The sequence below is a fragment of the Drosophila subpulchrella genome, chromosome 2R, assembly GCF_014743375.2.
Source record: "Drosophila subpulchrella strain 33 F10 #4 breed RU33 chromosome 2R, RU_Dsub_v1.1 Primary Assembly, whole genome shotgun sequence".
NCBI lineage: Eukaryota > Metazoa > Arthropoda > Insecta > Diptera > Drosophilidae > Drosophila > Drosophila subpulchrella.
This window is the reverse complement of record NC_050611.1, coordinates 21973683-22045771: the sequence shown is the minus strand read 5'-3', so window position 1 is coordinate 22045771 and position 72089 is coordinate 21973683. Positions and strand designations below refer to the sequence as shown.

At 36.5% G+C, this 72089-nt stretch overlaps 2 protein-coding genes across 2 annotated transcripts in view; one reads left to right on the top strand and one right to left on the bottom strand.

The window, feature by feature from the left end:
* Positions 1 to 977, bottom strand: part of LOC119550185 (protein krueppel) — a 2905-nt gene extending 1928 nt beyond the window's left edge. Inside the window, exons 1-2 of the mRNA XM_037858724.1 lie at positions 648 to 977; positions 1 to 106 (exon numbers count right to left, since the gene is read on the bottom strand). The exon at positions 1 to 106 is cut by the window's left edge and continues 1928 nt beyond it. Coding sequence (XP_037714652.1) covers positions 1 to 106; positions 648 to 684 — 143 coding nt within the window. The 5' untranslated portion in view covers positions 685 to 977. The remainder of the gene's footprint in view (positions 107 to 647) is intronic.
* A 45264-nt stretch (positions 978 to 46241) lies between these two features.
* On the top strand, positions 46242 to 50229 carry LOC119551616. The gene is made up of 7 exons (XM_037861029.1): positions 46242 to 46278; positions 47066 to 47853; positions 47992 to 48600; positions 48757 to 48889; positions 48945 to 49087; positions 49140 to 49484; positions 49545 to 50229. Exons 2-7 carry the CDS (start codon positions 47094 to 47096, stop codon positions 50078 to 50080), a joined length of 2526 nt encoding a protein of 841 aa, XP_037716957.1. The 5' UTR covers positions 46242 to 46278; positions 47066 to 47093; the 3' UTR covers positions 50081 to 50229.
* The last annotated feature ends 21860 nt before the right edge of the window (positions 50230 to 72089 follow it).

Genomic DNA, 72089 nt, shown 5'->3' with positions numbered 1-72089 from the left:
GCGGCGCTGGTAGCTGATGTGTTGGCCGACATGGGGGGCGATAGCGACATGGAACGGTCAACAGCGACGTCCTCCCGCTTAATGCCAGCTAATGCAGCAGCTATGTCTGAGAAAAAATTAAATTACAAATTAGTTGACTGCTAACAATAGTTAAAATAAAGGTTGATCTAACTGAGTATGGGTACTTTAAAGGATGAGCTACAGAAGTGGTTCTTCCTAAGAGAAAAAGTTTATAAGAGCAAAAATTGCACATATGTTACATGTGTGAGAGAAGGTTTCATGCTCTCGGTACTCTTTTTTGGCTCCTCTCTGTTTGGGGCTCGCTACCATTTGTTTTGGTGGGTTAAGAGTTAGGTGCCGGTTTCTGGGCAAACTTGTAAACAAAGCCTAATTGATCAATATGTGTGGACGTGCGTTTATGTATAAGCACAAAAAAAATATACATGTGTATGAGTTGGTAAAAATGGCGTTTTACCCATTAACTTAAAGACGGGGCGACGTTTACTACAAAGTCGTGGAGTAAGCTCTTTAATCCAAAAACTTCGCGAGCAACGAGTGAAATTATCAAACAATTTAAGACTGTGAAACACCGACTTTCAGGGAGTTGAATTAAAGGAAGATTTATATCAATCTTGCCTTATACTTACTTCGTGTTTGCGCGTCCTGAAGCATTGATATGGCCATCAATGTGTTTTTTCTGTGTTTGTTCCTTTAATTTCGTCTTCACCAAAGCAAATACACTTTGAATATTCGCTGAATAAGTTGTTGTTTTAAATTCTTAGACAACAAATTTTCATTTGAGCAACTTGTGCACTTTTAAGGATATGAAATATTTCTTTCACGCACTTTTGTACTTTGAGGTAGAGAGTTTCACTGATTTTTCCTTTTTATAAAAGTTCACCGATTTTGCAAAATGAGGTAGTTGTAATTTGATTAGGATTATTTTATTCGCGTTTGTGTGTGGCACAACAAATGGTTGTTCCTCTCACTGACAGAGCCAAATCACGACTGATACAAATTCGCTGCGTGAGCTAACTATAAGTACGCTCTGCCTCGGCGAATGAATCTCACTCACCCTCATCCGTACGCACACTGGCACTCAATTCGCTCTCCCGCTCACACGCACGCAAACACGGCGAAAGCGAAAAACGATCCCCAGACCCGAAGCAGGTAAAGTAAAAACTGGGCACTCCGTTCGTTGAGTTGAGTTATTCTCATCGGTTTCTTTTTTTACCTAAAGTGCTGAATTTTCATATGCAAATTGGTGGGACAGAGACAGCCAGTGATACATTTCTATGCCGAAGCCATAGTTGACTTAAGTCCAATATTCGGTGCGGTTTTTTAACATGAGATGCTGGTGAGAAATATCTTTAGCTAGCTCAATACAGACTTTTATGACCTGTGCGTTTTTTGTCAGCCATAAAACGTAAAAAATCAAAACTATGTGTTGTCCATGCCATGAAAGGGCATTAAAAACTTATTACCACTTCCGCTCTTGTTTTTTAGAGCCTTCATAAAAACAACACTAGAAGGACATTTAAAGTGGAAAAAGGATCAGATGCGAGCTATTTTAAGACGAGAATCGAGAGAACTCAAAAAACTCTCACTCAGATGCTCTTTAGCCATTTCCCCTTTCAACATTCGAGTGGTATATAAAACTAAACTGGCGAAGGGGGATGAACGCCAACTGAGCCAAAAGTAAGAAAAAGAGATGTCATGGACGGGGTTGAAATTCAAGCGTGCGCTGTAAGAGTGAACAGGAAGTAAACAAAACATCAGCTCACCGAGTCTCCAAAGCAGGAAAAGGGAACTGAGATGTTTTTACAAATGGCCCGAGTGAGTTTTTTACCTTTCCTTACAGCCTGTTGAGCAAAGCCACAAAAAAGTGGAAGTTCTGTTTAATGTGTAATTAATTATTGGCACACGACTAAAAAACAAATCGTAAATAAGGAACTAGTAAAAAACATATTCAGGTAGAAGCATATATGTACAAGTCATAAAAAGAGTCGAGAAGCTGAAGCGTCGGAATTCATCTTCGTGCGTGGATGTTCTCAGTGAGTTTTGCGGATTGACTTTCAAATGGTTTTATGTAGATTTTTATGGCAAGGACATGCTGTGCTGAACTTATGTTGAAAATGGGTCTAGATCGGTATTTTGGGTTTTGTAGGTAGGCCAAGGACGCGCAGAACTCGCCGGGCGGTTAATGCGAACTACCGTGGATTTTTCGAAAGTGAAATCAAACAATAGCCGAACGGGACACATATATCCTTGCTCTGCATAATGTTACGTAAAATTCGAATGGTTTTTGTCATCGAATGAGCACAGTCGGCTTCAGCGAAAGATTTTCACAAATATAAAATTCGCAGAAGGCATTAAACAATACTCGAGCACCCATAACTGACCCTATTGATAAGCGTTTCTGGGGTTTCGGGCTGGACCGACCGGTTCCAGAACATCTTCAGATTATACCCAGGTTCGAGGATTAGTCAGAAAATTTTTTGGCATGTTTGCTTGATAAGCGGTGTACGGCTTGATATTGAGAAAGCAACTTAAGCTCAACTGATTTTAATAAGATCCGGGCCTTATCTCTTATGACTTTGTCGGCAATCAGTAAACTAGAATATTATCATGAGTGGAAGAAAAGTAGTATAGATTTAGAATGGCAAAGCTGACCAAAATTATTCGACAACGACTTTCACACGTGCTAGGTAGTTTATGTGTAAGTGGGGCAGTAGTGCGTAGAAAAGTGCGTATGGTCCAGTCTGTTGATAAGGTTCAAGCTGGGGTAACTAACCTCGGGTAACAAATTATTTTCTTTATTTCTTAAAATAAAGTACCTACAATTTATTTTCATAATGGTTACGTCATTTTCGTGTTGTTCCTTTCGTAGTTGTAAATTAATACATCGTATTCGACTATGTCCACAGTTATCCTAAAAGCGTCTGGTTTCATTTTAAGAAAACATATTAACCCCTGTAGCCCCTAAAAAAGAAGGCGCAAAGAGAGAAAAGGCAAACAAAAATGAAAACTTCACTTTTTTCCGAAAAAAAGAGACAAAATTGGAACAAATATTCGAATTGAAAACGAGGGCTGTCAACAAAAACGCAATTGTTAAAGAAAAAGGGGGAAACGCGAAAAAAATAGAAATGAAGATCTAAAGCATCGAATGCAACGCATGCACTTTGAAGCATCCCTAGGGTGCATCATAGGGGTTTTTAATTGTTTGGCAACCCATAAGTGTGCCCACAATTTTTTAGCAATTTGTAACACTCGATCGGTTTTTGTTAAATTTTTTTTTGAGGGTTTGGTTTGTTGATTTATAGTAAATCGGGTAGTACCGATAAAATCGTTGAAGGTGGTTGCCACATGCGCACACTTAGCGAAAATTGAACACCGCTTGTAAAATTCATTATGGGCCCATGATTTGTTAGTAATCCTTAGAGTGTTGCGACCAGGATTGAAGTTGTTCGAATACTTACCTTTAACCACCCGCTAATCGGCTATCCTAATCCGCGGATGAAAACTGCGCAATCTTAGCTTGGCATCGTTAAGTTGAAAATCTTTTTAAATCTAATAATCAATGCGATGGAAAACCCCTTTCAGATGATCTTGAGGGGAATTCTCGAACTCTTAGAACAGCGATTAAGAGTCCAGCAACCTGGATTAAGAAAAGCTTAAGCCTGTAGCAAGTAATATTGCATTTCCTGAATAATGATGTTTGGCTACTTATACATAAGTATCCACCCTTATCTTCGTTTTTATAACGTCTTTAGCAGCATCCCTAAAAGAAAGTTATCTGTTTTTTACGGACTCGGCGTACCCGCGGCACGCGTTCTGAAAAGGGACCGGACAACATTTTTTATCGACTTAACGAGTACAAGCCGAAGTCATGCCAAGCGCATGCAAGATCATCTCAAGGGCAAGGGTTAATGGAGAATATGACTTGAACGAATTAGTCGCTTACAAGCGTATTTGCCTAATCCTGGTAATATAATCATGAACTTAAGATTACCTATCTTTTCTATGAAAACGTGAAATCACATTCAGAGGACGGATTACTAAGTAAATTTTACGAACAGCAAAAAAGATAAAGGAAAATCGGACTTTATAAGGTTAAAAAAATTATTGATTAAAGGAATGATATTCGTTAAATATTTGTGAATTTAAAGCATATTTAGGGCAAGTAACTAGCCCCCACTCTCGGAAGACTTAACTTAATTTACTACTACTGTTTTTGCTGCACATGACCAGGAAATGGAAGCAAGTCACTGTACGCGTTCTTATAAGTAATTTTTTAAATAACTATTTTTACAATAGTTTACTTCATTCAGAGTCAGGTTCAATAAACGATCGATACCCATGATTTGGCCAGTTAAAAAACTCTAAACATCCATAAACTCGCAGGTAGAACGACTAGCAATGAAAAATCATTAAAAAACGGAAGTACTTCCTTGTAAAAAAACGCAACCGCTTGCATTCGTAAAAAAGTCAAGTCGATGTTATAAAAATGTTTGGGAAAGAGTGAGATAGAATATTGAAGTAGGAATTATCCTATGCGGCGAATTCGTTTAGGATACAGGATGGCATGCAAATGATCAAAATAGATGGCCTGGCCGTGTTTATGATGCAAGGACCCTTCGTCATACGACATTCCTAAGCCGGATTTAGTTCAGTTTCGCATATTTTTTGCATTGTTTTGCGTTTGCCTATTTTTTGTTGTTTTTAAGTGAAATTTGACTTCTTAATTGCCGACAAACCCAAGGCTGGTATACTTACTACCTGGGACAACAACTAGTCGCGGGTTCAAGGGGCAAGGAAGGAACCCACGCTTACAGGTAGATCGATTTCTTGCATTGCAGTCTGCCCTGCTTAGTGTATTTAGGAATTCCATAATTATGATCCTCATTCGGCCCATAGGCCTGCCTTCTTGCGAATTGAAGGAAATGAAAAAACAAAGCAGGCTGAGTCGCGAAAAAAATCGCGCCGCGCTCTAAGCCGGAGATTAACCGAGGGAATTAAGGAAAATCCGTCAATATTACGCCCCTTTGCAGGGGATCAAGCTTAATCACCTTGCTTAAGACAGGATTATTTGTCTGAAAAAATTTAATCCGTTTTTGAAGGTAGACGTAATATTTTTTCTATCCTAATCCAGTGTCCAGCTGCTTAAAAGAGGTAAAAGTCTGAAAAAGAAAAAATAAATTGTAGCAAATTGCTTTTTACGATCACGCATGGCGAAAAAGTTGAATCCCTGGATTAAGTTAAACCAGTTGGCAAGATCAGTTGACCTGAGCAGGTAACTCGCTCATTTCCATCCCGGAAAATGTTGCTTAGCTACTGATCCAGTGATTAAGCTGGGATTATAGTTAACTTAAGGAGCCCGATTAGACTTGATCCACGATAAGCGCCAGGACACTTCGGGTCCGTGGCGCAATAAGAAAACCGCATTTCCGCAGATCATGATTAATCTGAGGATTAAAACTCAGGGCCCATTTGGAAATTGTGTTAAGCGTTTCCGTTTTTTAAAAAAGGATTATGTGAGGGGAAAGGGAATATAATCAATGGGATTCTATTGATAAGGGGTATTTTTAAAAGTCATCTGGGTAAAAGTAAAAATCCTTGTCACCAGCAAAAACCAGAAAAGCTTAGTGACGAATGATTGTAACGTACTGAATAAAATAAACATGAAACACGTAGCCGGCTAAAAGTAAACATTTGAAACTGAAAAAAACCTTTAAATTAAAATTCGGTCGTGAAGATATAACTTGACACCTTTTGTAGATCTTCCTTTCTAAATAAGTGTACAGTGGTCGGCATAAGTATTTTGACAAAATAAAAGTTAAGTATACTCATAACTTGAATTTACTTCTTGTAAACTATAGGCATCAATGGAAAGGTAATTTCAATGCCGTTTGAATGATACAATACATTTCTTTACCCATTCAGTACTTATTGAAAAGGACGAATTTGTGTAAATCAACTTTGAAATTAAAAAAAAAAACTTTTTTCCTCGTCTTGAAAACTTAAATTTTTTGATGCAAAAAGTTTCTTCAAACAAAAATAATAGTAACTGCAAAAAGAATTTTTCAAATATCATTTTGCTTATATTTTTTATGAATTTTTGAAAATGCTTAAAAACAGGCATTTGAGCCATATTTTTGTCTTTTTCATACAAATTTTTTCCGACATTGTCACTTTCAAAAAATCATAAAAAATATAAGCAAAATGATATTTGAAAAATTCTTTTTGCAGTTACTATTATTTTTGTTTGAAGAAACTTTTTGCATCAAAAAATTTAAGTTTTCAAGACGAGGAAAAAAGTTTTTTTTTTTAATTTCAAAGTTGATTTACACAAATTCGTCCTTTTCAATAAGTACTGAATGGGTAAAGAAATGTATTGTATCATTCAAACGGCATTGAAATTACCTTTCCATTGATGCCTATAGTTTACAAGAAGTAAATTCAAGTTATGAGTATACTTAACTTTTATTTTGTCAAAATACTTATGCCGACCACTGTATATCTGTTATTTACAGATATTACAGATTTACAAATAAGCCATAATACCAGATAAAACTGAAACATTTTAAAATGTAGTTGTAAAACCAAATTTGTATTAAGCATTTTGGTTTTTAAAATGTATTTACCTTTATTTTGCATTTTATACTATTGCCTGTCCATGACTTATTGAACAAATTATTTTTCTTTACAAATATTTTTATAAAGGCGGTACGATTCGTTAACTGACTGGTATTGATTTTATCAACGGCATGTTGTTACAAAGTTATATATTCGCGGGTTAAATTCTCAAAATATATTTTGGCGTGCAACCTCCATCAGTGTCCTTTTACTTTTAATCTGCAAAAATGTAGCTCCCAGATGTATAATTGGCAAACGAATTTCGCGTTTTTTGTCCCTGGAGCCGTTTTCTTATCATTTAAGTAGCGTTGGCCGCTGGGCCTGACACGCAACTTTTGCCTTATGAGCACTTGGATTCTTATCAAGCTCTGTGCCCGCTTTCTTTCTTGCACTACAATGCTAAGCTTAATTATATTAGACAAAAATACCGACAACAACATTAAATCTGCTGTGAGCAACATAAATTTGGCGAGTTGAAACGCAGCGTCAAGATCAAGGATTTTGCTATGCTTATCAGTAGGTCGTACAATGCACCCGGAGCGCATTTTAGTCAACCAGGCTGTTATCAGCGCCAAAGCTATTTGTTTTTTAAAGAACTCTGCCAGAACCTCCTTTCGTTCGTGAAAGAGTGGGGGAACGGCATAAATTCATATTCACATGGCAACAGAAATCGCCTGAGAATGTCACGTAGGCAGTAATCGATTAATCCGTGAAATATAAAGAACATAAGTAGAATGGAAACAATAAAAGCCCTTCAATTTGTCAAGTAATTGGTCTGTTTGTTAATTTCAGCAAATAATAAAAATGGGTTTTCTTATAAAACCTATTTTGTACATTTATATCTGAGAAACAAAATAGGAGGTGTTAAGTACAAACTTTTTTTTTAAAGACATGAACAATGTACATTGTACATACAATACTGATGTTCATGTCACTGTATAAATAATACCCACAAAACCGAAACAACCTGAAATAACATATAAAGAAACCACAAATTCGGAATAAAATACTTATTACATATACTTTTTAACCAGGGTGCGGGGATCTATTCCCCTATATCGCATCACACCGACCTTCACCCCACACACCCGTGGATCCGCGCATGATTCAGACCTATGCCTTATTCTTTTTAACCAAAGTGCGGGGATCTATCCCCTATATTACACAACACCCACCAGACCTATGCTGGCAAAAACGCATCGGAACCCCAAAGATTATTTGCTGTTCATCCGATCAAAGCAAATTCAATCTGGGGAAGATAACGCCTAATTTCAGTCACGGCCGTTCATGGCAACGGAACGCGGCTTTAAAATCAGCGCCTGAAATGAAAAGGTGCTATGAGGATGTTGACATGATGTCAGTCATATGTTCGCAAGTCAATCCAATTAAACAAAACCACGTAGTGGAAACCACAAAAAAGTTGAGGCGTGTCAGGATAATCAGGCGGCGATTGTTTGGCAATTAGACAGTAGGGAAGTCGTAGAAAAGTTACCTAAACAAACTCAAGACAAGCATTAAAATTACAAAAAACAGAAAAGTATCGCATTGCACATTTGAGCAGCTTTTCGAGTCAAAACTTGAGGGTTGGATAAGTCCTTTGTTTGTTAGCATTGCCTGTCAGCAGGGCTGATCTAACTCTTGTCATTTCTTTAAAGTAAATTTGCAAAAATGAAGCTGTAAATTGCATTGATTTCTTGTTGACAGCTGGACGACAATTGACATGACGAGGGGTGGGAATTACGGCCACACGCATATAGCCAGACCCCGAGTTGAAGCCGGTATTTGTAAGCGTAGGTTGTCAACAAGCGCGCCAAATAGCAATTTTTAACGGCCAATCCTTTTTAGGCTCTGGTCAAAATCAATTAATCAAATAGATTGCCACCTACAACAAATAAAGTAAGTCCCTGAGGGTCATTAAATCAAACTACATGATTTATGGATATCGAAGGAAGTAGCTCCTTTTCTTTTCTTGTGCTTGAAGAATTGTATATTTCACAAGGTTCCGATGTGCATTTTTTCTCTTGTCACTGGCCTTTAGTTTTGTTTAGATCGGGAATCGGGCCAGACCATTAAAAATTTACAAGGACTCCCAGCCAGTTGGCTAACTTTCTTGCTGGCAGATTCATTAATCATAATTTTGGCCTGGCCCACTTCAATAGACTGTTTATTTCAGGTTATTTGACGTTACCCAACAAAAGACTAAATCGTACACTACAGTTGAAAAATTTTCAATGCCTAAGAAAATTGTTGGTTTTTGATATTGCGGCACTCTGTTAAAAATTCTTGTCATGCTGCTTCGGTTTAGTTAGTCAACTTTTCCCAATGAGAAAATGCAGTAGAGATCTGCCTTTCTTATTATCTTAGCAATTTTCCAAGCACGAAGCAGATGTGCACTTTTGTTTCATTATTTATGAAACCCAAAAATCTAATGTTAATGATATATAACAAACAACAGTTACAGCCCGATACGGAATAGTATCAAGAAATGATCCATTGCCTGGGGACTGGATCAGAAAACCTGCCAAACTGGCGCATATACAGATATTTCTAGGCATGATTGAGAAAACTGTATTCATTTTTTGTGTTATTCTGTTAAGTACCTTACCATTTTGTGTGAACACGTTTTTTCTATGGTCCATGCAACTAATTGACATGTCACCTGTATCATTTACATAAATTATCGATTTGCCGGTTGATTCTTACGTGATATTACAGAAACTTATCATCCCTATATTTCAACAAGATTATCCTTTCATATATTTTTTTTTGATCCACCGCGCAGGACTTATTTATGTTGCCCTCTAGACCTCTTTTTGTGACAAGTAGCTTAAACATGGTACAAATTTTTCTTAGATCTGTACCGCAATCCTTTCAGTTGTTGAATAAGCACGTATTCGTATTGGAGTTTGTTCTGAATTGTGGAGGAAATGTAAACCATTCCTTATGTGTAATCGATGACACTTGCAAAATGTTAAATTATAGTAGAATTCCGATTTTACCACGCAAGTCAACCTACGGAAAAATGAGGTACAAGCAACGATAATCAGAAAAGTATTTTTACAAAAATGGATGGTAAATGGGCTGACGGGGTTTCGATGCGAGTCGAGGGAAGCATCACGATAACCCAAAGTCAGTCTGGTCAGTGATTGTCGGTGAAAGCAAATGCATTTCCGGCTATGTTTACTCAATTGCAATTTCAATCGACTGTCACCGACTAAGCGACAGATAAGCAATGAGAAATTTCCATGGCGGTAGGGGAGACCGGGGTGGAGATGTATTTTTAAAATATTGTTATTGAATAGGCAAATTAAAATGTTGCTGAACTTGGCCTCTTTGTGTAGGTAATGTCAATGCGTGTCTTATCACTTTAAAACCACTCTAAAAGTGACTGGACATGTGGTTAGCTTATATGTTTATTTGCTGTGTGGCGCCAGTCAAAAGGGGACTAATGAACTTAACCTAGCACGGTAATGGCTGATTTTGATTGAGGCCTGAGGTAAGCTTCGTACCTCAAAATAAATTTTGTATATCTCTTCTTCGGCTCATCAGATTGTAACCAACGCAAATCCTTTGCAATTTCGCCAATAGAAAATTCCGGTTACCTGCAAATGAAAATAAAAAACAAAATTGACCCTAATCTGAGATGCCCCAGGAACCCACGCAAACTATGTTCAATCTTGCGCAAAGGGATAACAAATTTTAAGCACATGGGACGGCAGGATATCTTTTGCCGGCCTTCTGACCAGGGTGCTGTTGGTGAGAAGCGAAGACGAAGAATGTGCGCACTGAGGCAAGCATGCAAAATGTGAGGACTGCCTTCCTTAATAAGGAAAACAAGTTCATGCGGTAGAAAACACATATGCCTCGTTGAATTTTATTTTTTCTAGTTCTTGTTTGTTAAGCGAAGGTTCTCGTCCTTATCCCTCGAACAGAAACCCGACACTTGGGTAACTAGGACATAAAACACAAATAAATCAGAGAGGCGCTCGATAAAAGTAAAAACCATTTCCGGTATCAGCGTGTAGTCCAGGCAACTTTCGATTTCGATTGTGTATCAGGCGCAGGGAGATTTTCTATAATTTCCACGTCAAATCGAGCACAATAGAGGGGCGAGGCACGCCCCTAAAACATTCAAATTTCATTTCCGCGTAGGCAGGTCCCTGGGTAACGATTAAACGATCAAATTTGTGGTTTGAAAAATGAAATCGAAATTTCCGGCTGTGTATTGTGTTTTTATAATGATCACTTATCATATTGCAAAAAAGGTGAAAGTAGATTTTATTAGAAAGTAATGTGCGGTTTTACTGATCTTCATTCTGAAATTTCGTTGTAACCATTTTGTAAGATGGCCCGCATAAAGCAAATGCTTGTTTAAATTAAACTAGCATATCCGTAGTGACAATTCTCATTGTTGTTCATCCCCGAATGGCTAGACATTTAAATTGAATCTAACTAAATATTTCCGTCCATGGCCATTTTCGATCAATTAATTTTTACCAGGGCTCACATAGATGCTAATTTACTGTGAATAGGCAATCTGGCGAAGCCATTATTATCAATCAAGCGGCAAGGGTACATAAACATCGACTTGCCAAAGCTAGCTTCTCTTTTGTTGAAAATCAAAAAACTAAGCTGTTCTTGAAGTACGTTGATTTTGGAGATATTGCACTTTAAAAATGTATTGTTTGTCATTAGTTATTTGGCACTCTTCAAGGCACTCATTTTGGATTAAAACTGATTTTGACATACGCTTAAAATGTATCCGCCATACAAAATTGAATAGAACGCTTCAGCTACCCTTTCAGTTCATTGAAACTATGTCGTCAAATACTATAGTATCATTCGATCAAGATCAAAGTAATTCGATCAATACACCAACCGTTTCACATTCAGACGTATTTTCTGTATTTCTTAATCCTGTTCTGCGGAGTAAAACATAAAAATATCGAATAACTCCTAGCCGTTCCCATAAAAAAAGAGCAAATTCAATGAACCTGCTACCGATCTTATCTAGTGGTTGTGAGTCATTTCATCGGGCATTTCGAAATTGTGAAAAGCATTTGTAGCCTTATATTTATTTTGTACACGATGTTCCTATGTTTACCATGGATTATATTAAATATTATTTGTTAGGAATTTTTTTGAGTACGAAATTTATTTTTTATGGAGTTCTTTTAAACGACCCATAAAATGCACTACTTAAATAACATAGGAGTCATCCGAAAATTCTTTACTTTATGTCCTGAAAGCCTTGCCTACTGTATAGAAATACAAAGAGTAACTCCTTTGTCTGGACTTCAGCTATTCTTCATGTCCGCCTTGTCAGATTTCAAACGCTTTTGTTTGCTAACTACGTTGTCCAGTAAAAAGGTTTGAGTGTGCACTCTGAAATTTTTGCAACATGTTTCACATTATTGATGATGAGCCGGAAAGGGATCCTATTATATTCGTTCCATTGCAGCATCATACTCATAATGACCGTCGCATGAGGGATTTGTAAAAGATCTCTGCTTCGCCACAGGATATCGTTTAGCTCCCACATGGCCTGCTATAATCAACGCTTGACCTACGGTGTTCTTGTGTCGAAATTCATCAAAATTAGTTCACTTGGTCAAGCGTGAACCAATGATTAATTAAGGTGCAACGTGCTTGCTTATGTGATTTACTTTGCCTAAAATGTTATTATTTAATATGCATCGTAATGCACTGAATATCTATAGTAGACACCTATAAATTCCCTTAGAAATGTGTTGCATTCACTTTCCCATGACTTGTAAGAGCTGCAGCCCGCATCCTTGCAACATTGTATCCTTTTTACATGTGTGGGAAACAAACACTTTCTCTCGCCGCTGGAAACTCCTAGCTCGTCTCACGTTACACAGTGTACATCCTGTCGCAATCTGCAAAGGATTGACAATGACTTTCAGCTGACAAGTGTCATTGTAGAAAATAGAGGATGCTCGCATCAGAAATGGGATAAACAAAAAGACACCACAATATTATGCACAGACTGGAAATAGTTGCGGAAATAAAATCCAAAGAATAAAACCTAGTTGAGTGCTAAAAAGGATATTAGATCCTAAGTGTCGTCAAATCGTAAAAGTGGTCGCTTAAGCCAAAACAGAATACCATTTACGCCTCTTCAACGCCATTTATATACTCTTTAAAATAAAAAAAAATGTCATAATAATCAATTATTTTTCTTTTATAGATGCATTAACCTATGTTGCCTCATATAAAACTTTCTGAAATTACATGTTTTCAAATATATTTTTACGTAGTGTAATACAAAATAGGTATGGCCCAGAATAAAATAATAGAAGCTGGAATACAATCATTTGCAGACCTCAAAGCTATATGACTGTCTCTTAGATTTTTTTTGCTTACACGCGCAATAAGTTGCGTTTGTTTCACGCAGCTATTTCTCCTGTATCTTGGTTTCTAGTGTTTTTATGGCGGCGCATTGACACATTGGTCTATTTTGGCACAAATTAGCTGCCACCCTGCTGTAAGTGCCGGTCAAGTCCAGCTTTTCGGCTTCATCTACTATTTTTTGTGGCGTTGAATGTTTTACGCACCGCGTCTGACATTAAACGCACCACTATGTGAGCATATAAGATTTCTTTGAAATAAAAGTTTACTTCGCCTATGGATTAAATGTGTAAGTCAGGGTTTTTCGTATCTGGCTCTCTGTTTTGCGGCGTGTTTAGAAGGGATAATATAATTTAAGTGGGTTTTTTTGTGACCAAAATTTATTGGTTACTTGATGTCAATTTCATCTCCTTTTAAAGTTGTATCCCCCCCTATGGTATTATTCTACATTCCGTGTTTCAATTCAGAAGTGCTATTTTTGTCGGCAATTCATTTTTTCTCTTGGGGTCGCCCCTCTCTGTTAAATCGAAATTCGTATCCGACAAGCGTGCTCAGCGCCTGCTGCATTTCAAATGTTAAAAAGTTCAAATATTTCTTAAAGGAACCCCAAGCAAATGTCTCATTTCCTGCAAGAATTGTCTCCATGTGCTCGTCACTTGGGGAAACGAATAATATTTTTCTTGGTTGAGCAAAGGGGAGGAGCTAAGAGACGTGAAGAACTCTTCTTGGATGCGGCATATCCATATGTTTAGCTCTGCATATTTTCACCTTTGTACGACCTTGAGTGCGTGCCTAAAATAAGGGGCAGGATGAACTATTATTCATAGGGGAAATAAAAAGTGGTGGTAAAAATCGTATATCTTTGCACTTAATTAGTTGTAACTCAAAGCCATAAGACATATTTACTTCTCTTGTACACGATTCAAATCAGTGAAACGTACTCTTGTGGCTATTACTTGTAAAAACGCAGCCTAGACTGCAACCACAAATGGACTTTGCATTATGAAAGATAATCTTTTGGAAGCCGGACAACAAACAAAAACCAAACACCTGAACCAGAGAACACCTGTGAGAATGTTCAACAAAGCGCATAAGATGAGCAAAAATTGCATGAGTCCTGCAAATAACGCAAATACCAAGATAGAGAATTTGAGACCACTTAACTCAAATAGAAAACCACAAGGATGCTGCCGATTTTACGAAACTGAGCTGAACAACTCTATGAAGTGCATCTGTTTGCGTTTTCACTTTCCCAATGAAAACGAAAACCACAAAAAAACACAGATACATGTATGCACAGGATATGCGATCATTATGTCCTCGCCATAGTGTCCTACATTTTAACGAAAACAATAACCCGGACACTGCTATCAAATTTCCGAGGCTGATTTCTTTCACAGATTTGAAAAATAAAAAAATCGACAGTGCTCCAAATACACTTATTTATAAGAAAAAAAAAACTAACGATAAAATTATATATATACAATATTTTTTCATTCGATGGATTTTAATATCCGTGCCAAGGGTATTATGATTTCACTCAGAAGAATGCAACGCAATGCAGGAGACTTTTCCGACCTATTGAAGTACATATTTTCTGGATCACTAGAAGAGGCGATCCTGCCATGTCCTCCAGTTCGTCCGTTGTTACGAAAACTATTCTCGCAGGCTTGAAGCTATCGGAATGAAAGAACCTGAAATTCGTACTTCAATTGTGGGTAGTATATGAGTCGGAACAGCTCGGACAAATATATCCCAAAGCTGCCAAAGAAATAATGGGAAAAATAATATGTAACAAACTTAAGCTTCGTTCTTTTTAACCATATTCTCTTCTACTCTACTATTTTTAATCGGATGAGTCTATTATATAGCTGTCATAGGACTTCAGAAAACCGATTTTTTTTATGCAAAAGTCTGACTGTTATATCACTTAGAGGTCGTAGGAATTATCGGTTCAAATTTTTCGAACTCACGGTTCTTGTTATATACCTAGGATTTTATGTGCCAATGCCTTGGAGAATGTATATCCTTTTCTTTATTGCTGCTGCAAGTGTTTAGACTCTTTTTTGTTCTTTCCCCTTTTCAATTCTCATTTGTGTCAACCAGTTAACCTTAAAGGTAACACTTTCAAAAACTGAGAGCATAAAGGACCATTTCGTATTGTATTTTTTATCCTTTTAAATTCCTTGATTTTGAGGTACATTAATACTACGATCCGTAAAGTCGAGCAATTTTGTGACCTTTGCGCAAGTTTGTGAAATATTATTAAGGAAGACATTGCAGGTGTGAATCCAAATCGTCTGTTGCTACTGTGCGAACCATTTCTTCATATCCCTTTTTTATTGTAGTCAAATTTTTAAAAAATTATGTTATTTGGGATTTGGTATGCAGATTCTTGAGGTTCTTGCGTAGAGTAAGTTTAATTCAACAGGAACCCAAAACTTCCATTTCATAAACCATAACTTCTATTGTGGGATACCGTTTTATATTTGCCTTACCTCTATGAGTTTGTATTCAACTTTGCAACAATCTTGAGTCATGATCTTATTTTTAAAGAGGTTTATATTTTTATATCACAAATAATCAACATTTCCATTAGGCGAAGTTTAAATTTGTAAACCATTTTCATCATCACGTTTTTGTATTTGCAAACAAGAACCAATTTGTAGCCTATGTATATCCCTAACTTGTAGAGTAACACTCTTACGCACACAAATCGCAAAAGTTTGTGGCGCCCAGATCTTTCAGTGTGTATTGTATTTATTTTATTTCTCTAAATCTGTTGACGTGCCAAAAGTTGATTAGTTGGGACCATTAGTTAATAACTTAAATTGGTTAGTTGAGTAACGGATATATGATAGTCGAAGCAGTAAGGTAAAGCGTTCTCTCTCTCTGTTTAAAAATGGAACTTGTTATTACTATTTCATTGAACGGCCTTGTTAAAACTAATTTGTTAAATAAATAAATAATGATGAAAGTCCGGACTTGGACACTTAAGATCGAAAAGGACGCTACTCTATGCTACAGGGACGCCGCAATGAAGTTTTTTTTAGAAGACAAAACAATTTTTCTGTCAGAAAAATGTGGTCAAAATATTAGAATCGACCCCTGTGGAAATTTTTGGACTTCCGCGCTCTGCCCCCAATGTTCCCCAATGTTTATCTTCGATATGATCTGAACCAAAACGCATTCAAGTTTCTGCTAAATCTGTGCGCCCTCGAGCACGGAGGACCAGTGTAAAAGTCCTCGACCCTTGTTACCGTACTCATTTTTGGGCCGAAAGAAGACTTCACGTGCTTCATTGCTGTGCGCCAACCCATAACAAACAAAAATGGCCGCCAAAACAGAGACGGAAAACAACACGCATGTGCTCCAATTTAACACTTTCGCTCTCTTTCGTTCGCACGTGTCGCCCAATTTAACCCTTTTAATGCCGTCTCCGTCTGCTTAGCGTCTGTCGGCCATTGACTTGCGCTCTTTTGAGCGGTGGGGCTGCTCCATCCAGCTCTTTTCGTCTTTTCCCAGTGCTATCCAACGTAATATATTGATTCTCTTTACTCGTCATCGCAAGGGCACGCTCTTCGCCGCAACACCTCTTCGCTCAGTAAAAAGGGGAAGCACCAATATCAATGCTTTTCCTACCCCTTGCTCGTGTGCTCTTATGTGTATGTAATCGACTTGAGTGAGTTTTTTCACTTCCTCCTCTTCGCGCCTTATGTATTTTCAAGTGAAAGCGAAAGGATTTTGTACATTAAAAGGGTGAAAGAGAACGTTTTTGGGTAGCTGCTTATATTATCGATTTTTGAATTCATGCGCCAGTATATTAGGGCGGTGAACGAGTTTATCATTATATGGTATTTTTTCCCTCTCCCTGATATTGCTTGTGTTTGTGTGTATTGTGATGAAGGCGGAGTTTGATGAATACTACTTACGAAATGGCGTACTGTTTTCAATTTAGACTTCTTAATATTTACTTATTGGTGAACTGGAGCGTACATTATATTAAAATGTTTATATAGATGCTTCACAATCCGTTTGTAGTACTTATTTTGTAATTTTAGGTAATGCAAATGTTATACAGTTGCTGCCACTACAAAGCGAACATTTAAACTTGTAATTTAGTCTTGCCCTTATTATATTTAAGAACTGTAATGTTTGAATAAATATTTCCTTACTTTTGTTTTCAAGTCTTAGGCAGCATATTTACGTACATAAATGTAATTTAATACTTTCCAAACACCTTTTGCCTGAAACAGATTAATCATATTTAGTTGGAGTTATATAAAAAGAAAGCAATTGTATTGTAGTAGTACAGTAGTACAGTATTAACTGCAAGTGGTAGTTTCAATGCTAACCTTTATTTTGCGATGCGTGCTTTCATGTGAGCTACCGACCGCTTTTTCATCCACCTTATGCATTCTTACCCTTGGTTTACTTATAACGTGTTCATTAATAACTAATATCCTGAAGCCACAAATAACATTAGCCTTGTGAGCTCACAACGCATTGTTGTTTTGCTTTTGGTTTTCAGTTACATGAAGGAGGCTGCTGAAGCTTAAATGACAAGTGTGTATGGTCGTCTCAGTGTGTGTAAATATCTATCGATGAAAGTTTGAAATTAACACCAAAAATGGTTAGTCCTGCCCTGCGTAATTAATGAGTACCAAATACCCTCGAGAAGTAAACAAGAAACTTTATCAAGAAATACACTGCAAGGGAACGGACAGACAGAGATCTTGGAAATTGTATCCTACGAAAAGAACTATATTTTTTGTGCTGAAATAGTGATTTCCTCCAGTGCACTAAAGTTTTTCGATGCTCAATCGGTCAAACTGCTCGAAATAGCCTTGTGGCAGCTTACAAGAAAATGATTTTAGCTATCCTCTTTATCACCTTTCTCATATTTCTCATTCACACAATTTTTTTTGGTAGTTTCCCAACTCTCATTTTACTTGTGTTTTACTTAACAACTTTCCCACGGAGTTTTTCAATTCACATTCGATTTATTTTAATTAGTTAATTAGAAAAGTAATCGCTAAGTTATGTAATTATGTTAAATTTGTGTGGCAACCCTCTCTAATCGGCTGCTTCAATTGAAAGTGATGAGTACATTTGCGTGCCAAGAAAGCGGTTTTTCTTTAAAATGGCCTTTGCATGATAAGTGATTAATGACAAACACAATTTCCATCTCTATATGACCGTAAGTGCCTGCAATATAATCCAACTCGACTACAGGAAGCGACAACGAATCATCCGAAATCAACAATCCGTTGCGTTCTCAGCTCTTCTTTAATCGGTCCCATTCATACATTTTATAGTGGTATATTCAAAGCAAATCGTGTTTAATTCGAATACAAAAGAGTCATTTATAAAAAAAAATGTACATATTTTTGGCATCCATCTATACAACGGATTGAGATGGTGAAACTTTTGTACTAAGAGTAAGTAGATAGTTCATATGAAGTGTCGAGTGTGTGATGATTAAGTCCCCTATATGGGTGGCTCTTTAAATTAACCTAAAAAATATGTAGGTTTATCTATTTCACAAATAAGCTTGAACAAATTCTGAGGGATCTTAAACGAGACTCGTATCATTAAATCTTATGTTTCTCACAATGAGAATGTAGCTGTAGCTGTAATAGCTATTAGACATCGTTTTAAATGTAAGGCAGTTATACAGCGTTGAGCATTCATATAATCGGGGGTGAACAGCAAACCACTATCCGCCATGATATGGTCCACTGAAACTAACGATCGTCACATGCAACTTGTTAGAAATAAATGAATAAATGTCTGGACACTACAAAATATATTGATATTAATGTGCGATCAAACATAACGCATGCTCAGTTGATTGGCTTTTCCAGAAACAGGAAGTTCGATCAATGTCTTAATTTATGCTAAGAGGTAGCCCATGGGTTACCAATTAGTTTTAGTGTTTCGATTGAAATGCTTACCCATTTAGTGTGGAGAACGCCTACAAGAAAACCAGACGAAGCCAATTAATAGAGTCGCAAAACAAATTAACCCCAAGAAATCAACACGAAAGTTCTTATGTTCGCCGCAAGACTGACACACGTCAGAGCGTCAAGACGATAAACGCCATATGGCACAGTTTTAGCCCCGGTTTCTTAAATATATAAAAGTATAACAAGCAAAAAAAAACTCGGATACGATACAGCGCACATGCCGAGATTTTTGGTTGAGAGACGCGTGCGCCAGTGACCCTTTTATTATTGCACGGGAAACATAGGCAAACTATATTGAAGTGTGGAATACAAACTGACGATGATCACTAAATTAGGGGTTAAAAGATCAAGGCGAAGAATAAAAAAGGAGGCGAGAGAGTCAAAAAAGGGGTCCTATGGATAGGGAACAAAAAAGAAGCCAAGGGACCTCGATCTCTAAATACTTGATAATGAGTTCACATTTTCTGTTCCCCCTTTTTTATCCCAACCAATTCTTGTGCCCCTCCTTTGGAATTCAAAATTGAATTATCTTTTGAGGATGCCTTGTGGCATTTTAATGTGCCTTATATGTCACCCTTTACTGCTGTCGAAAGAGTTCACATGAAGGACCGCCCAATGTTAAGTTACGAGGTGATCCTCAAGTGGCCTCCTCGTTTATTCAAGTCGTTCTAATATCAAATTAATCATTTCGTGGACGTTTGCTGGAAGTGCTGAAGGTCTACTGTGACAGGAATTTGACTGAGTGTTTTTGATTACAATCTTATCCCCTTACTTGTTCAAGATCCCGGAATTGATAATGGTAAGGAAATCTAACTGGCTGGCATACATGTGAAATATAAAAATCCTCTGGCAAAGGGGTAAAGAAATTTGTTCATAATTGCTTGTTAACGATTTTTTTCCATAAGTTTATTTTTGTTTCTCAAATAATTTTTAGAAATTGTAGGCGTGGCACTCCGATCAAACAAATTTGCGCAATATAGGGTATACTATATACTCTACATTACCATTCCCAAAACTCTTCGTCAAAATAGGTTTTAAGTTAGAAGAAAAGCTATACCGTTTTATTTCTCCCTCGAATAGTTAAATTGTGCCTTATTTTTGGCTTCAGTTTTTCCCAGAAACAATAGCGGGCAAATATTAACTTGACACCATTTCCCGGAAAACGCCTAAAACTCAATTTACGTAAGCCCCCAAGGCTTATCAAATGGCTTCACCTGTATAAGATACACACTAGCATCCTGTGACTGCCAGCAAGACAATAGATCGTACGGTCCGTGACCAAAACTTATCTTTAATTGAACCGCAGGTCTTATCAAAAATCACACAAAATTAATACTAATGCAAATAGAAGTCGAGCGAAGATCGTCCTAAACAAATCGCACTTGGATTTTAATTTTTATCAACCGCAGCGTTGCGTTTTCTTGCAACTAGGACAAACATCCTTTTTGGTGGGCGACGTTATCCTTTTGTAAATATTGGTGTCTACGCGTGCTCAAGTGCTCATTGGGAATCCTTTCGTTGCGGCGCAATCGTCATTTGTAAGTCCGCCGGCTGTCGCTTTGCTTTCATCTAGTTTCTGGGCTGCGATTTGTCTGTTAGCCATCGCCAAACATTTTCCGTTTGTAGATCATGATACGCGGCAAATATTGACCAAATCCAATTATTCTTTGTTTTTTTTGGTCCTCTACCCTATGTTTCTAAACGAACAAAACCGTATCAGAATTTGTAACCGGTTTACCTAAATCTTACTTACTTATGTTCATGTGCATTCCAAAAAACAGAAGACTAAATTTAAAATTTATGAAATGTTTTAATACACAAAACAAAATTTCTAAATTATTAATTTTTTCACGCAAATTTTGTATATTCTATACAGTTAAATATGTAGTTCGGATTACTATTTTTACGCATGTTTTATCGATAGCCCAAAATAATAGAGTATTTATCGTCTTACAATCTATTAAATGATAATAATAAATAATGATCTTTGAGAATTTGTTTAGAAATTGTTTGAGTTTCAAACTTAGTTTTCGTCGTTGTTTTAAATAGCTATGTAAAATATTAAAAAGGTTTTGAGTTCCAAGGAATTTCAATGGTTTAATTTCAAGATGACCGTCCTGACATCTGTTGTTTTTTTTTTAAAAAGAAAGTCGCAGTTCGGAAAGAAGGGAATAGACCGTTAGCAAGTGTTACAATCATAGATTTTAAGGCAAGTCGACTTTTAAGCGGCGGCACACGATGATGAGCAAACCGCAAGAAAGGGAATTAATGAACATGTGTTTGAGTGCTTACCTACGCTAAAAGTGAAGGTGAGTACCATGATGTCGGAATTGATGCATTGAAGGAAAGGGTCTAGGAAAGGTTGGCGTTACCTCTTAGAAATAAGTCCTGTCGCTTACTTTCATTTTCTTGCCTGCAAACTAACCACTTTCTTTAATGATTAGTGGGGCGCATCTAATTGATGGCATGTGGACCTCGTCAGGTTTCCTCGATCATAAGGGGTTGTTTTGTTAAATGCATCATATTATTGGTATAAGACAAAAACGTCAGTTGTTTTCAAAAAAGGTCATCCATACCACTTAAACAACTGCAACCATAAGTATCAAGATGCGCAATATGTTGAAAAGGATTTTCTTTAGGACTTAAGATAACTCGACCACACGTCATCATCAACGCGTCCCCATTCCCAATTCCCAGTCAAACCTCGACTCAATTCCAATCGCCGCGTCATCAAATCAGACACCAAAGGCTCACTCAGCAAGTAAAAGTAGTAAAAAGTTGTAGCCTAGAAAGGAAATCGGTGTGCTGGCAAATTGAGATGACATTATTTGGTGTACCATGAGTTCCATCCCGTAATCATTGTTGGCATACATTGTCCAACCCTTAAATCACAGTGTACGCAATTTTGTTAATAATCCTCAAGACAATATCGAACGGCCGTAACAATATCCTTTTCATGATTATCGGTTTTCTTGTTTGACAGTAAATTTCTAGGGCCTATAGACATTTCACGCAAAGCTCCAATCACAAAAGACTGCTTGTCTGTCTATTTTATTTTGACGCAACTGTAGCGTTGATGTTTATTGCTTGGGTTAAGACGAAAGGATATTGGGTAAATTATACTATGGCATAAAATTCCGAATATTATGGTATCATTGTTGAAGTATCTTTTGCCAATTTCGGAATCTAAAAATATTTATTTTTAATGTGAAATGTATAAATGTATTTTGTATAAAAAATGAAAACGTAGTAAATCGTACCCTTGCTTGACAATCGATTTTAAGCAATGCCTTGTAGAATATGTCCCGACATACATGTGTTATTAAAGATTCTATTCATGTTTAAACGTTCCGAAATAAAAAAAAGTGAAGAGAAGAAAAGAAAAGGGACAATATGTAAAAACACAAACAAAATATTATAGGTATTACAATTTTAATGCAAATTGTTATTTTATGCAAGAATGTGAGCTGAAGTAGACCATGTCTTTAGTAAATCTCTTTTTGAAAAAGGACTGCCTAAAGGATTTCCTTGGTCAAACATAAGTCGGAGAAAAATGTGGTTGTCTGCTACTTTTTCCTTTTTACTTTATGTTATGCAGAACGGTCGACCTTTTCCTTAGTAAAGACCTATAAATGTGGATGTGTGGGTGCCCTGAACTGACCGGCTTCTTTACCACATTACATTGCGACCCAGACCTTTTTCAATAACATAGTTCGCCATGAAAAATATACAAGCTTTAGCTCACCCTTAGCCTAAAAAGGATAATGGCTCCATCGTCTGGTATTTAAATGGTTTACAACTGCACAGTTGTCTTTCATTAAAATAAGAGTTGTCGATGTTACAATATTAAATGTTTTATTTTATAGTTTTGTAAGAATATAAAAAGGTTGAAAGCAGAAGCGGTTCGATTAAATTTGTATACCCGTTACTCGTAGAATAAAAGGGTATACTAGATTTGTCGGAAAGTACGTAACAGGTAGAAGGATAAGTTTCCGACCCCATAAAGTATATATATTCTTGATCAGGATCACTAGCCGAGTCGATCTCGACATGTCCGCCTGTTCGTTCGTCTGTCCGTTTCTACTCAAACTAGTCTTTCAGTTGTAAAGCTACTGCTATGAATTCTTCCAAGATATCTTAATTATACCCGTTACTCGTAGAGTAAAAGGGGTACACTAGATAGGTGGCGCATTTCAGTCTCGATTTGCTGCTGCATATCTCCATTTCCCTTTTGTTCCTTTAGCTGAGTAACGGGTATCTGATAGTCGAGGTACTCGACTATAGCGTTCTTCCTTTATTGTTATTTATTGTAATAGTTATTATTTTATTCATTTTCTTCGTTTTCTATTTCAATGTTGTACAGGAAAAGTAGACTGTTCAAATACATTTTTGCAGGGCTTTTGCATATTTTGGGGGTACCTGACAAGGCCATATGCAAAGCCATTATTTCGTTTTGAACAACAGGAAAAAATTGTATAACAAGCTGTGAAATAATATAAATAAGCCCATTTTTCCTATTTAAAAAAAAAATGTTGAATAATTTCACAGCCGTACTGCAATATATCCTCTAAAAAATGACATGCTCAAATTACCTTATGCCCATGCCATTGAATAACTATTTAAGCCCCTTTTTTACTATTATCTGAACAAAGCTGGTTGATTGTCTACTGAGGGTTGATTATAATGACCCACGACCGGACACAAGCCAGTTTTAGGTTAACAAATTCGTTGTACATACATCTACATTCGTATATTTGTATTTAAAGTAATCTATCAACCAGTGCAGCGTAGGTTAATTAAAAGTTAAGTTTGGGGTAACAGAGGGTAAGCGCTTTGCTCTTGACTACGTTACGGTTTTGTTGTATATGCTTTCGTTTAATTATCCATTTTGTTTCGTAGTTCGCACTCGAACAACCCCAAGAACAAAAAAAAGGGTTGTAAAGCGCCTATGTGAAAAACGTACCCAAAAGGGTTGACACTTAGAAGGGAGAGAAATAGTATATAAAGATATTAAAATGACCAATGGTATCGCAACGAGTAAATAATATGAAGAATATTCTGTTACACACACATAAAAAAAATATATATATTAAATCCACACAGAAAATTTTTAATTTACATTTAAAAAAAAATGTTATGTATTTTGATTGTTTATTGTTAATAGCATTCAACGATTGAAATAGAAGAACTATTAACGAAATTGTTTTGTTGTATTACTCCTTGGACAAATTAAAAGTGACTTCACAATTAAAATCGTATCAAACTATTTGTTTTTATATCCTTGCAGAGGGTATATTGATTTCAGTCAGAAGTTTAATTAATGTCAAAGTAACACATAGAATGTTAAGTTGCGTTTTCGGTAAAAATACACGGTAGTAAACTGAAATGGAACATTATCTTAAAATTTTTATAATTAGTTACATAGTACATACAATGCTGCAAGGGTACAGAAACTTCAGCTTGCCAAAGTTAGCTTCTTTTCTTGTTATTTTTAAGATTTGTTCTTTAGTAAAATTTTAAATTGTAATTGTAAATTACTGGAACTAGTTTGGTTAGAGGTCTGTCCCAAAATCTCTGGGTCGTGTGTTCGAGTCCGAAAATCATTCGTTGGCTAATGGTTAGAGTGCTCGACTCTGATGATTGTGGCTTCGGTTCGATTCCCAGCGTGAACAGGAATGCATTATAGTAACATTTACTAATTGTGAAAAGTAATTATGTCTATAAGCAACTTTAATGTAAATCAGTATTATAAAAATAATAAAAATAAAAAAGTTAAACAATTTAACTAAAAAAAAAACAATTTATTTTATATAAAAGTGGCTTTTCTCCAAAAGAGACACTGTTAGTATTATATTTGTTGCTTGAATATGGGCCATACTTATAATGTTAACTTAGTAAGAAACAACGGCACAGCATTTAAAGCATTAATGTTATTTTTATAGGTACTGTGGAATACATAACTAAACGACCACAAAATAAAATGACCATTAAGTTAATTAATATGTTCTAGTAATGGCCAGTAAAAAGCTTATGAACCTAAAACTCTATAGTTTTTAATCAAGAAGTGGTATTAACACATAGCACAGCGTGTTCCCTGATGTGCCATTGCTCCCCAATCCTCAGTTATAATCATGTTCTAAGAAATCTTGCATCATAAAAAATTAGCTTCCTGCTGCTAACTTTTGCAATAAAAAATCACTTAAACAACGATATATGAAGATGCAGAAACTAATTGGAATTGTTATTAGACTGAATATATTTCCCGTTTTAGTTTTAGTTTTATATGAAAAAAATACTTTACCGGTTTCAGTCTCGAAAGTTTTGAGCTATAAACTTCCTAAGGTCAGAAATAAGAATATATTTCTCCATTATTACCTATCCTTTCCTTAATTTTGGTATTCTACTCTAGGTTAAAACTAAACTTTTTAAATCGAAAATCCACTGAAACTAGGCTTTTTGTGTACATATATTATTACAAATGTGCAGTGTTACATTAAAGGTTGGGTATACAAACTTTTCGAGGATTACTTACAGGATTTCCTTTTTTATAAAATCTTATTTTCCATTTTCTCTTCCTATCTACAGAACGCAATTAATTAAAATTGTGCTTGTATAAGTACGTTGAGGCAAACATCCTTTACAAACAAACATGCTGGTGGAGAAAGAGAAGTCGTTAACGGAATGAAACGTTAGGCGCCCAAGCCTTAGGCGTGGGTAAGTAAAAAGCGTTATCAATTCCGCGTTCTACACCGCGGCTATTTTGTCTTTAATTGCAAATTACATTTTAAAAAATTATGCTTCAAAGGCCGTCAAAGATTAGTCTGTGCTAGCTTAGGTATTTCTCCAGTGGTCCGTGCGCCTGGATGTCCTTAAAAGGCGAGCGACCTTCGCCTAAGTAGAAAACAATTAGTATGCTTTTGATCCTTTGTTTACCCCAACAACAGCTAAAGCGACAACGACAATACGCCCAGGCATCGTTAGCACCCAGCAGACCACGTCCAGCTTTTTTCCTTTTTGAAGAATTTTTTAATTTTCAAAAGCGAATTCTGAGTCATGAATACCACCCACACCTTGTGCTTACGCTTTTGCTTGGTCATGATGTTTCATGCGATTGGTTGTTTCTCATATCCGTTTCATAAAATGCCTCCAAGACGTTTCTCATCGTCTCCCTTTCCTTCGTGTACAGTCGCGCGTTAATATATATTGCGGGTGTTTAATTTAAATGGTGAATTGGGGTTGGGTCGAAGGATACAAGAGCACGGCTCAGTTGTTTTCCCCTGAAAAAGTAATCGTAAAGTTTAAATTAAAGAAAAGGTAAAATTATTTTATTATTTAGACAACATTGCTTTTCTCCGCTTATTTTTTGTAACTACACAATTAATTTATCCGAAAACATACATTGCTAGGTTGTCCAGTTAATAAAAAATAAAATTCCTTTAATAGTTATTTTATTTATTGATCGAAAATTATTGGCAGCTATGTAGAGTTTCCGTCATTGCGAGAAATCAATAGTCAGTTTCATTTTTAGCAAATTCAGACACAGCCCGGAACCCTCTTCACCCACAAGTAACCCTTGTGATGGTGGGAACAACACCAACCCTACGCTGTCAACCCATTTACTTTTTCGTTGCTTTTTCCCTTATTTTTGACAGCAAAAGCAGGAGTAACCGAAGACGACATGTGGCCAAGAGCCAAAACTGGCACTGGACCTGGCCAGACCGGTTAGTCTCGTCGAAGTTCAAGCAAATACACCGAGAGCGCTCTAAACGTTATGGGGTGGGTTTTGCACCAAGCAAAACATAAAAATAAAAAGTTTTTATACGTCTTGCGAGGGTAAAGCGGCCTCACTCATCCAGCCAGCCTATATACACTTGAAGGGTACGGTTGTGGGACTTTTGTCACATGTGTCTCAATGTGTGCTGCCTTTCATGACCCTAACTGGCGTTTTATGTATATACAATGTTGAAACGTACACTGAACTTGGGAAATACTTCGGATTGCCTTTCACCCTTTTTATTGCGTCTTGAAGTTATTTTATCTACCCTATGTATTGGTGATTTGTCTGTGTAACGTTTATATACAGATGAACATGTATATAGAGCGTGCGTTGAATAACCGGAAATATGAGACATCAAGGCTTTTATAAATGGTGGCCGTATATGTTTTTTTCTTGATGTGTGATGGTTCCTTTAGTCAATGAGGGAGTTTGGGCTTTCGAACTTCAGCTGCGAGATTAGGAGCGGGAAAAAGAAGTCCTTGACGTATGCGTTTGACAGGCGCACATAAGGGGTAAATTGAGTTTTTACAAGGGACCGAGGCAGAGGCAAAGCTACTAGAACTTTTCGGTTTGTTTGCGTTGACCAGCTAGAATCATGCACAGAAAAAAATAAGCTTAACTTATTTTCTTAATTTTGGTAATGGTAGCAATGTAATATAGTAATGGTAGTTTTATCTTGCTTTTAATAAGGCCTATCCGGTATATTTAAACTACTACAATTTGATCTATATATATATTAAAATATTTGATTTTATGAACGAATTTTTTTATTTATTAGTGCATGTATACATAGTCAGCGGGTGGGCCTTGGTTTTGCGTTGCACAAGACGGTCAATAGAACAAATTTAATAAATGACTTTATAGTTATTTTCTTGCCCTTTGTCCAAAAGGGAAGACTATTTGTGGGCAAAATTGCCAACCCCTTACAAACCCCTCGATTTATGGGCACTTTATGCGTGCGCCTTTCGGTGTATGGTTGCTGTAGCTATTTGCCAACGGCTGCGAGGACTATCAAAAAATAATACTTTTGTCTGCATCCCCATACTAGACCCTTAAGCAATTTTCACGTAATACCTCGCGACTCCAACAAATAACAAAAGCTGTAAACATTTTAATTTGCCTTCAATATTTTTGGTGCGCCACATGCGATGAAAGTAAAAGTGATATACAAGAATTCGGCACAAAATATATAAACCATCCATGATTTTTAAAATCTGAATGTTTTATCAGTAGGAGGAGAAATAAAGCCTTAAATGGCTTTTTGAATTTGTAAAAACCTGTTCCTATTTTTTCCAATTATTATAATGCTTTTGTATTAGTGTTTCGTGTTGCACTTGAATCCTATGAATAAAATAACAACGTACACTGAATGCAAGTTTCACCTGTTTCAGGCGTAGTCATTAAAAATATACAACGAGGTAGATTAACAATTTAAGTAACCAGTAAATTTATTTTAATAACAAGGTTCGGTGCCGTCAGAACAAGATCGGCCTTTTTCTTTAATCACATTTAAAATGACATGCGAGGCACGACCACACAAAGTCCATAAAAAACGACAAAGAAAAAGACCTATCCTCGAAATAATTGGAACAATTTCCTATCAAATTTATGTGCCATAATCGGTAGCAGCAGGTTCAAAGATAAAAATCGAACGCATTCCAATAGAGAGTCGGGAGTCCTCGTACACATGCTCGAACGTTTGTAAGGACAGGTGAAAGTGGTCGCGACAATACAAAGAATGTGAATACCTCGGGGTCATCGGAGCCGTTTTTATTACCACCAAATCGCTTTCTTAACAATGATTTTTGTATCCGACCGTTTGCCACTATTTTGTGGTTGGCTTAACTCCTTATGTTCTTACCGGAGCCTTGTTATCCTTTCCTTGAATGTTTTCTTTCCCTGCTTATCGCTGACGTGCCATCTCGACGTAAAGGATACAAACGGGCGTTGTAACCAATAACCGTCTCGTTCGTTATTCTGTCAGAAATGTCTCAATCGTGGCTTCTGTAAATTGGCTGTGGTCCGTAATCGAAATTTCACTGAAACGTAAAAATGCTCTGGCATTGCTCAGAAGGCCTTACAGATGAAACCGATTTTAGCCATAGAAGGTTTTAGATGCCATCGTTGACATTTTAATTACTACACCCTACTTGACCATGCTTTAAGGTTCGTACCAAGACGAATTTAAAAAAGTAAAAATGCTCTTATAATATATATATTATATATCTTATATTTTTGTGTACTTGTTTGGTAAATCGTGTTTACATAAATGCCTATAAAATGTAACTCAATGCACCTTGCTACCTTTGCTTGCCTGCTGCAGATGGGCACCGAATCTAATCTTATCATAATAATGCTCGTCAGCCCCTGTCTACGAACTAGAACGCACCGACCAGGTATAGGGCAGGTGTAACTATTCCATTCGTTACAATTATCCAAAACATTTATGCGGCCTACACGCAAAAGTCGAAAGTGTTCCTTTAGACGTTTGAGAACGAGTTTCGCCAAGTTGCTGATAAGATAAATGGCAGAATTGCTGCACATGCCATGCATGATATCGATCTTAAACGGCTAAAAGCAAGACCCTTGCCGACTCGCCCGCTGTGAGAAGTCAAATGGGAAGACGAAGGCTGTTCAGGTCGATAAGCAGCAGAACAGTTTGTTTCATTTATTATACCTTGCAACTGGCCTTTTGAAGATAAGTTGAGCGATTTTTTGTAAAAGAGTTTTCCTGTCCAGGGTCTATGGACTTCTCATAGAGCCAAAACACTGCGAATGCAGTGGTGTTCTAAAAGGTGTTTCTATTGGTTTAGATTAAAATTCAAATTAAACACCAATAATTGTCTCTCCCAAAACAGGTTCTCATTTAATGATTTATTAAACTTAGCTTACTTAAATATATTTGTTTAAGTTAGCACTAACACGTAGTGTTGATGAATATAATGCCTTAGCAGCTTTCTTATCGAAGACCTTATGCATCACGACCAGTTCTAAATTCAATTCAGTCTATAATTCCTTTACTTACGTATTGCGCTGCTATTTAAACTCCTACTCCTAGGTTCACCTCCTTGGATTTCCATGTATTCTCTAATTACATTCTTCCGGCTTAGGAAATAAGCGAGGGCGGGCGACTCGGACAGTTTTCGCTTTCCTTTCGTCATTCAGCGGCACAATTAGGGACCTTTGTCATGCCCCACCAAGGTTATCGTGCCCTTTAAAAAAACGGCCAAATTTCGATTTCGATTCGAAAACCGACGACCCTTAATGGAGTTTCGATTTTATTGATACGAAAATTGGTTTACACCAAAGGAAATCGGCTTGGCAGCTGTCTTGCCGGGCAACACCTACAGGACGCACGTGGGCCTGTGTCTTTGTATGCGTTTGTGCGCAGAGATAGACACGCGTTCACATACCGCCCTCTAGCGTTGGACCATTTTCACTTCGCATTTGAATTTTTGGTCAGCAAAAGATTTCAATTTTCTAGGCCAGTGGACAAGCTAGAATTCAACTAGGAATTGCGGTACGTTATCCTGGCAAGCGTAACCACGCACAACGAAAGATTTGCCGCCTTAGGATTTGTTTGTCAAAACCAGATAACAATAACAGCAGCGTGAAGGGAATTCGGCTTGGCGTTTTAGATGAGTTGCTTGTCAACGTTCAACTTGGTTTATTTATTCTGCATATTTGTCCGATTCCAAGGCACAGTAGTACCAAAAGTTAATTTAATATCTTTGGATACATTAATGAGCTTAATTATTCCATCTTTAATTGGATAACTGCATTTTGTGACTTTGCAAAATTAAATTTTCAAAAACTTGAAAATCGTACCAATAAGATCAAAATTTGTTTCCCTTGTTCTTAAAATTTTTTTCTTACACTAAATCGCATGTACTTAAGCAATATTTATATGTATGTTCCTATTGTTTCTTAGTTTGGCACGAGGTCAAGAAAGTAGACTTTCGATAAATGTGTTGAAAGCGTATTGTAGATCGGGGGCTAGCAACCCTTTTCTTTTCTGCTGGTTCTGAAGTAAGGTTTAATGGGTTATTAAATAGCACCCTTTTAGAAAAGGGTTGTTTTATTTGATTGTTTGTGTTTGACGCTGATGACACCGCTAATTGCTGGCTAATTTGGTAAATTTGTCTATGAAGGGTTGGACGAAAATGTTTGTTTTTTTTTGTAGGGGTGTCCTACGTGTTTATAGAGGCGATGTTCATATTACATGTAGTTTTTATTCGCATTCAGTATTGTCAGGCTGATATAGAAATTGTGAAGTATAATTATGTGTTGGTGCGTCAAGGCGTCTGCTTTTTAAATAGTATTCATTCGAGTGAACTCATGTGTAAATTTCTTTTTTATTGTCAAACATTACAATTAAAAAACAAAGAGCAGAGATAATGGGAGAGCAAGTCAAAGTTTGCTATGCAAATGACAGGACAATGAACACTTGCTTCCCGTCTTCGTCCTTATAACACATAATGGTCTGCGGCTAATTAAAAATATCGCCAAGTGAATGCCATTGAATAAACAAGAAATGAAGCGCCGAAATGGCAAACAAGAATTAAATGCGATATAAAGCGAACCTCAACTGAAGTTTAGGACAACTAAGTAAAAATTAATTTACGATACGCAACATTAATCTAGTATGTCTTAAATTCTTTGTTATAAATTAATTCTTAGTTTAAAGTCACTGAATATTGAAAAATTAATGAACTTTTGTTGTAAGGCGTTTTATGTTTATCACTGGTTTACCAAAGATAGAAATAACTGTGGGCCCATTCCGTAAATATACATTTTCCACTGTTTCACAACTTTTCCCTATCCTAGTAGTAATTTTTTTTTACTTCACCCCAACAGCACATTAACCCACCGAAAATGGCCATAAAAAACGTGGGCAAGAGCAGAAAATCCAACTTGGCCACGATTTTTTTTACGTGTCCATTGTTTCATTTCACTTTTTGCTCATTTTTCACTTAAAATGAGCCGCCAGGCATTCAAAGCATGTTTCAGAAGGACTAGCGAAAAACGGTGTCGGTTTAACGCCGCACGAACGTCAGCGCCTGGTTTTCAATTTACGCTACTGCGCCCATCATATCCTTTCCGCGTGTCCTTCGAGTAGAAAGCAGCTTAGACAACCTCTATACTTGAAATCTTTGTTTGCCTGACCATTTTTTCGACGTTAGCAGCGTTTTCCATTAAAATTCCGTCACTTTTTTGTAGCTGCAGCGGGACAAAGAGAAGCAGGACGAAAATTTAGAAATAACGCTGGAATTTAAATAATAAAGCAAACGCGCACAAATGAATCTAATTTTTTACGAATGGCGAAGGATGAGCAAAGAGAAGCGCAAGGCTCCAGTATCCGAACGTCCGAGTAAAGTGCCTTCACAGTATGGTTAACAGCAAGTGGGCTCTGAGCCAAATAAAACGCGGAGCGTTGCAAATGAAAATCTGTGAGCTGTTGAGTGGTTGGGGTAAATGAAAAAGTGTTTTGCTTTCTGGTGCTTATTTTTGTTAATTTTTTCCTACTTACACTTGTGAATTAATTTCCATTCGTCTCTACTCCTTGGTCGCAGGCTAAGGATAGGAATACAAAACCTAAGTATACAGAATTGCGACATTAATGAATTTTTTTGTAAAGTAAAGATTAGTTGTTTCATTTGGAGCTAGCTCAATATACCAAAAACAACCCCTTACACTTTAAATTTAATTCAGTCGCACCCTTTTAAGGCACCAACCTCTGATTGTTAGGGTGTGCCAATAATCAAGTGTGACACATTAGGGACACGTTTGCCCCTCGCTCCCACATCTGTGTTCCGTTTCATTATTAGTTGTTACTTCTTTTACCCCGTTTCAAACACAAAAGCAAGCAAAATGAAAAAAAATTATAAAAATCCAGAAAAAAACGTTTTTTATGTCACGCATGCTAAAGTGGTGCAAAAAATCACAACTTCAGGCACAACCCTGCTCATTCACAAATCGTCGGACATAATCAACGTTCTGCACAACCACCATAACGACGAGTTGGTGAAAAACAACTTAAAAATGGGTGAAAAAATTGCAAATTGATACAAAAAAAAAACTGCACTGACAGAAGTACAAAAGAAACAGGGATTTTGATGTGCTGCCAAAGGGAGAGATGGCCCACGGCTGATTATAGGGTTGCCTCGAGTATTAGGCACGTGTACGGAGAAAGGATTTAAAAGCGCACTAACGAAATTTAACAAAAAATTACAGGCGTTTTTCGGTATTTTTCGTTTTTTGACAGTATGGGAGGGCATAGAGGGTGGAAGCAAAGGAGCACCTTTTGATTCTGGTACAACCAGTCTGAAGCTGTTGTGTAAGTATCCCTAGATAGGAACAACCCTTGACCACCGTACCGAATTTCATGTTTGAAATGTTAGTAAAATGCTAGCATTTATTATAGTGAATTCCGTATTATATTGCATCACATTCTCAACTTAAGAATTGTGCATTTTAACCCCGAATGTTGTGTATAAATACACAAACGCAAGCCCTTTTGGCGGTTCCGTTGGTCAGTCTTCTCTGTACCTTTTCGCATGACCAGCATATCTCTGGCCAACCCCTAAAATGGCAACTCGAGCACACGAACAGCTGGTCAGACCTAGGTCATCTAATGGTCTTCAATTCCCGCCTAAAAGCAGTAACGTTTTAAGAGGTCAACCTTTTTGCTAATTCGATATTTTTTAAGTATGTATGATTAAGATTGAGGTACATGTAGGACAGATATTTATGTATATATGTAGCTCTCTTTTATGAAATTTAAATTATGAAAAATAGTACGTTTTAACATTAACATTAGATTATAAGCTAGATTTAAATAGACAAAAGAAAACAAAATGAAATTATACTAAACCAGAAGAGCTGAAGGCCTATAGCTGCTATAGCTCATGATCACTGTTAGCATTTAGTTTATAATTACTTGTTAGCATTATATAAATAAATAAATAATAAACATTAAAAAACAAGCCCTTCAATATGCTGTACAACGAAGTCGGTAATACATAATTATTAGCCAATAACTTAGCTCTTCTCTCTAATTTTGGGATATCCTTTACCGCCCTTACATAAAATTTAAAAACGACAGCTGAGTCGGTATGTGTCGCAGAGATGACCTTTGGCCTTAGACTGACACACACATATACGTGTACAGATATACAAACCAAGCGTATGGAGAGAAACCAACTGGGTGACTGTTGTTATATTCAGGACAAAGGATAATACACAAAGGACCAAGCTGACGTAACAATGGCAACAATTTTTAAAAATGTTTTTGTACTGTACTTCGAACGGCCGACTACATTTTATGTGGAAACTATAGAAAAACTATGGAATAGGTCACGTCAGACAGAACACCCTGTTCCAAATACCAAACAAACTCATTATTCATTCATCGCGTAACTTTTTTAAATGTTAACAAAATATCAACACCTAATAATGGTATATCGTATATCTATTAGTATTTTTATTTTGCAAGGAACACAGAATAATACCTTAATATTGCGACCGTCAGCCTAACATTGGACTATGTAATAATTTTATTTATTTAGTTCAATCTTTAGTAAGTTTTTAAATTCACTTCAACTTTTGGAAAGATACGATTTTAAACGAATAAGTAAGTACAAGTAAGTAAGTAAGTTTGAATGTTCTTCGTTTTTCTCTATACTCGTCAATATTTTTCTAAGACACGTGGTTGCATTCATCACATACACACATAAAATCACAGAAGAATGTATTCCTATACCTTTTTGAAGGGGATATCTTAATTTTTTAATCGTGCCAACTGCGGCAGTGATCAAATGACAAATCAAACAAAAAATTGACAGTGAAAATGGAGACATTGAAATAAACAGCCGGGGGAGTAGATATTAGACGTGTGTTGGAGGATTGGGGATCCGCTTGCAGACAAAAACCGCCCGACTGTCAAATGAAGTGTGCAGCACATTAATCCTCTATGGAGGAAGTAGCATCCAAACTCTGCCTCCGCCACCTTTAAGCAACAGCAATTAAAAGCCGCAAGGAACGCGTTTCCCCCCATTTTTTTTCTTCCATTTCCTTGGCATGTTGACAATTTGGATATGTAAACGTGCGACTAATGAACACTTTAAAAATGTCGCCGCCCCACAATGTGGAATGCGCCAGTCGCATGGCAGCTGTTTCTAAAAAACCATGAGGGACACAAACAAAAACCAAATCGGGGAAGACAAAGTGCAGTAGTCGTCGAAGAGAGCGGAACCCAGGTATGTCTAGCGAGCGAAGTAAGGATCAAGATCGTCGCCACGTGCCACCCTCAAATGATCTGAGCACACTTTTTATGATCCTAAAAAGTTGCAGCTTCCTTGTTCTGTGCTCCTTGATCTCGTGCCTGGCGGACGTTTCTCCTCTCGTCAGTTTTGTTCTCCCTATCATTTCGAATTTGTTCCTCATTCCATCTGCAGAAGCCGTAGCCTATTTTTTTTATAGGTAAATCTCCTTTAATATGCCCCACCGTTGTTTCTTGTTCGTTTTGTATATTTGTGTGCGTCTTTTAAATAGGATTTTGAATAGACCTCAACCTTTAGCCAAGTAGAATCTTTTTGTCAAGGGCACCTTTTCACTTTCTTTGGTCGCGTGCAGATCGATTCATGGTGAGATAGTTGCACGTCTGATTTTCCAACGTAATTTTATGTAATGTGTATATATATGAAATAGGTCCTTGGGAAAATATACTTAAATAACCATTTTATTAACTCTTAGGCAAACACGTCTTAAAAACCTAGCTAATCGTCCTAAGTATTTTACTATGAGCTATATGATTCGATAAACTGCTAATCAAAAGTATTCATGTTGGCAAAGAAAACTGAAACGGGGCTTAGTTTCATTATTAAGTTGAAGAGGTTACATACAAAACAAGAGAAGACGGTATATGTAGTTGATGCCATCGACTATCAAATTATTTTTATTGGAGCTATAGGATGTAGTGGTTCGATTCGGCTTGTTCCGACTTATATACAACCTGCAATACTTAAAAGAGTTTTCATCCCGATAGCTTTAAAACTGAAAGACAAGTTCGCGTACAAACGGACAGACAGACGGACATGGCTAGACCGATTCGTCTAGTGATGCTTCACCGCGTTGGCTGAAATCAATATACCCTCTGAAAAGTTATAAAAATAAAGAAACTTACAAGTTTAAGTTTCATTTTTCAGAAGTACATTCGGAAGAACATAGCAAATTCTTTTTAAAGGATGTACAATTCGATTTGAAATTAAATTTAAAACAAATTAAAACAGAAATTCTTAAAACTTAAATATCCTGAAGGCCGGATATGACGTAAGTACAAAATAAAAAGTTATTGCGCATTGAAAATCAAAGTACAATAATTCATTTATAGCAAAATTCTACAAACTCTGGATTGGGTCACAGAAATGCATGGCTAAACTATAAGTTGTCGACCGTTCTCGAATAATCAACCCTTACGAAAAGCGCTTTGCATAATGCCCTCCCCTCAGACAATAAGCACCCACCATATATGCATAATGTCCACCCCTTTTTGGCAAAGAGCAGTCAGCCACCCCGTTAAAATTACAGCCCTCATTCAGTGGGGTTAAATGAAAATGGCGAACGTTTCTAGCTAAAGAATTGTACTCAGTCACGCAGTCCAGGGTTTGCGATGCAGCATATCAATTTACGCAACATATGCAGATACCATTAAAGGACGCAGGAAGCAAGAAAAAATATCGGGGCGAGCTCAACAAAAAGTAGAGCGAGAGGCTGATGCCACGCTTAATTCTTGGCACACTTCAAACCCTGTTCCTTAAACTCAACACATCGCGTGTCAGCAGCATCCTCCTTGAATCTTTTGCATGACCACAGATAAAAAATAGGCTTAAAAAGAATTGCAAAAATGTTCAGCATTCAAAACAAAAAATTAAAAAGATTGTGAAAATGCCCAAAAAGCAGGCAAAATGTGTATATGCGAGTGAGTTGCATCCCTTGTCAACAATGGCAGGAAAATCCCGTTGCTGACCTTACGATGACCCCAAGCGGAGGTCTATGGTCCTCTTTCCGTTCTTGATGATTTTGTGTTCCCTTCGGCTTCATTCAATCCGCAAACAAAAGGCCGGCATTTCTGTGACTGATTACGTGTAACGGCAGCATATTCTTGCATGTATTTAGCTATGTGTGAGAGTGAATTCGGCGCTTCGACAAAACAATGATTTTTCAGGGCAACGTTTTCTGCTTTTAGTTTCAGCGCGCCATTTGCATGTTTCCAATTTTATTCTCCGTCTTTGTATTTTGATGCAAAATGTATACAAAATTAGAAATGAAAAGGGTCCTCTATTACGGTTCCAAGCGCCCTGTCAGAGGCTCACGGCAATAGGCAAAAGGGACAAAACAGGGTTGGAACTCTTGGATTAAAAGGGGGCTTCTTGAAAATGTTTGGCGATCAATAGATAACTATAAAAATAGCGCCAACAATAAAACTGGGAGGTCAGAAACTCTATTTACGTACCTTACTTGAAAGTATATACGGATAAAACTATGTTAACCTTGTTGATTTTGGTGAATAAGATTATGTGGACTTATTTGTTACAATTATTAAAAATTAAAAATATAAATAAATATTTTAAGTAATACTCACGGCCTCCCAGGGCAAGTGTTAAAAGCTGAAAAATATTGTCTAAAGACTCTAAGATCCAATGGTACTATTTTGTACTTATCTTTTAAAATAAGCCACTTGTTTTTAAATTGAAGCTATTACATGACACTGCACATTCCATACCGGCATTTAAATTAGGGCACCAATCCCATTTTTAAGGCTACATATTTTAGTTTAATGCAAGTAGTGTACACCCTAGATAATTTTTTGTTAACGATACGTCGTTAAAATACGATAATTTGTTTACGATTAATATAAGTCATTAAAATAAGGTTAAGTACATATTCAAAATGATAAATAAATCAAGTTATTACCGCATGTGATAACTCAATTCGAATAACAAAAAAACATTAAAAGAAACAGAAATCCCAAGCAAATCGAAGGTAATTCTGCAACATGCTAATGCTCGTGCTCCCAAATGACACACAATTCAGACACATTGTCTTGGTCTGCATTAGAAACAGAGTAAGAGGGTCATCCGGGGGGGTTTGTTGTCATGTGTGAGAGTTTGCTGTTAATATTTTTATTTGCACCCTCAAGATGTGATAGCACACACTCCATTCCCTCTTTAGCTCCCCTTGCAATAAAGTTCTTACAGGCGCAAAAGAAATTTGCCTAAAAAAATGGACACTTTCCTTATGGGCCTTGATACCCTTACCAAGGGTGTTATGGTATCAGCAAAAAATTTAACATTTTAATGGAGACTCAAGAAAAATGTTAACTTGCAGAGTTTAAATATTTCTAAAATAACTTTACAATTAATTTTTTTAAGGCGAAAAATAGAATAAATTTTAACTTTCTGTTAGGCTTTCAATACTCTTGAGGATAATTACTTATGAATTATATTTTTAATATTAGCACTTTTAAGAGAAAGTTTAGTTCTCATAGTCTGAAAAATATTAAAAAACAAACAGTTTTAGTTTAATTATATTGATTTGAAGGGTATGCTAAATTCTGTTTTGGAAAACTTGCTTCTTTTTTATATATAACAAGAGTGCGGTAAATGTCCAAAGTATGGGGTAGTTGATTTTGGGTCCCTTTCAGATAGCCGCATTAGAGCAAAACTTTGGTTCATAGTGTTTGGCATATAAGTCAATTACATAGATCATTTATTACATGGCTAAGGAGGCCTTCGTATCTGTCCTTGGCTGTTGACGGCACAGTGTGTTTCTAATGTAATTTTTTATTTTGATAGTCTCCTTGACTTGATTTTTTTACCATGTGGATTACGTTATCAAGAGATATTATCGATAAAAGTGCTGGACCTAGGGGCGGTAAGTCAATCTGTTTTTTACACGTTTCGAAATAGTGGTTGATGTAAAAAAACGAAAATTATACATTCTAAGCGGCATAATGAGCGACACCATTAGCATTAAATTAAAAATTAATTGCTTTTATAATTTTCTTGGACTATATGGACAAAAATTATTTGTTTTTGCAAATAGAGTCTAAGAACAACCATCGCCCACTTTTATCTTATCTTGGGTAGTAACAAATTCTATTTTGGTTTAGAGTTTGATTTGGAATTTGTAATATGTAGACACTTTTCGAAGTAAACCCTATTATTTTCCAATGAAAAAAATAAAAACAAACAAAATTCCCCTGACCGTTTAAACATGTCTAAGAAATTTCTCAATTTTCTCATTTTACTATGGAAAAGCGGAATATCCGTTTTTTTGCTAAAGTTACAAAGCGCATAGTAAATACTTATCTGTCACTGAAAGATACAAATACCCTTGTTGTGACTGCCTTTTTACAAGCTCCCATTGAGTGCGATGCTCCCGTGAGATTGTTTGATTAATGGCATGGAATACATTTTTTAGCTTTGTTGTTCTAGTAGTTTTAATGTGGTCAGGAAACTGTTTACGCACATGTGGGCTGGACTCTATTAACTTTTGCCACAACATAAACAAAAGAGAACTTTTTACCTATATACAAAGTTCACTGTTTATAACGCAAAATCATCAAGCTAACATTTACGTTTGATTTATGGCACGCTCATACGATTTAGGGCTACCAAAATGTATTGGTTCCGTTCAAATTTACAGCACGATAGGGGAAACACATCAAAACTTACCTGGTGCTGACAGTTTTCGTTAGTCACGCAAAGGCATTTAAACGTTATTGTGCTCGGCGTTTTATTAATATAAAATGGTCATGGCCCCATTGCTTCATTTAACGGGAGTAAACTGTCCCCACTTAGTAGACAAATGAAATGGTTAAATTGGCAAGTAACATTATTTGACATTCAACAAATACTTACTGGATAATAAGAACTCTGAAATATTGATCAAGAGCGAATCCAGGTCTTGGTTTTAAAATACTGCAGCTTCAAAACAGGACAGGACGCTATAGTCGATGCCATCAACTATTAGATACCCGTTACTCAGCTAAACGTAGTGTGAGGGAGATGGAGATAAGCATGCATTAAATCAGTGTCCGATATTGCACACCACTCCAACAAGCCATCTAGCGTCTATTCCCTCGAAATCTCCAATGCTAGTTTCCTTTTTTTTAACCGCAATTACAGACCAACGTATTCTTGGTTTGCTAGTTTGTTATAAAAATAATCTTATAACATTTTGTGGAATAATTGTAATGCACTTTTGTGTAATAGGGCGATTCAGAACTATTTTCTAAAAACAATTGCGTTAACACATTTAAAGAGAATTCCTGAAAACGTAAGTTTAAGTATAATGATTTTCATATTTTGTATGTTTTCCATATTTTGAATGTAAAGGTGTAATCTTTACACGAAATTGTGAATTTCAATTGTATATTTATACTGGGTATAAAGGAGACAGATGTATAGAAGTCGAGGAGAGAAGTACGTCAAACTGCATAATCCCTTAAGCACACCTCTATGTCGAGACAATGCTAAACATTTGATTAAGGACACTGATGGTATCGGAAATGCGTAGAAATTTTAAACCGAAACCAAGACATCTGTGAGGCTTTGAAACTTACGCAGAGAAGGATATCGAATTATTGAAAATGGAATGAAATTACAGGAATAATGTATATGTGTAATTAAGAAATCTTTTTAAAACACTTTAACTAAAAATGTTCAAATCTTATTAAACCACTGTAAACGGCAGTCTACGTTGTGACGAATCGCACCCGGACAAGACTACCAAATATAGCCGGAGAATTTAAACTTAAACAAAAACATCTCTTACCGAGGTAGGGGTCAACATAAAAAAAGTTCTGATATACAATTTTGTGATGAAAAATGATTGTACACTCGACTAAATAAAATGATTTCATTCTGCTCGCTTCAGCAAAATCCCATTCAAAGGTATTTTCTATTGCAGCGTGCCGAATGAAAGCATTCGTATGCTCAGTAAGAATAAAACAAGGCTAATAACCTGGGGCGTTTAACCCTACCGCCCCCAACAACTCAAATTCTCTAAATTTTACCTTTTACACTTTCACCGCTCTTTCTCCCAAACCAATTGCAATTTTCGAAGTCTTCGTATGCAATCGTTTAGTTTTTGTAATATCATGTTATATTAATAACAAGTTATTATCACTACTTTATGGCTTATTCAAATGATGCTCCAAATAACCGTCGTACAATAAGCTACTTAATAAACATTTGACGTAGAATCCAACTGGAAGTTTTTTTTAATGACAACATGATTTTTATATACTTACCTATATTATTTTTAAAAAACTGGTTGCTGAAGAAAAAGAAGAAAATTATAATCCTTATATGCTTATATTTTGCAGAACAGCTACTGCTTTGAGAAATTCATTATATAATCAAACAAATTTTACCTTATATACTATTTTAGGAGTTTCTTATGATATGATATTCTTTGTTGAAGTTCAAATTATTTTCTTTACAATTTTTTGGCTATTTAATGCTGAGTGCGTTACCTTTACGGAAAGATTTTTTAAAGTTGCCATGACCTGCTAGAATCCTGCGACTTATTTTTTAACTCCCTAATCCTTCATCCTTTCTTGTAGCTACGTTGATTTATTGGACTTTTTTTTAGACATTGCTCGCAGTAATTTCATACAAGGGGTTGGTAACGATTGTTCTTGCCGACTCCTTGAAGCAGGTAACTAAAGAAGAAGTGGCACATTTTGTTCACAGTTTTCTAATATTTGTAATATGATAAAATATTCGTTTATATATCGTTTATGTAAAGGCTTAAAGCTTACAAAATTGTTCAGTTTAATAAACAAATCCAAAGTAATCTGGGGAATAAGGTCGAATAATACACGCCTCAACAAGGGAGAACGATAATCCCTCCAGATCACCTTACATATTCAGAAAATCTTACCAGAGGGACATCACAGTTTCTGCAAATAGCTTACCCAATTTATAATCACCGAAGGAACTGAAATATAGACAAAGGATATGCAAATGTTGCGGCATCTTCTTTTGAAACTGGAGTATCTTAAACCGGATTCTTTAAATCTGGACTATTTCTTTTCCAAGAATAATGCCATGCCTAGGGTTAAGAGGATTGCATAAAGCGTTTATACCGCATGGAATTTATTTTGTAGGCTGAGCTGTGCAAAAATTCATAGGTCCTATTTGTAGCAAACGTTGGCTATTCCGTACCATAAAAGTGAATCCAGTAAATTGGCAATAATGCCACTATTCTCTAAAGCTCACGCATTCAATTTTATATAAACTGCACAAGACGTGTTAAACCCCACCCAAAAAACTCTGCCAATAATTTAGAATGTGCGAAGACCACTTGCAGAAGAAGTTTGCGGTGGGCTCATGAAAATTTGTTGGGCAACTTAAGCTAGGCATAAAATGCAGGGATTTTTTTCCCCAAACGGTATGCTTCTGTCAGTTGTTATAAAGGACACATGTCCATGTCCTGTCTCCTGTCAGCCAACAGAGCTAACGCATACATTTTTTATTCAAACCCAAACACACAAGTAGTTATTGTTTTTTATGAGCTGGAGCTGCGACAATGGCACGCCTTGAAGAGTGTGAGGAAGTCGCGCTCAGATCGAGAATGGGCGACATAATTTGACAGTAGTAGATGTAATATATATTCATTTTATTTAATTCTTAACCTGAAAGTCGAGGAATATACTAACATTTTTTTCTTTACTGGCCTGGCCGACCCGGCCGATCTAGTATTGGACACACAACATTATTGTGAATAAACAAACGTATTGGTTCATTATAGGGCACACAGTTCTAACTCACAAATGTCCGAAGAATTGACTTGAAAGTACTCGTATACATTATTATAAATCTGACCGTTTTTTTCAAAAACACTATAATAAGATCGTCTTTTAGAAATTGTAGTAACTTAATTGTTTTGAGTATGTTTCTCGATCTGAAAAAGAGACTTCGTAGAAAAACAACAAAATCAACAACCAGTGCAAAAGTGTTAAGATCGAAAGGAGCATAAAGAAAATAAAAAAGGATACAGAACTAGACTTCTGACCTGCGTGGGAAAGGCAAACTGGTTTGCTAAAGAGGAAAATACAATAAATTATGTGTGGTCACAAAGGGCAGCAGACAGGACAATGGAAAACAATTATAGATTGTGAAGAAAAACGTTAGAGTTACACAGAAACTGCGCAAATTCGAAGTGAGGGGTTTAAAAGTGCTGGCAAAGGATTGTACATTCTGCTGGCCGTTGTGTAATTTACGGGCACTGAGGGATCTGGCTGACCATCATTAAACAGCTGCAGTCGAACTCACAGCATGCCTGCATCGAATGCCTTTTTGCTATACGTGGTCAGCGTCCTATAAGGTAGTTGTTAATTGTAAGATTCTCTTTTTGGCATATAAATATATATATTAAATAAAAAAGCTTTATATTGGTGTGCTGGTGCTAATCCTTTTGTAATTTCTAATGCCAAATGTAGTGAATGTATTATATCTCAATACTTCATGTTCACGTCTACAAATCATTGGGCGATGCGCCTATATTCACATTTTTGTGTGACAATATTTACCAATGCTGGCAGCTGACAGGAAGTCCGATGACTAATTAGTTCAAGGTTGAGTTTAAGTCGCGGGTGACACTTGGCTCACACACTCGCTTTTTTATTTTTATAGTTGTTGAAAGTATGTAATGAATTCTTAGGCCAGACGCAACGGAAAAGGGGGGCAGATGAGAAAAACCTTTCCATCTAGGCAGTTTTATGTGCGTGCACGGTGTCCTTTTTATAAGGAATTCGGTTGCCAGCTATACACTCTGGCCTTAGGCATAACATGTGTTCTGTATGCGATGAATCCCCCGACTGTTGCTTGGGTTTAGGCCCACGCCCACTCACTTCAATTTTGCGATACCATTTTAAGCTCGGTACTAGTGTTTTTTGCCGGACATTCTTAGCTATTGACATCCTTCATTGTATCCTCCAGCAGAATCGTCGCTAGGATACCCTTTATGCCTCCGTCATTTGATGCCTTGTTAACTTCCATCTGTGATACCTGCAATGGATGTAGTGAAGGGCAAGAATTTCACTTGTTTTAGATTGTTTTTCAATGAATGGTCTTTCGTTCTAGGATGAGGAGCCCGTTGGCAAAGCTCGTTTTCTTATTAATGAAAAAGGAACGCCTTCTTCTTTCAAATTTTATTCTTCGTTTAATATTTTTTGTAAGCCTGTTGTGTACTATTTTGTTGTGTATATTCCTTGGTTGTCGATAAATCCAGCGCTTGGTATTTTCTTTCAAGTAAATGTGAGTTTATTAGCTTTAAAAAGGGGGGCTGGGACGAGGAGCCCTTAATATTTTTAGGGGCTTTAGGTTACCTGGGTAGCCAGTCGGAAGATAAAAACATTTATTTTGATTAAAATAAAACTGTCTTATGGTAACGGCAAAATTTATTTATCTCATAGTGTAAGAAGTTAAGTTTTCTGAATGTTAAACAAATTATGAAAAAACATCACTTTAGTTTATACTTAAAAACAAGGAAGAACGCTACAGTCGAGTACCTCGACTATCAGATACCCGTTACTCAGCTAAAGGGAATAAAGGTAAATGGAGATATGCAAGCAGCAAAGCGAGATTGAAATGCGCCACCTACCGGCGGTAGACAGATTTAAGCGATGTGGGCGTGGCAAAGTTTTTTTTGGATCAATCGATAGGTATTGACGAGACCAATACATTTCAGTTAAAATTTTTTTATTTAGCATGAAAATTGTGGGCGCCACAGGTTTAGGCGGTTTGTGGGCGTTAGAGTGGGCGTGGCATATTCGCGTAACAAACTTGAGCTGCACAAGGCTATGGAATCTAAATCTAAAATCCCAGTTCTCTACCTTTAATAGTTTCCGAGATATCCACGTTCATACTTACGATTTTTTTAAGTTTGGGGGCGGTTTGTGGGCGATAAAGTGGGCGTGGCAAATTTTGGGTCAATCGATAGGTATTGATGAGAACAATACATTTCAGTTAAAATCTTTATTCTAGCATCAAAACTGGAGGAACCACAGTTTTGGGCGGTTTGTGGGCGTTAGAGTGGGCGTGGCACTCTGTTGAAACAAACTTGCACTGCGTAAGAAGCTCAGGAATCTGCACGCCAAATCTCAATAGCCCAGCTAGCCTAGCCTATAGTTTCCGAAATCTCAGCGTGCATCTTGACAGACAGACAGACGGACAGACGGATATGGCTATATCCACTCGGCTAGTGATCCTGATCAAGAATATATATACTTTGTGGGGTCGGGAACGCTTCCTTCTGCCTGTTACATACTTTCCGACGAATTTAGTATACCCTTTTACTCTACGAGTAACGGGTATAAAAATAAACACAAGCCAAAATTGTATTACCCATTATACATTACGTATACATAATCGCTGTGGAGAGCAGTCCACGTAGTGGCGAATCGCACTGGAAGTACGACTAAAATATAGAATATAGCCCCAAAATTGGAGATCTGTTAAGTATTCCTATCGAAACAAGTAATACACCGATCGCAAGGTATTGTGATTTTCTTAAAATAAGTACTAAAACCTTTAACAAGTCGATTGGGTCAGGAGAATTTGCAGTGAATGGATAAAAGTTCAAATTATGATTTAAGCCATTTTTAAATATAGACCAAATAGGATGTTTGTCGGTTTGCAGAGTTAAAGGGTATGCTAGATTCGTCGGAAGTATCTAACAGGTAGAAGGAAGCGTTTCCGACCTCATAAAGTATATATATATATTCTTGATCAGGATCTAGTCATGTCTGTCGGTCTGTCCGTCCTAAACGTTGTGGAAAACCGGTCGAAATAAAATATAATTTTTGACAATATTCACAATTGGAAAACTTGTAAGACAGTGTGCGTAAACACCGAGCTGCAGTGTTCTAAAACACGAACTAGTATTTAATTAGTATGACCGTCTCTTAATTCGCCCCACAGTCTACATGGCTTATACATTGAAAATTACATTTTACATGTATATTCAAAGAACTCGAAAGATTGGTGCGACCAGGGCTGTGGTTCAGCGCTTAGCTTAAGAAAAAACGGCAGGGCACCCTTTTTAACTTTCAGGAAAACCCGCTAGAGGCGCCCTATATTAAGCGCCAATTCAAATGAATTAAATAATACCTACAGCTAATAAATTATTATTCGATTACTAAAGTGAATTATTACAAAACTATTGACAACATCAGGCAATATTGTGCACTATTTCCGATGCTGGAATTTTTAAATATAAGCGTATAGTATTTCTAAGAATGATATTAACACCATGCAGCATAAACAAGTTTTTTTGCACAACAGGTTCACTACTATCACATCGTACCTACGAGCCATATCTTATCACTCCTACTGATAAGCATTGTTTCAAAGATTACAACAATTCGTTCAGTCGGCGCATGGGCGAGGCACACTTCTAACTGGTCAGTAAAGTTACTATCAGTACGAAAAAGTTAACGGGTGCAAGAAGGTAATGCTTTGGAGTGCGGTTTCTAGCAGCAGTGTACATCAATAAAACTATAGTCAATAATTGTCCGTAAATTACAAAAAGGCAATCGGTAAAGGAACGCAAGCGAATAAAAACAAATTAAATTAAATTAAATGATCGCGGTTTAATGTTTTTGGAAATCAACAATAAATACCAAAAGTTTAAGGAATTTCAGGGATGACTACCCAGTCGTGTACTTACGCGAAGACTCTTATCTAATCACAGTGCCTTAAACTATGTTAGCTTTACCAAGTTTAAAAATTGGGGCGCGGGTCCACGATGTTCTTTTGTGTATTTTACACCTGACTCATTTTCCTATGTATCACCAGTCGCATTATCAGTTGTATGGTATTACCAATCTATATGGGACAAACTACAGCAGTACAGCGGATCTCATATAAACTGATAAACGATATCGAATGTGTATTGTATATGAAGTGGACTTGACTCATGAGCGTTTGCGAGTGACGTCACCCTTACCAGTTATGTTCTGTTGAAATAGCTTAGAGATATGCTCACAAAGGTCAAAATTTTAAGTTAATACTTAAGTTAATACTCCACAAAAAATCATCTGAAGTAAAAAAGAACTTAGTGACTAATACTGTATATTACATTTACACTGAACAAACATTGACAAATCCATTGATAAGGCACGATAGGAAGTTGCAGCGGTGTGCGTGTGCTTATATTAAACTAGACCATATAGGCGTGTCAGGGTCAATTTACAATTAAAAATTTTTTGTTGTTAACTGATCACTTTATAATCTAGCTTCCCAACGAAATCTGAACATCTGACCATGAAATCGAAACATCTCCTGGCAGCAGCTGTCTGCCTAGCTTCTCTCCTGATCTTGGGGACACAGGCGCAGGAGAATGCAATGCTGCAAATTCCCCCCTCACTGGTCGAGTGTTATAATACATCATTCTTCATGAATCGGGATAATCGTCTACCAGCCAATATGGACACGCTCATTTCGCTTATCGAGAAGGTGGAAAACAGCTACGCCGCAACTTCAGGTGTGCAGGCCGATATTCGAACCGTGGCTGTGGCCTTGCTCCATCGTTTCCGCCAAGATGGCATTAAAAAGGCAGCTGGAATTAATGCCGCTGATGGCGTAATACCGTACAGTCCAACAGGCTTTCAGTTTCCCAAGTTTAAAATTTTACTGTCACGTTTAATTCCGGGAAATGCCAACAGCTTTCCCAACAGTTCGTTGACGAGTGTAGAACGATGCTCCCTGCATTTTATGCTATCGAGCACCTTTGACACCAGATCGCGCGGCGATGAAAACAACGTGTGCAACCAGCTCTCTCAGTATCGAGCCCAGCGACTGCCACGATCCCTGAAGAAGGACTATGACAACAACTTCATTAGCGACGTTGAATGGCTGGATACTCGACCAAAACGGGGACGGTCTTCCGTATCCGTCTTAAAATACGAACAGTTGGGAGAATTGGACTATGAATCCGACTGGGCATACGCCGGCTCAGAGGGAACTAGCCAATGCCCCGTGGAGGATGGCCTTGTTCGGACGCGCTGGGGAACGGTTTCTGCAGGTAATTTCGTTGTCTGTACACGTATTTATTTAAACGCTTGTTTGCTTTAAACCAACTTTATAAACCAGAAATCAAAAATAATGATTCTTAATCTTTTTACATGTCGCTTAATTTGATCGTAATTCATTATATTTCTAGGTACCCTTATTGCCGGCATCGCAGCTGGCGTCCAACAGCAGACAGTCCAATTAAATACCCTATTGGCCCTGGCCTCCCAACGACGTGCACGCGGTCGCAGTCAGTCCCAGACAAGCAACACCATTGACAATAGGTGGGCGGCCACTTTGGCTGGGGACTTGGCTGAGGTCACGCTGGTCCAGCTTCCAGGGTCGACCAGTTCAGCTTCTGTTGGAGCTACTGGGGGGTGGAATGATACAGTTCTGCCACATTGGTACTTCTTGTCGCAGCGAACCAACCTTGAGGCGACTGATGCTGAGATCCGAGGCGGCCTTGATGGACTGATACTTGCAAAGAACGTGGCCAGCTGGAGAACTCAGGCATCCAGCCTTAAACTTTCTCAACTATTACGCATGTACTACTCCACAAATGGAGTCCTTAGTTCGGGAATCAATGCCTGCAGTAGGCAAAGCCAGTTTACAAATGTTGCGCCATCACAGGAAATGGAGGACCAGACAAGCGCCTTTGCCTTAGTATTGGATCGTGAAATGCAGTTGCGCGTCACCCTCACGTCGTCCGCAATTGCCCAGTATGCCGGTAACGCCACCGCTTCGCTGGTGACGTATGTGCGTAAGTAATCATTTCTTCATTACTATCGCGGAACCACCTTGTATTAACTCAAAAGATTGGAAAGTACTTTTATATTTTCTGAAGCCTTTTGAAAAACCATATTTTGGTGTTCGTGTGCATTACGATTTGCCTTCCCTTTGATTTCTCCTTCAACAGCACAATCGTTAAACGATGTCTCTTGTACGGCAACTAGCAATCTTGACTTGACGGACATTATAACTCCCATGACTAACCTGTACATTTTCTTGGATACATCTTGGCAGTATAGCACTATTGTTGACTATGTGGCGTAAGTTTTTTTTGCGTATTACAGATCTTCAGTTATGTTATTCATGTTATTTCAGTTATGTTATTCAGCAGCTAAATATCCACCCCTATGCCTCTACAGTCACCATGCTTTCAGCACAAGATGGTTCTGTTATAGTGAACACTACTAACTATATCACCGATTTGTATCAGCAATGGAATGTCACTACGCAGGCGTTATGTAAGGGTTAATTTATGAGTTTCTTGCTCTATCTAAAACGTTGACTCTGCAGATACTCAGGGATTCAATCTTCCTAATGTGCTGCGGACGATTCAGAACCTTACCCAGAACCTAATGAATGTGGAGAAGACTAATTCGAGTTTAAGTGGTCACTCCTTGGTTGCTCTAATCATGCCAAACCAGCAAACCGTTAATGATGGCGACTCCAGCTACGCGACTACAGAGATACAGTACATTCAAGAACAGATTCCAGACCTGCGTTTTATATACTATGGCGGAGGAAGTATTCAACGGTTTTCGAGCTTTGTCCGCGATCCCTCCCAAGATCTTTTCTCCCTCACTTTGGGCAGTACAGCGGCGACGTCGGCGGGTCCAGTAGCAAAGCGCATTATCCAAAGTAAAGGAAGTCTACTTTCCGTTTTGCACACATATTTATTTATTTACTTTCTTCTTGCAGTTCCTCGACGCGTTATTAACCCACGCTGTGGATCGAATTGGTACACAAATAGCTGGGGCACTGATCAAACAGCACAATATGTGGGGCCCGGCAAAGTCAACTTTTACAGGGTCTCTGCCAACTATTTCTTTGGAACTGGTGCGAACCGGTACTTGACCATTCAGTCCCAGAATGGAGGATCTTACACGATATGTACTTCACGCACATATTCGTGGCCGCAACAGAACTCAACTACTAGCTCGTCTGCAACGTCAATAGATCAGAGTTGCACGCAAATAAATGGAAATAGTTATAGTTACGATCTTTCAAGCGCCTGTGAAGGGTACTACACTATTACCCAGTGTCCAGACTTGTATCTGTCAGTCCAGGCTACCTCAAATACCACGTCCTGCACACAGGATGCCTGCCAGACCCCTGACCAATGGCGTTATATTATGTCAATGGTCAACATGGGCTGCTATAGCGGTGTCTCGGGCCTTGCAGCTAGCCTTCTAACAATTCTGCTCGCCTTGTTGGCTCAGAGGCTGATTCAGTGATTGGTGGCTAGTGTATGGTAGTATTATTACCTTCCCGTCCGCTAACACAAACAAATATGTTGTCCCTTTACTATAATTCTATATTTTGTCGTAAATAAGTTGTATGTTCCAGTAAGAAAGTCGTGAATAAATTTCCCACTTTAACTGCACTCTCTCTTTGTATTTAATTTAAAAAGTGGTTCCCGATAGACCGTCCATAGTACTGAACGACAAAAAGCACTAAGTTGTAAATTTTGTATGTTTTAGAAATGATTGACTACTTTCCGCCTCAACAATGGTCTGATATATCCAATCGAACTACAGTAATGGCTGATATATACGTTTTTGTCGACACTTACTGGCCATATAGCTGTGTGGTTGATTACGTTGCGTAAGTAGTAGCTTTATGGGAGAGTTAACAAAGAAAATAAATAATCAAAAACTAATTTTGTTTTTTACAGATACGTCCTTCAGGACCTTAACATTCATCCGTACGCTAGTAAGGTAACCCTTTTCGCAGCATCTGATGGGTCAGTCATTGTTAATACCACGGACTACATTATCAACGTATATGAAGAATGGAATTCCACATCACACTATTGGCGTAAGAGCGTAGTTAAATGATTGACATCTGCTTAAAGATTTCATTACAGATCCAACTGGTTTTAATCTACCACTTATCTTAAACACATTAAACGTTAGAGTTCAAGATTTGCTCGAAGCAGATCGGGCTATCGACAATCTTGGAGGCCGATCATTAATTGCTCTTCTCATTCCAAGCCCGCTATCTTACGTAGACGAAAAAGACTACGACTATTGCCAGCGGTATATGGAACGATTGCGTTGGCGTCTGCCCAACTTGCACTTCATTTACTACGGAGGTGGAGCTTTAGTAAGGTTCCATGATTTCGTGAGAGACCCGAGCAAAGATTTGTTTCTTTTAAACACCGAAAAGCCACCTGAAAGCTGTGGCGACCCCGTTATTACACGGATTCGGCAAGGTGACATTTCTTAGAATTAAAAAAAATAATAATAACAATTATCATTTTTATAGTGCCCCGTCGACTTTCCAATCCACGTTGTTACGCGAACGGTATCATAAGTGAGTTCGGATCCAACTCTCTTCAACAGTACGGTCGTTTGGGTAGTATTAATTTCTACAGATTGGATTCACTTTATCTACCGGCTAGGCAGAGCATGCGTTACCTTAAGATCTCCCCCATCAGTCAAATTACTTTTACTGTTTGCACATCTCGAAGCATCGAACGACCATTCCGGAACCTAAGTGCGCCATTAAGGTCGGAAGAGGCCTGCGAGTCTACAGCCTTAGGATCTTTTAGTTATGATCTTACTGACGCTTGTGTTGGCTATGACTTTGAGCCATGTCCTCCTTTATTTTTCTCAGTGCAGGCTCAGGGATTTGGTGACATTTCGTGTGTGGTCGAGGCCTGTCAGACACCAGATGAGGCACAGTATGTCGTTAGTTTAAGCAATCTCGGCTGTAACGATGCTAACGCCATAATCTTTAATGTAGTTCTAGCTGCTCCAGCATTTCTTATATCCCTATCTTTCCCAATGCATTTATAAGTCCCAATTTGTTTTACCCTTGCAGAGGGTATAAAGTATAAAGTACAAGATATGTATAGTAATTACACAAAAAAAAACATCTGTGTATACTCAACAAAAAAAAATTGTTTTTGCTATTTTTAAAAATATTCTTTTACTCCATTGTTTTTTAGCAAATCAAAATTGATCACAACCTAGGGAGGTTGTACTTCCCCCATATTTAATGCATTTTTGGCAGCTTATTTGGTCGACACGTGTTTTATAATAAATAATTTTAAAATAATGTTAATTGATCTATTTTTATACCCGTTACTCGTAGAGTAAAAGGGTATACTAGATTCGTCGGAAAGTATGTAACATGCAGAAGGAAGCGTTTCCGACCCCATAAAGTATATATATTCTTGATCAGGATCACTAGCCGATTCGATCTAGCCATGTCCGTCTGTCCGTCTGTCCGTCTGTCTGTCCGTCCGGATGAACGCTGAGATCTCGGAAACTATGAGCTAGGCTATTGAGATTAGACGTGCAGATTCCTGAGCTTCTTACGCAGCGCAAGTTTGTTTCGGCAGAGTGCCACGCCCACTATAACGCCCACAAACCGCCCACAAACTTCAAAAAATCGTAAGTATGAACGCGGATATCTCGGAAAATATCAAGGATAGAGAAATGGGATTTAAGATTTAGATTCCGTAGGCTTGCTAACGATCCCCATCACTTTGAGGAAAATTTATTTTTTGACCGATTTTCGCATTTTTTGTAAGGGGTTACATCAAGATCTTTTGAAATAAACTGAAAAAAAAATAAATATTTAGGTTTGAATGCCAATGGATTGCAAATAAAGCTACGAGTTCAACGAGGTATGTCATTCCTAACTCTGACTTATATTTGCAATTTGGCAGCTGAAATACTGACTTTTTAGGGAGGAAAAATGAGACATAGATACAAAGATACATAGACACATAGATACATAGATACATAGATACATAGATACATAGATACATAGATACATAGATACATAGATACATAGATACATAGATACATAGATACATAGATACATAGATACATAGATACATAGATACATAGATACATAGATACATAGATACATAGATACATAGATACATAGATACATAGATACAGAGATACATAGATACATAGATACATAGATACATAGATACATAGATACATAGATACATAGATACATAGATACATAGATATATAGATACATAGATACATAGATACATAGATACATAGATACATAGATACATAGATACATAGATACATAGATACATAGATACATAGATACATAGATACATAGATACATAGATACATAGATACATAGATACATAGATACATAGATACATAGATACATAGATACATAGATGCATAGATACATAGATACATATATACATAGATACATAGATACATAGATACATAGATACATAGATACATAGATACATAGATACATAGATACATAGATACATAGATACATAGATACATAGATACATAGATACATAGATACATAGATACATAGATACATAGATACATAGATACATAGATATATAGATATATAGATACATAGATACATAGATACATAGATACATAGATACATAGATACATAGTTACATAGATACATAGATACATAGATAAATAGATACATAGATACATATATACATAGATACATATATACATAGATACATAGATACATAGATACATAGATACATAGATACATAGATACATAGATACATAGATACATAGATACATAGATACATAGATACATAGATACATAGATACATAGATACATAGATACATAGATACATAGATACATAGATACATAGATACATAGATACATAGATACATAGATACATAGATACATAGATACATAGATACATAGATACATAGATACATAGATACATAGATACATAGATACATAGATACATAGATACATAGATACATAGATACATAGATACATAGATACATAGATACATAGATACATAGATACATAGATACATAGATACATAGATACATAGATACATAGATACATAGATACATAGATACATTGATACATAGATACATAGATACATAGATACATTGATACATAGATACATAAATACATAGATACATAGATACATAGATACATTGATACATAGATACATAGATACATAGATACATAGATACATAGATACATAGATACATAGATACATAGATACATAGATACATAGATACATAGATACATAGATACATAGATACATAGATACATAGATACATAGATACATAAATACATAGATACATAGATACATAGATACATAAATACATAGATACATAGATACATAGATACATAGATACATAGATACATAGATACATAAATACATAAATACATAAATACATAGATACATAGATACATAGATACATAGATACATAGATACAAAGATACATAGATACATAGATACATAGATACATAGATACATAGATACATAGATACATAGATACATAGATACATAGATACATAGATACATAGATACATAGATACATAGATACATAGATACATAGATACATAGATACATAGATACATAGATACATAGATACATAGATACATAGATACATAGATACATAGATACATAGATACATAGACACATAGATACATAGATACATAAATACATAGATACATAGATACATAGATACATAGATACATTGATACATAGATACATAGATACATAGATACATAGATACATAGATACATTGATACATAGATACATAAATACATAGATACATAGATACATAGATACATAGATACATTGATACATAGATACATAGATACATAGATACATAGATACATAGATACATAGATACATAGATACATAGATACATAGATACATAGATACATAGATACATAGATACATAGATACATAGATACATAGATACATAGATACATAGATACATAGATACATAGATACATAGATACATAGATACATAGATACATAGATACATAGATACATAGATACATAGATACATAGATACATAGATACATAGATACATAGATACATAGATACATAGATACATAAATACATAAATACATAGATACATAGATACATAGATACATAGATACATATATACATAGATACATAAATACATAAATACATAAATACATAGATACATAGATACATAGATACATATATACATAGATACATAGATACATAAATACATAAATACATAGATACATAGATACATAGATACATAGATACATTGATACATAGATACATAGATACATAGATACATAGATACATAGATACATAGATACATAGATACATAGATACATAGATACATAGATACATAGATACATAGATACATAGATACATAGATACATAGATACATAGATACATAGATACATAGATATATAGATATATAGATACATAGATACATAGATACATAGATACATAGATACATAGATACATAGTTACATAGATACATAGATACATAGATAAATAGATACATAGATACATAGATACATAGATACATAGATACATAGATACATAGATACATAGATACATAGATACATAGATACATAGATACATAGATACATAGATACATAGATACATAGATACATAGATACATAGATACATAGATACATAGATACATAGATACATAGATACATAGATACATAGATACATAGATACATAGATACATAGATACATAGATACATAGATACATAGATACATAGATACATAGATACATAGATACATAGATACATAGATACATAGATACATAGATACATAGATACATAAATACATAGATACATAGATACATAGATACATAGATACATAGATACATAGATACATAGATACATAGATACATAGATACATAGATACATAGATACATAGATACATAGATACATAGATACATAGATACATAGATACATAGATACATAGATATATAGATATATAGATACATAGATACATAGATACATAGATACATAGATACATAGATACATAGTTACATAGATACATAGATACATAGATAAATAGATACATAGATACATATATACATAGATACATATATACATAGATACATCGATACATAGATACATAGATACATAGATACATAGATACATAGATACATAGATACATAGATACATAGATACATAGATACATAGATACATAGATACATAGATACATAGATACATAGATACATAGATACATAGATACATAGATACATAGATACATAGATACATAGATACATAGATACATAGATACATAGATACATAGATACATAGATACATAGATACATAGATACATAGATACATAGATACATAGATACATAGATACATAGATACATAGATACATAGATACATAGATACATAGATACATAGATACATTGATACATAGATACATAGATACATTGATACATTGATACATAGATACATAAATACATAGATACATAGATACATAGATACATAGATACATTGATACATAGATACATAGATACATAGATACATAGATACATAGATACATAGATACATAGATACATAGATACATAGATACATAGATACATAGATACATAGATACATAGATACATAGATACATAGATACATAGATACATAGATACATAGATACATAGATACATAGATACATAGATACATAGATACATAGATACATAGATACATAGATACATAGATACATAGATACATAGATACATAGATACATAGATACATAGATACATAGATACATAGATACATAGATACATAGATACATAGATACATAGATACATAGATACATAGATACATAAATACATAGATACATAGATACATAGATATGTACATAAATACATAGATACATAGATACATAGATACATAGATACATAGATACATAAATACATAAATACATAAATACATAGATACATAGATACATAGATACATAGATACATAGATACAAAGATACATAGATACATAGATACATAGATACATAGATACATAGATACATAGATACATAGATACATAGATACATAGATACATAGATACATAGATACATAGATACATAGATACATAGATACATAGATACATAGATACATAGATACATAGATACATAGATACATAGATACATAGATACATAGATACATAGATACATAGATACATAGATACATAGATACATAGATACATAGATACATAGATACATAGATACATAGACACATAGATACATAGACACATAGATACATAGATACATAAATACATAGATACATAGATACATAGATACATAGATACATAGATACATAGATACATAGATACATAGATACATAGATACATAGATACATAGATACATAGATACATAGATACATAGATACATAGATACATAGATACATAGATACATAGATACATAGATACATAGATACATAGATACATAGATACATAGATACATAGATACATAGATACATAGATACATAGATACATAGATACATAGATACATAGATACATAGATACATAGATACATAGATACATAGATACATAGATACATAGATACATAGATACATAGATACATAGATACATAGATACATAGATACATAGATACATAGATACATAGATACATAGATACATAGATACATAGATACATAGATACATAGATACATAGATACATAGATACATAGATACATAGATACATAGATACATAGATACATAGATACATAGATACATAGATACATAGATACATAGATACATAGACACATAGATACATAGATAGACAAACTTCAAAAAATAGTAAATATGAACGCGGTATCTCGGAAAATATCAAGGATAGAGAAATGGGATTTCAGATTTAGATCCCGTAGGCTTGAGCGCAGCGCAAGTTTATTACGCGAATATGCCACGCCCACTTTAACGCCCACAAGCCGCCCAAGCCTGTGGCGCCCACAATTTTCAAGCTAGATAAAAAATGTTAACTGAAATATATTGGTCTCGTCAATACCTATCGATTGATGTAAAAAAATTTTGCCACGCCCAAAACGCTTAAATCTGTCTACCGCCGGTAGGTGGCGCATTTCAATCTCGCTTTGCTGCTTGCATATCTCCATTTTCCTTCCTTGTTAATAATAGAGAAATTTAAAATTGGCCACGTCATCCGCCAATTTTTCAATACTCGCATTTGGAACTTATAACTCCCAATTAGGTATAGCTAAAAATTATTGACCTGTGCCATAGAGTAAGAATCTATATAGAGACACCATGGGACCTTGTAACTCGTTCCCGCGGTGAGTTTTATGGGAAAGTATATATCTGCACCGCTCTTACTCACTGTTTTGTTTCTGTAATTAATCCTCACCACTATTGCTGTTGCTTCGCACTTGTTGGGTGTGTTGAAAAATCGAAGTTAGCTTCAAACTTGACCTTGAATGGGCTCTCAGCAGAGGTTTGGCAGAGGTCCGGGCAGAGCAAATTATGTCTCTATATAGTTTATTACTCTATGTAAAAACCTCTTATTTCTCTTTGACACCCAGAATCTAGATTCTTACTCTATGCCCCTAGTCAGCATATCCTCCAGACTCTCTGGAAAGGACAGGTTGTCGATTGGCCTGGCAACCCTAGCAGGAATTGACCGACCCAACTCCCTATTAAGCCAGATCCTTGGAACGATCGCTAACAGTTCGAAAGCGATGGCCGGAGAGGCGTGATTCGCCCGCTCCCGACTGCGCCTGGTCGTCCACGGATTCCGGATCCGGATGTGCATCCCAGGCGCCGGAGGATTTCGACCAGTTGAGTCCTCGGAATCTTAGTAATTTTAACATCAGCTTTGCAACTTTACATTCTCGTTCTTCTCTGTTCCTACACTTTTATCAAGCTAAAAAATGCAATATTTTTGAATCAAGGCGCCATGTGTTCTTCCTCTTCATGAACATGAGTCATAATTTTCCTGAGCTGGTAACACCAACATCGTCTTTCTCTTTGACCCCCATTCTGCATGGCAACAACCCCTCACCACGTTCTTTACAACTCCTTTCCCCTTAAGATGAGACAGCATTTTTTCGGTCTGGCAACGCTTGATTCTTTAAATTTTAAAATATTCTTTTAAAACATTGCATACTTTTATATATCTTGTATAAATGGCGCCATTCAGCGAGTTGAGCGGATTAGCAACTACAACAGTGGCGCCACCGTATCAGCGCTGTATAACAGTTAGCTAAGACATCAACCTTGTTCGTACTTAAGCGTTGCCACTGGCAAATTAAAAGAATCAAGCGTTGCCAGACCGAAAAAATGCTGTCTCATCATAAGGGTGAGGAACTCATCATTTTACCAAAGTGGAACTCATCATTTTACCAAAGTAAAAAGAGAAGTAAATACTCAAGTAAATAAAGTAAAAACAATTACTAAAAAAAAATATTATTTTACTTGTAAATTTGTACGGTTTTGACATGAAAGATGTTTTTGTCGATTTTTTCCGACTTTTAAAAATTAATTAATTAATTATTTATTATAAACTATAATAATATAATTTAAATAATATTTAACAATAAATTAACTGTGCATTAAAATTAAATGCAAAATGGAATAAAATTCAATTTTAAAATCAACAAGGAAGAACGCTATAGTCGAGTACCTCGACTATCAGATACCCGTTACTCAGCTAAAGGGACTAAAGGAAAATGGAGATATGCAAGCAGCAAATGCGCCACCTACCGGCGATAGACAGATTTAAGCGTTGTGGGCGTTAGAGTGGGCGTGGGAAAGTTTTTTTTTAATCAATCGATAGGTATTGACAAGACCAATACATTTCAGTTAAAATTTTTATCTAGCACGAAAATTGTGGGCGCCACAGGCTTGGGCGGTTTGTGGGCGTTAGAGTGGGCGTGGCAACCTTTTTTTTAGATCAATCGATAGGTATTCAAGAGAACAATACATTTCAGTTAAAATTTGTTATCTAGCATAAAAATTGTGGGCGCCACAGTTTTGGGCGGTTTGTGGGCGTTAGAGTGGGCGTGGCATATTCGCGTAACAAACTTGCGCTGCGCTCAAGCCTACGGAATCTAAATCTGAAATCCCGTTTCTCTATCTTTGATATTTTCCGAGATATCCGCGTTCATATATACGATTTTGAAGTTTGTGGGCGGTTTGTGGGCGTTAGAGTGGGCGTGGCAAACTTGTATTAGGTCAATCGGTAGGTATTGATTAGAAGAATACATTTCAGTTAAAATTTTTGTTCTAGCATCAAAACTGTAGGAGCCACAGTTTTGGGCGGTTTGTGGGCGTTAGAGTGGGCGTGGCACTCTTCTGAAACAAACTTGCGCTGCGCAGGAATCTCAGGAATCTGCATGCCTAATCTCAGTATTGTAGCTCTTATAGTTTCCGAGATCTCAGCGTTCATACGGACAGACGGACAGACGGACAGACAGACATGGCTAGATCGACTCGGCTAGTGATCCTGATCAAGAATATATATACTTTATGGGGTCGGAAACGCTTCCTTCTGCCTGTTACATACTTTCCGACGAATCTAGTATACCCTTTTACTCTACGAGTAAAGGGTATAAAAAGGGGGAGAAGGTCGCAAACAATTTTAAGAAGATCAACGCAAAATTTGCCACTGCAAAACTGAGCCCAAGCATAGGCAGTTTGAAATCGTTAAAGATGCCTAATTTATCGAGAAGCAAATAAGTTCTTCATCTAGTTCTAGCTTGTAGCTATTTGCTAATATCAGAATTTGGAATGCCATGCATTGTTTTACTCGTTATGGGCATTGAAATGTGGAAACTTTAATTTTTGACCATTTTTTGCAAAATATCATGTCGTAACCCGTTATGAAAAATACGTAAATTGGTCACAAAATTAATTTCGCAAAAAAAGCGGTAGCATAGGCTGTCGGTCTTTCATCTTTGCGACTCGTTTTGACCTAGTTACGATAGAAAACCCAACTACAAATAGGGGTATATTTGCCTGAAAACCTACAGGTGTTGACGGGACTAATACATTTCAGTTAAAATTCGTTTTCTAGCATGAAAGTTGTGGGCGCCATAGGTTTGGGCACACACAGGGTGGCACACTGACGAAACAAACTTGAGCTGCGCAGGAATCTCATTAATCTGCCTATCCCCAGTAGCTTTAATAGTTTCCAAGATCCGAGAACCTTAAATTACACTTCTATAAAGCATAACTTCAGTCATTGGATACCAATTTTGAAGTGGGATACCTCTATGAATTTGTGGTTAAATTCTCTAATAATCTGCATTTAAGGTTTTCTTTTAAATGAACTTCAAGTTTTGAACCGATTTTCATGTTCGATTTCTTTGTGTTTTCAAGGGTTTTCAGAATATGAACCCAAAATTGCACTTCTATAATTCATATCTTGAGACATTGGATACCGATTTTGAAGTGGGATACCTCTATGAATTTGTGGTTAAATTCTCTAATAATCTGCATTCAAGATTTTTTTTTAAATGAACTTCAAATTTTTAACCCATCTTCATGTTTGATTTCTTTGTGTTTTCAATGGTTTTCAGAATGGGGACCCAAAATTTCACTTCTATAATTCATATCTTGAGACATTGGATACCGATTTTGAAGTGGGATACCTCTATGAATTTGTGGTTAAATTCTCTAATAATCTGCATTCAAGATTTTCTTTTAAATGAAGTTCAAATTTTTAACCCATTTTCATGTTTGATTTCTTTGTGTTTTCAATGGTTTTCAGAATAGGAACCCAAAATTGCACTTCTATTATTCATATCTTGAGTAATTGGATACCGATTTTGAAGTGGGATACCTTTTTGAGTTTGTAGTTAAGTTCTCTAATAATCAACATTCAAAATTTTCTTTAAAATGAAGTTTAAATTTTTAACCCATTTCCATGTTCGATTTCTTTGTGTTTTAAATGGTTTTTAAAATGGGGACCCAAATTGGACATCTATCTATAATCCATATCTTGAGGCTTTGGATACCGATTTTGAAGTGCGATACCTCTTTGAATTTGTGGTTAAATTCTCTAATAATCTACATTTAAGATTTTCCTTTGAAATTAAGTTCAAATTTTTAACCCACTTCCATGTTCGGTTTCTCTTTTTTTTTTTAGGTGTTTGGCCAATTACTTATATATTTAGGTATAACTATTATAAAAACATATTCTTGAAAACAACAATATATATGTCTGCCGACTAGTGAATATTATTAATTTCTTTGTTTATATGTATATAAACTCTCTTTATTGCCCTGATTGCTTGATAAGTTATTTTTGTCAAACTTACATGTTTTTTGTCGAGCCAGCGTTTTTGCATTTATTCCAACTTTTTCTACTTTGACGGAATGTAGCTTCTAAACTAATGAATGCAACTCAATTCTGTGTGTGTAAGAAAGATAAAGGGCATTCAATTACCTGTATAATGAGTCTTTGATGACCGAATTCGGTTTATCAGAACTCGAGTTAGAAGATAAAAAAAATGCGAAAAACGTTTTTTACACTTTAAAAAAATTGGTACCATAGAAAAAATTTTAAGTGTCCTTTTCGTAATCAGGGAGATGTACCTTACCGAAAAACCAAGGTCGCCTTCTAGGCGTATTTCGTCAATTTTTTTTGTAAGCTGGTGTTATGAGTACCTAGAATTAAAAGAAACATCATTGTGAACGTGTGCAGGAGGAAGTCACTTCAGTTTATGAAATGTCAAAATATATCAGTGTTCTGCAGACATCCTTCCATTGTTACATTTTAATAATCCAAACATTTGTTGAGGTCCACACTACCTTCAAGCGTTTGAATTTCCGAACAGCTTAGCAAAAAAAGAAAAACATCAATATTAATTTTTGGCTTTCTGATTCAATCCCTTTTTAAGAGCGCTCTGTTAACCACCAAAGAAGGCAAACCAAATTTGATGTATATAAGGCACTCCTTTTGTTTAGTCGAAAAGAATAGGATATGATATTTGGCGCTTTCTAATCTTAATCAAGCGAAAGGATGAACAGACAGAAAGGGTGAGCTGTAGGGAAAATCCAAAACAAATTCAAAGCGGGGGCATAAATCATAAATCAGTCCCATCTGTGTGCATTAAAGAATGTTTACAAAAAACATTACTTTAAAGGAATGCAGGACTTAATTTCCCATTTAAATTAAGATTTGGCATTCGGTTCGATTTAGTAACACTGAAATCTCTGCCAGCTCCACTAAACTTTATTGGTTTATTTTAACACTGATTTTTATATCAAAGGCTGCAACTTTAAAATTGTATTACAAGAGATTATTTTATTTATTTCTTTATGATAAAGTGTAACTTGTCTAGAGTCTAACCAAGTATTTTATTAGTTATATTATAACCTATCACATAGGTTTTAATTTATTATGCTATTATTAAGTTAAGAACTTTAAGATAATACAGCTCCTTGTTTCTTGCTCACTTAGCTATCCCATTCTGACGGACCAACTTAATCAAATCTGTCAGAAAAACCGCAGCCCAACTCAACTTATTTTACTTTGGCGTCTGACAAATGCTGGCCCAAGACACAGGAGCTCGAGTGTCTATATGCACTTGGCTTGGGTCTTTAAGAACCCGCACATGCTCAACAAAGCCACCGGCTGTGACCGCAAAAACAGTGCCCGAGACCGACCTATTTGCAGTTCAGAATGTGTCTAAGAAAATATTATTGCTGACTATGCAACGGAAGTTGATGAAATACTTAAATATCATAAGGTATAGAAAAGGGGCTGAGTCGCATATCAGTGTCCTGACAGGCAAGCTCTGTACGTGCAAAGGACAAATCCAGGACGACCGCAAATCAAACTGGCTGCTAAAGTTTCTGGCCCGGGGCAATGGGTAACATGTGATAAGTTTATTGTCTTGCCGGGTGACTTAAAACCAAAAGAGGAGTGAAAAAGGACCAAGAACTAATATCACATTTCATAGGGAAAAATATGTTTTCTTTGTAAATAAATTAAGTTGTCTCGCCCACAAATATTAATTGCTTAATTAGCATATGCGTCTGGCGTGGCCAAAGAACCCCAAAATCCCTCTTTGTGCAAAAGTTGGTTGGGAGTGAATAGAAAAGGACGTCACTGTCCGTCCTTTGAACAGAAAGTCACCTTAAGAAAATTTTTTCTGACCGAGGTGAAGCGACATCATATGTTTACTTAAAAGGACACGTGTCTATGAGTCTTTGGTGATGACTAAATTCGTATATCAAAATATTAACAATTATCAAGAGTGGAGGAAAAACTGTAATAACTAGATATTTTTTAGACGGGTGCTTTTGGCTTCCATTTATGAACACAAAAACGACTTTGCCGATACTCCTGGCTATTTAAATGAAATTAGAATAAACATCTAACTGAAATTTAAATACTCTCAGTATGGGTAGACAATATTAATCCAATTTATATTTAAAATAGGACTTTAGAACTACAATGTAAATTTTGAATGATATTGGCTTAAAGTCAGTACTTAAAACACTATTGACTTGGTTGGAATAAATTTCTTTCTTTAAAATTTCGGCTAAATTTACTGTCCAATTACAAAACGTAATATACCACAGTCCTCTATTACTGCAGGGTATAAACACACGTATGCTGTGCATAAAAATTTCGACAGGCGAATCGAGGGTTGTTACTCATTTTAGGACTTTAATTATTGTTGTTTCTGCTTTGTTCATCAGCTATTGTTCTCCACTTTTTTTAGATGCTTCAGATGTAGGTTATCGATTTTTTTATTTTACATATTGTAATACTGGGCGACGCGAAACGTTATCTAATTAATTTAAGAATTTAAAGTTACTTGAATTAAGAATTCACTCTCTAATGCAGCAGGTAGTAGGTAGAAGATTTGGAATTTAATTTAACAAGAAGTAAGACTGTTCTCAGGGAGAAGCGAGAGATAAGAAAACCTTTTCCTTATCAGTGTAATGCGTGTGCTCCTATATTTCCTGGGTATTTAGTACATTCTGAGTAACGGGCACTTGAAACTCAATTTTATTAACTTTAAACGAAGCACGAAAGGACGTAAGAATCCTTAAAGAAAGGTCCCAACATCCTCGCGTTTTAATTGCAGATACCAAGGAAACCGCAAGCTAACAATCCATTAACTTTTTGCCACTCAACTGGGAAAACTAAAGGAAATGGGCACCCAAGGCAGTTGTTTTGCATGGAGAAAGGAAAGAGAACTTTTTACACTTTTTTTGCTTTGGGTTCACATTGCAGCTGTAGTGGGCTCTTCATCATCAGCAGCAGCAACAAACAGACCCGCAAATTATGAAGGATAAAGGACTATACGGCTGCAGGCAGACATACGCGTGTATTATTATGTGCTTATAATAAGTTTTTTCTTGCTGTTTCCACTTGAGGCAACGCAAGTTTTTCCACTGTTTGAGTTTTTTTAAAGTAAATTTTGTTTACTTCTTATTTATTTGTTTCCAAGTTTCATCCTCTGCATTTAAAAAAGAGAAGCAACTTAGCAATAATTTAAAAATGAACTGAAGTTAATTTTGCACGAATCCATGCCTTGATACATGACATACATTCCAATGCAATCTATTTTCAATTGACCCAAACCATCATCCTTCTGCATCAGCTTAATTTGGATTGACGTGCAAATGGCAATGCTGTCACGGTCAACAACCCCAAGCTAACCCTTCCTTCTATGTATCTCACCCACCTTTAGGAATTGGTAGCTGGAATAAACAGCTGTTCAGGATGAATGCCAAGGGTTTGTGTTGTAAATATAAGGATCAGTGGAGATGTGAATTTGAATACAAAACATGGCATAGCAAAGCAACGAAGAACTTGCTCGGTTGTGGGGGTAGAATCCCTGAAAAGGATGCTGCGTGCGTGCCTTAAAAGCGACACGGCGTTGTACACCCAATTTTCAATTTAGCGATAAGCATCTAATAAATCTTCTACACACACGCATATGTCCTTGACCACAAGACAGAAGAAATTCGCTTGCCTGGCCGAGTGTGATTAACGAAGTGTTGACCAAGTCATAATTAATGCAAAACTTTGATGGTGATAAGAAAACTGACCCAAAGAAACCCTTTTCTAGGAAACATATGTGCGACCGTCCAAATTGAACCGGGATGTGAGTAGGTGTGGTCGGGGCACGTTTTCCAAACCATGTGCTAAGTGGCATGTGGTCAAACGGCCACAAGTTTTGGGTCCATGGTCAAGAATAGTTTCAATTTACGCCTTATGAGCAAACATTCATCAAATGTATTTCACAAATTTTAAATGTCAAAAACCCTGCAGCACACCCCCGCAACTCCTTTTTCACAGCTGTGGGTTCAACCCTTATCGATGCCGAAATGGGTTAACTGTCCGGTTTGCGAGTTTGAGTGTCCGGTTTTGGAATAATTAATCACACACTTGCATGCGATTTGTAAAGTTAATTACCGTGGCGAAAGCTCATATTAGGGGAGAGGGTTTCTCTCCGGTTGTGTGTAAAAATCGTAAGTGGTGGGTGTGAGGTGGTCGTGTATGTCTAAGTGCTCGGTTGTCTCCAATTACTGACGGTTTAGCATATACTCCAACTGGACGGTACTGGAGCATTTATTATTCATGCCTGCCCATTTCCCATCTCTGCTCCTGACTCCTACTCATTCGACAGGGTAAACATTTGCCAGTGACAGCGCCGTTGAGTGTGCTTCGAGTCTTGCGTCTATCTTGGGTTAATTCTACAGCAGTGTTTGCTGACGGGCTTCTGTGCTATAACGGTTACTGCTATCTTTGTGCAGCCGCACTAGTCCAAAGCTGTGTTGCTTAAAAATGGCCATAAAAAATTCATGGCTGGGCACCGCATTGTGATGCTTAGGTAAGAAGAAACATCAGTGCATTGGCTTGCATACAAATATTTTTTAAATGTCAATCTCTTGGCAATTGTATTTGAAACGATTTGCGATTAAATAACAAATTTAAATGTGGAACCCAAAACTTTAATATAACCCAAAGCAAAGCAATGGATAGACAAGTTCAGAAGTCAGTTATTGATTTTGTTATGCGTAGGCAAAACTTTTGTCAACTTTCCTTGAAGGGGACGATTTTACTTCCAATGAGAAGCACAGTGTGCAAAGGATTTATTTGATTTTGGTTATAATTTAATTTTAATAATAGTTTGTTAAAGTAGCGGTTGCTTGGTAAATGCGATTCTATAATCCGATCTTAAAATAAATGGGGGCCATTTAATTTAAGCATGTTCTTGCTAGGATAACTGTCGGCAAAAAACAAGTTAAGATTTCATTTTCTAACTATTTCACAACCCCCCTTCATATCTTTATGGAACACTTTCAAACGATTAAAAATATTCAAAGTAATTACTGAAATGTTCTCTCATTAAACTTGAACTTTTATGAGCGACACGCAATGCAGATCCATGAGGGCATAAACAAATACAGAAAACAAATATTTTCACACGAAAATTCATAAATTAATCAAAAATATTATTTGGTCAAAAAGGGAAGTAAGGCGACGTTGAGTAGAAGGACCCCGCTTACACGCGACAATTGACCCTTTTGTTAATTAAATTTCAGAGACAATAAAAGGACATATTGTATGTGTGCTTGCTGGTATGCAAACAAGAAAAGAAATTGGCTTGGGAAAGTAGTAAAATGTTTTCCTTAATTATATAAATAGTATCGCCTGTTCCGATAATCAGGGTCGAACACATATATTTCCAAGAAGTGATGTTGTCAATGTGTTCGTGGGTGTGGACTACTCAGTGGTCGACGGACAATAAAATATGCCCATACATTTTCGCGTGATACGAGGGACAAAGGGTTGACGATAAAACAGCCCCAGCGGGTAGTGACACCCTTGCAGTCCTTCACACAGAAGTTACGATTGATAAATATTCAGATAGCTCGACCGGCAGGATATGGATTCCCTGCATGTGATGTCTATCTTGCCGACTATTAGCCCCCATAAATTAATAACGCGCATTTGGAATGTGCATGTAGTTTATTAGCACTTGAAGACTCGAACCCGAACTATTGCGTGCGCCCTTTCGATGTCCTTTGCATGTTTGGATCTTTTGCCAAAATCCCATTTCTCCATTTGTAGTAATTTACATACGACACGCATTCTCGCACTTTGGCCGTCATCAGTGGATGGTCTAATGGGTTGACATTTATGATATATTTGTGTGGCCAACTGTTGGGTCGGTTTCAATTAGTCTGCTAGTAGGAGTTTATGAACTCCTTTAAATGGAAATACTACTAGTTATTAGATGACTTAAAGAGGACAAGTACACACAAAAAAAACAATTGGGTCAAATTCACCAATATAGCAGTTAAGTGGGCTCAACCCATCGAATTGCCAACTTGACCAATGAAATAGTGAGTCGCACAACAACGAAGGACATACCAATTCAAATTCCTATCATAGAAACTATGAAAGCTAGAATGTTGGGATTTAGCATAAAGATTACAGAGCTTATTGCACAGCGCAAGTTTTTTTAAGCAGGGTGCCACGCTATTTCCATTGCCCTTGCACTCCCCTTTGCTGAGTAAAGGGTATCTGATAGGCGAGGCCGTCGACTATATCGATCTCTTCTTTTACTTTTTAATAGTAACTAATGCAACAAGAAAACACACATATCTATTTTGAATAGATGTTTTTTCAATTTTATCCATGACTTTTTTTGTGTGTACAAGTTTCACTTCATCAATATAATTTCTCCGTGAATTAAGCGCTAAGCGATTTCTCAGGCCCTCCGTTATGACTTTCATAAATCAACCAAATGCTATACATAGCATATCTTGAGTGTTTAAACGGCGTCAATAACGAAAAAACTAACATTAACTTGTCAATCAGCATAAATTAAAGCCAATAAATTTCTACATTAAGTAAAAAATATTATCAGATAAAATATATCACGTCTTCCTTTGATGCGGGCGGCATGGCAACCCCAAGGACCAAAATCGAATCAAGGGCCGACAGAAAGCCAGAGATGGGGAAGTTCCGACAACGGAGAAGAACATCGAAAACACCGTTGGCTGGACATCGACCAAGGCCCTTTTTGTCGCCGCCGCAGACTCTTCTCAATAATTCAACTTATCACCGGCGGATATTGGAATGAAAAACCCAAAGGACAACACATCCGGGCAGCCTCGAGGGTGCGCCAATAAAAACACATTCGAATGAATGCAGTTTTAAATATTCAGCGGCTGTGCTCTTATTGAAAGGTGTTCGCGCTTATCAACAGGGGGGTAGTACGATGAGATGGTTTTTGCATGGCGAAGTATTCAAATACTTCAACTCTAAACTTTGTGTGTCACTTCTTTGAGTTTGTATTTTGCATCTTGAAGGTCTATCCACCCTCCTATTCTTTTCGGAAATAAAAATCCTTAGAAAAGCAAACCAAAAACTCACCACCCAGTTAAAAAGCAAACCGTCTATTTACCTTCGTTCACTTCGATTTGGTTTTAAGTTTTTCTTTTCGTTTGGTTGTTGTATGCTGTGAAGCATCCTTTAAAGTGCCAAGGTGCTTGTAAATATTATCTTAAAACAAACTTGACACTTTTGGTGGAGCCCAAAGAACATTTTTTGCGTGGGAACCAAAGATTAAAGTAAAAGGCGCACTCAAAAATTTAACATGAGTTTCTTACGTATTTTTAGAACATTTGTTTTATTAATGTACCAGGGTCTCCTCAAGGATTCAGTTGGTTTTCAGAACAAAATCTATGATGAGAATATTGCTAAAATACATTTATTTTTCGAGCATACGGTTATTCAATTTAAAGTTTTAGCTTTACGGGATCTCTGGTTAACATGATGAGATAAAACAAGGAAGAACGCTATAGTTGAGTACCGCGACTATCAGATACCCGTTACTCAGCTAAAGGGACAAAAGGAAATTGAGATATGCAAGCAGCGAAGCGAGACTGAAATGCGCCACCTACCGGCGGTAGACAGATTTAAGCGTTATGGGCGTTAGAGTGGGCGTGGCAAATTTTTTTTGGATCAATCGATAGGTATTGACATGAGCATTACATTTCAGTTAAAATTTTTTATCTAGCATAAAAATTGTGGGCGGCACGGGCTTGGGCGGTTTGTGGGCGTTAGAGTGGGCGTGGCATATTCGCGTAAGAAACGTGCGCTGCGTACAAGGCTACGGAATCTAAATCTAAGATCCCAATTCCGAGATATCCGCGATCATACTTACGATTTTTCGAAGTTTGTGGCAAACTTTTTTTTGTTTTTATCGATAGGTATTGATGAGAACAACTCATTTCAGATAAAATTTTTATTCTAGCATAAGAACTGCAGGAGCCACAGTTTTGGGCAATTTGTTGGCGTTAGAGTGGGCGTGGCACATTGCTGAAACAAACTTGCGCTGCGTAAGAAGCTCAGGAATCTGCACGCCAAATCTCAATAGCCTAGCTATCCTAGCCTATAGTTTCCGAGATCTCAGCGTTAATCCGGACAAGCAGACAGACGGACAGACGGACATGGCTAGATCGACTCGGCTAGTGACCCTGATCAAGAATATATGTACTTTATGGGGTCGGAAACGCTTCTTTCTGCCTGTTACATACTTTCCGACGAATCTAGTATACCCTTTTACTCTACGAGTACCGGGTATAAAAATTAAGTAGCTTAATATTAACAAGGGAGAACGCTATAGTCCAGTAGCTCGACTATCAGATACTCGTTACTCAGCTTGAGGGACCAAAGGGAAATGGAAATATGCAAGCAGCAAAGCGAGATTTAAATGCGCCACCTACCGGCGGTAGACAGATTTAAGCGTTATGGGCGTTAGAGTGGGCGTGGCAAATTTTTTTTTTGGATCAATCGATAGGTAATGACGAGACCAATACATTTTAATTAAAATTTTTTATCTGGCGGTTTGTGGGCGTTATAGTGGGCGTGGCATATTCGCTGCTTACAAAGCTACGAAATCTAAATCTAAGATCCCGATTCTCTATATTTGATAGTTTCCGAGATATTCACGTTCATACTTACGATTTTTTGAAGTTTGTCGGCGGTTTGTGGGCGTTGAAGTGGACGTGGCAAATGGGTCAATGGATAGGTATTGATGAGAACATTACATTTCAGTTAAAATTTTTATTCTAGCATCAAAACTGTAGGAGCCACAGCACATATTTAAAATGCATTTCATTATTGTATTACATCTCAAGAATTACCTTAAAGTAACAAAGTGTGGAGTATTTTCCTAGTTGTAGTAAAAAACATCTGTATGCCAACTAATTCACATCTCGAAATGAACTACGGCGAAACTAAAAGTCCGATCGCTTTCGATCACTTGTTTTGCTAGATATAAAAAATACATATCTTGTCGTTAAACAAACATTTGTTTTTAAATTTATATTTCCTTGAGGAAAAAAAACCATTTTTTTATCCCGAAAAAGCTTTTTCAAACATCGATCGTTAATTATAAAAACTTAAACAAAATCCGACTATACTTCGAGCAGGTCTGTTAAGTATTTTTTTGGGTAAAAACTAGTTACAGTCAGATTTATTTTATTATTAACAAATTTTTTGCCTATTATTTATGTATATTTAAATATATATAATCTTAAAAAGTTATTTGGTTTTCTTCTATGTATATAAACGAAAGTTAGAAAATATCTGTTAATATTTGACAAAATATTATCAACGGAGAGAATTTAGTCGACCAAACTTTTCAGAATGCCTCGCCGTAAATACATATTTCAAAAATTTTCGTGAAACTTAAACTATGTAACCTGTAACTTGCAGAAAACTTTTGAAAACATTGACCAGCTAATACTTGGTGGAGGAGCTAACTTGGGGTTAAATGCAAATCTCCCAAAGTCTGTATTTGGAATGAGAACACCAAGAAGCGAATTTTCTATCGGATATGGGTTTGCTCGGTGAATCGTCGGACTTGTGAGTCAAGCCGTCAGCATTTTGTTTAAGCCTGTGCTCAGGTTGTTGTATTTGTAAATTTAATATATGAATATTATTTGAAATTGGGAGTTGCAAATCAAAATTTTTTATTGTGTAGCATTGATCAAGTGATAAACATATTTTTATAACTGATTTTATAATTCAGCAAGCTAAGAAGCGATGAAAAATAAATAGATGCTTGTGCTGGAAAACCCTTTAGGTCTTTAATGTGTTTTAAGAATCTCTATGTGAGATGTAAATTGAAAAATGAATGATGCGCTTTTGTGGCCATTTTCATTGTTGGCCACGACCAGCACGCGCTAAACCCCTCCGCGTTCCTTCGTTTTCCTATAACTTCCCCGCGATTTGTACGTTTTCCCCCGGTCCTTTGTTCACCCACTTCGTTAGTTATGTAAATGACTTTGTTTAGTCTTCTTCTTTGGCTTCCTAAGTAATTCCTCTGACAGGCTGGCAACGCCGTTTTCCCAAATACACACATACACCAACAGCTCACGCATGTTTTTGCCTTTCGAAAGGCACAGATTTTAACCCTTTGGAAGCATACCACCCCGAAAATTGGAAGCCTCTGCTTCGTTACTTATGTAGTAGCTTTATGTACAGCCAAAAAAGGGGAAATTTCCCGCTCATCACGCATG

Excerpts from the sequence above, each read along its gene's own strand:
- LOC119551616 (XM_037861029.1), top strand. The coding sequence starts at position 47,094 with ATGAAATCGAAACATCTCCTGGCAGCAGCTGTCTGCCTAGCTTCTCTC. Across the intron at positions 48,601-48,756 it reads TTCGCTGGTGACGTATGTGC|CACAATCGTTAAACGATGTC; the intron begins GTAAGTAATCAT and ends CTCCTTCAACAG. Across the intron at positions 49,485-49,544 it reads AGCAAAGCGCATTATCCAAA|TTCCTCGACGCGTTATTAAC; the intron begins GTAAAGGAAGTC and ends TTCTTCTTGCAG.